At 43.5% G+C, this 72089-nt stretch overlaps 3 protein-coding genes across 7 annotated transcripts; 2 read left to right on the top strand and 1 right to left on the bottom strand.

The window, feature by feature from the left end:
* The first annotated feature begins 33053 nt into the window (after positions 1-33053).
* Positions 33054-39335, top strand: LOC120022103 (ras-related protein Rab-5A). 2 transcript variants are annotated; one of them, XM_038965924.1, is made up of 6 exons: positions 33054-33184; positions 35078-35307; positions 35415-35566; positions 35771-35893; positions 36000-36093; positions 36289-39335. In XM_038965924.1, the coding sequence occupies exons 2-6, from the start codon at positions 35142-35144 to the stop codon at positions 36402-36404; spliced, it is 651 nt and encodes a 216-aa protein (XP_038821852.1). In that variant the 5' UTR covers positions 33054-33184; positions 35078-35141; the 3' UTR covers positions 36405-39335. The 2 variants fall into 2 exon arrangements, with proteins under 2 accessions (XP_038821852.1, XP_038821853.1); XM_038965925.1 differs by having other exon boundaries at positions 33172-33280.
* A 1383-nt stretch (positions 39336-40718) lies between these two features.
* On the top strand, positions 40719-58969 carry LOC120022559 (histone acetyltransferase KAT2B). Of its 4 annotated transcripts, none has more exons than XM_038966511.1 (18): positions 40719-41033; positions 42034-42160; positions 42322-42467; positions 42544-42630; positions 42856-43037; positions 43410-43601; positions 43723-43826; positions 49926-50051; positions 50249-50388; positions 51338-51546; positions 52972-53098; positions 53292-53402; positions 56161-56304; positions 56421-56535; positions 56688-56718; positions 56894-56957; positions 57065-57140; positions 57404-58969. In XM_038966511.1, exons 1-18 carry the CDS (start codon positions 40833-40835, stop codon positions 57595-57597), a joined length of 2376 nt encoding a protein of 791 aa, XP_038822439.1. In that variant the 5' UTR covers positions 40719-40832; the 3' UTR covers positions 57598-58969. The 4 variants fall into 4 exon arrangements, 2 of the variants coding, with proteins under 2 accessions (XP_038822439.1, XP_038822438.1); XM_038966510.1 differs by having other exon boundaries at positions 57056-57140; XR_005472614.1 differs by lacking the exons at positions 56421-56535; positions 57404-58969 and having other exon boundaries at positions 57056-57116.
* Positions 58970-60077: 1108 nt separating this feature from the next.
* Positions 60078-68219, bottom strand: sgo1 (shugoshin 1). The gene is made up of 11 exons (XM_038966502.1): positions 68104-68219; positions 67778-67934; positions 67362-67567; positions 67196-67248; positions 66960-67030; positions 65861-66766; positions 65314-65619; positions 65083-65220; positions 63118-63303; positions 60994-61177; positions 60078-60668 (listed from the first exon to the last, which is right to left on the bottom strand). Exons 2-11 carry the CDS (start codon positions 67920-67922, stop codon positions 60533-60535), a joined length of 2331 nt encoding a protein of 776 aa, XP_038822430.1. The 5' UTR covers positions 67923-67934; positions 68104-68219; the 3' UTR covers positions 60078-60532.
* Between the last annotated feature and the right edge of the window lie 3870 nt (positions 68220-72089).

Below are 72089 nucleotides of genomic sequence, written 5' to 3'. Positions count from 1 at the left end.
TATTTCCTCTCACTCAGGTAAGAAAATACATGTATTTCCTCTCACTCAGGTAAGAAAATACATGTATTTCCTCTCACTCAGGTAAGAAAATACATGTATTTCTCTCACTCAGGTAAGAAAATACATGTATTTCTCTCACTCAGGTAAGAAAATACATGTATTTCTCTCACTCAGGTAAGAAAATACATGTATTTCTCTCACTCAGGTAAGAAAATACATGTATTTCTCTCACTCAGGTAAGAAAATACATGTATTTCTCTCACTCAGGTAAGAAAATACATGTATTTCTCTCACTCAGGTAAGGAAATACATGTATTTCTCTCACTCAGGTAAGGAAATACATGTATTTCTCTCACTCAGGTAAGGAAATACATGTATTTCTCTCACTCAGGTAACTAAATGACTCCTTTCTATTCAGTATTCTTTTATCTCCACAGAAACAGCAGTTGTGTGTTGTATAAGGAAATGTCACATTTTGTTCTTGTCGACAACTTAAGCCTAGGGTCTATTATTCTCTCCCAAGGAGAGAAGACATATTGTAGACGTGCATGGTCCTGTAGATGAACCCCATGGCCTGTGTGTGGGTGTGTGTGTGTGGGTGTGTGTGTGCGCAAGCTTGTGTGCATGTGTCTATGTGTCTGTAGTTTTATGTCTAGCAGTATTTCTTCCACTACAATGGGTATGGCTGTTGCACATGAGAGGTCTTCAGCCGGATCGTCCTATTTGCATGATCCTGTCAAGGCCCAGGACATTACCATTTACTTGCGGGACAACTAGGTGTTTGATAAATGAGTCTGTGAGTGCAGCTCCCTTGGGTATCGTTCTACACGCAGCGGGAAAGAGGAGAACAATGCGCACATTAGAGCAGAAGATTAATGTGGGGCTCCACTGTAGATGACATAGAACCAGCTACGCTCTCCGACCGACCGACGGTGCCATGGCACCTTCTAAATTGCTTCTATTGTTGCTCACCTGTCAGAGGTTGGCTAAGCAGTTTCAACAGATAGCGTGATGTTGTGACCATGTAGCTGCTATAGCCTCTAGACCGGGGGGGGCAAAGTACGGCCCGCGAGACATTTTTAAATGTATTAAATATTATTATATTTGAGTTATGATTTTTGGCCTTTAATTACTCATTCCATGATATACAAACAACCTCCAATAGATGGCGATGTAGCCTGGCAGCGCACTGTATTTGGGCCTACAGTCAGATTCAGAATGAGCTCAGTCATCATAGCCACTTCATTGCTTGACGACTTTTGATGAGAAAAATGGACTCTGAATGTCGTGTGTTTTTTACTAGTATTGGACATAAGACAGTATGTCTGATATTTTAAGAAAGTGTTGCCGTTTTTTAAGGAATATGATCTCAATCGTCATTTTTCAAGCAAGCATGCTAACTACGCTAGCAATCTGTCCTCTCAGGAAAAGGCAAGGAATGCCTTAAAACTAGCCAAATTTAAAAGGCCAACAAAATATGTATACTAAACGTATTTTGTATTTTGTTGTTACTAACCGGTGCTCTACTCAAGACTCTGTAACTAAGGCAAGCTAAGTAGTGGCACAAAATACAAGAGCATAGCAAGCCTTTTGCTGAAGGGGAGTTTGGGAAAGAGTGGTGGAGACTGCTGGTGTACTTTGTCCTGAGAGTAAAAGCCAATTTGAGATAATTTGCTTATCAAGCAGAACCATCACTAGGCGCGTGGAAGTGATAGGTGAGGAGCATTTTTCTTCTCAGAGTTGAAGAAAAAAGCAGATGGCTTCGATCTTTTTTCTATAGCTGTTACGAATCCCTTTGGCCCGACAGTCTAGGGGGGATGGTAATGGGACCCGTAACACAACTCATGCAAATTATAGTAGTGAAAACGTAACAGTGAGAACAAATAACACAGACAACTTAATTACCGTCAAACACTAAATGTTTATTTATAAACACACGGTAAATGGGGGGGGAGCAGGAAAAGGGGCTGAGCGGGACCCAAGGAATGAAAGAATAATAATTCAAAAACACCCCTAAGCTAGACTAGCCTACTTTACAAACAGCTAACTAACTAACCAAAAATACAGGGGGTGGTCCGCCCAGTTCTAACTAGTGTTTTTACCAATGTTTAACTACGGGTAGTGTAGCCCAAGGGCGACTTGTCTGGTTACCCCCTTTTCCCACCATCAAACAAACACTCAAACACCATAACCAAAACAATACTCACAGGTGGGGACAAAGTGACATGTAGCTGCAAACCACACAAGCGATCTACAGACAGAAGGCATGTTACAAAGAGATTGAGCTGAGCTGGGGAGACAACAACTGACAGGGGTTTTAAACCAAGGGAAAGGGACTGTGATTGGGTAAGGGAAAAGGAGCAGGTGTCTTCCGATTAGCGACTGATTGATGACTGATTGGGGAATGATTATTGTCACCTGTGAGTAGGGGAGAAGGAGAGAAAAGAAATACACACAGGATACACACAGAACACTTGTATCCATAACAATAGCACTGGATGAGAGCAGTGACACTAGAGACACCGCTCAGTTGTTAATTTTTGTCAGAGGAATACATGGGAACTTTGAAATAACGGAGGAACTTCTTGCGATGGAATCAATGATGGGAACAACTAGGGGCTCTAACTTATACGACAGGGTGTCTGCCTGCTTGGTAAAAATTAATCTACCGTGGAGCAAACTGACAAACCTCACAACAGATGGATCATCAAATCTAACCGGTAAAAACATTGGCCTACTAAAAAGATTACAAGACAAAGTAAAAGAAGAAAGACCTACCTCACTGTATTATTCATCAGGAAGCCCTGTGTAAAAGTGTGTTAAAGTTGGAAAATGTTGTCAAAGCGGTTGTAAAACTTGTCAACTTTAAACGGGCGAGGATTCTTAACCATCATCAGTTCATTCAGCTGCTCAATGACACAGAGGCAGAGCACCAGGACTTGTTGTACCATTCAAATGTGCGCTGGCTAAGCCTGGAAAAAGTATTTTGCCGTGTGTGAGAACTGACAGGGGAAATAGGTATGTTCCTTGATATGGTTGGTAAAGCTGACGACTTCTCCGAGTTGAAAGACAGACTGGCTGGGTGACTTTGCTTTCGGTGTGGACATATTGGGGCATCTGAACGATCTAAACGTGAAACTGCAGGGAAATTGTGTTTTTGTGCATGAACTGTATTCCAACGTGAAAGCCTTCAAGACCAAACTTATGTTGTTCTTCAGACAAATGAGCAGCCGGTCACTCGCTCATTTCCCAACACTGGCCACACTGAACGCGCCCACATCACAGTGCCTCACTGAGACAGACAGTAGCACTTTGATCGACCTTCATGCTGAGTTTTCCTGCCGCTTCACCAAGATTGAGACTGAGCTGGAGCTTGTATCATGCCCCCTGTCTTTCGACAGTGAGAAAGCACCACCAGACACACAATTGGAGCTCATTGACATCCAATGTGACAGTGCTTTGAAGGAGAAGTACAAAACAGCAACAATAGACCAGTTCTATGGCTCACTGAATGAAACAAAGTTTCCAAACATTAAAAAGCCCAAAGGATGCTTATTTTATTCAGGTCCACAAATGTGTGTGAACAAATGTTCTCAGTAATGAATTACAACAAATTCTGTCACAGGTCAAATTTAACAAATGACCACTTGTTAGCTGTTCTGAGAATCTCTACATCAACGATGACACCAGACTTTGATGCCCTTCTGTTAGTGGAATTAAATAATTCCTCTAATGTACTCATTAATTAAATTCAATCTGTCTATTTATAAGAATTTGTAAGATACTTATTAACATAAAATAGACAGGATACAGTCTTATCAAAATTAGATAATAATAGTGTTTATTCTCGGAGCACGCTGCCATTTGATCATAAACACAGGTTTATATACAAGATATGACGTCATAGGTTACAGAATTAAGTCTCATTGTCCTGACAAATAGAAAACAGGTTCAAAAGTTCATTCCAACTTCACAGGGCACTCACATGACACATATATAATCATTTATCCTGAAGGCTCACTATAATTTATTACCACTTTAGCAGACAACTCAAGATAATGGAAGACCTAAAAAGTTTATCTAAACACCTCAGGGCTAAGTTGGGTCAGTTCAACCATAGTTTAACGACCCTTTCTGCTTATTTTATGACCCACAACACAAATCTCTTTTCACCAGGCATGCAGAGTTCAATTTGTTATAGTTTTATCTAAAGCTAGAATTAGTTTTAACTATTTATTAACAAAATTCCTAACAATCCACCCTAAATAACAAAACAATTCATAGCTACATATCAAATATCATATAGAAACTTAAATGCTATACAAGAATAAAACCACATCAATACATGTATTTACACTCCATCAACATCAATGATTGTTCTAACTTATATCAGAATTATAACACTTCTATTAGGATTTTCGTTACAATCTTCATTAAAGAAACAGTTTATACATTGAAACATGTAACCGTCTAAATTCTCTAAACGTCAAATACAGTCTCGTCCAATCTCGGTTCCTCATAATTAAAAGATCCGGAATCGTTCTCCACTAGATCCGGCCCATACATTCATCCTTCCACTGGTCAGAGCTTAGATTCTATTCTATTCTGCCAAGCCATTCATTACATCTCTGGTATAATTGATCTAGTCCACATTCTTATTGAGAGTGGACCACTAGAAAATACTTGACTCTAATCCTGCTAAGATCTAATTCCTCGCTTTGAATTGGATCTGAGTAAGGGTAAAGAGCATGCCTAACTGCACTAGTGCATAACTACCGTTCCAATTGGTAGGCAGATTAGGTCATATCTTCATACCTCCACACTCTAAACCTTTTCATCTGCCAGTCAGGTCCCTCATTGTCTTCTCGGTTGTAACATTCTCAGTCCTATTGCATGTATTGACTCCCCCTACTTCCCATCCGTGTGTTATGTAGCGATCCATAAAATCCTGTCACTGTGAAAGAGAAAATCTGGATGTAATCGGCACCTGGGGACACATATCACAGATCAATGCAACTGTCATAGTTCAGCTTCCTGCCCTCTTGAACCGCTTTATCATACAGGCCATTCATGGGTGTAGCAATTCCATCAAATGGAAAGGAAATGGTTATGAACTGAGGTTTTGCTGAGGCATGCCTAACCATAGGTTAGAATCCCATAACAGTTTCCACCTCAATCACTTCCTTAAAATCTTTCATCTGAACCATCCACATCGGCCTTGGCTCTGGACAACTCTACGGTCAGTATCTGCTTTGTCTGGGGCTCTGCTTGTATTCTGGCTGACTATCATCTGCTCTAACTTCTCGTACTCGGAATGGTACTAGGTTATCAACTGAAACCCTTACTTTCACTACTCTCCATCTTCCATACTGGGTATGTAGATTTATGTAGCCCTCATGATGTGAGCTATAACCTGTTTCCATGAACTACACAGGGACTTTCATAGATGTCTTCCACAATGGCTGCTCTTAGTCCTAACTGCCAAAGAGTCAGAGACCCCATTTGGTCTGCATAGAACTCCACAGAGACATCCTTCCCAATCCCACTCTCACTTCCTGTTTATCCAGATCAAGTGATCTCTTATGCTTGGTTAATACAAAATCCTCATTGTCAAACTATGTGTCAATATTACCCTCTGGCCTTCTTGGGGTTCATGGTGTATCAGGAATATGGCTCCCACAACCAGACAGCTCAGGATGGACCGCCCACCTATAAAGCCCCACCCTCTCCCAGAGAAAACATCATCAGCAAGAAGCCAGACACACCTTCACTTCTATGAACAAACACAGGAATGGAATGACGGGAAAAGGAAATCTTCATCCGAGAGATGGCCCCCGGAATTCTGTTAATTCCAGTTCTCCTCTCGGACACTGTGCTTGTTCGACAGTGTCAATGTGTCTTACCCTCCCGCAGTGTGATATGAATCCGGGTAGCTCTTTCAGCTAGCTGTTACCAGGAGTCCTTGGTATGGTCCCCCCAACAGGCCTCAGGGACTGGATTGAGTGAGTTCACCTGTAATTCACCTGTAGTGCATAAAATCTTGGACCTACAGGTTTGGTTAAACAAACAACCTTTTCATGTAATTAACAATACTTCTTTCTATTTCTATATCTGTTTGTTTAGCTAGATTTTTTTTTAAATTAGTTTATCATCCAATAGGCCACATCCTATCCTAGACCACAACTTACCCATCCCCCCTTTGTTACCTGGCTCTGCCAGGTAACAACCTTGCCTAACCTAACCAATGACTTAGGTAAAATTAGTGTAAATTATCCTTATGTCTGACATTATCATGTAGGAACGCCCCTTTCATTCGCCGCATGTCCAATTCTCTCTTGGGCGTCCATTCATATCTATCCTTTTCCAATTCTCTGTCAAGTGACTTATCTACTTTAAAAGGTATCTGTGCTGCTTATATATGTTCTTAAATATATATATATTTATTGATTTAAACCGTATCCCTCTTCTCACCTATCTTATTTCACAGCCTACCTTGCTCATGTCCTGGTCCCCCCTCTCCACTCTGCTCTCAAACCTTCAAGATCTCAACAGTGCGAGGCGGACCCCTCTGTATGCCTTTTTCTCATAATAGTCAATAACAACTATGTGTTTCATCCAAATATTAACTAAGTGTCTCACTGTTTTGGCTTTATCTAAAATCATGGATTTAAAAAAACAACATGTCTTATAGTGTCAATCTCTAAAATCCTTACATAACCTTAATCAACCTATCAATAATCCCAAATCATCACACATGTCATATACCCCTGTCAATTTTAATACTATTTAAATAAAAATCTTCTAATGGCCAAAACAAATGGTAACCATATCAAATCCTTTCTTTACTAATAAGCTCTCTCCCCCAGGAGTCCACTGTTTTTTTAAATAATAATATTGGTTAAACTTAAACTCAGTCTCATAAATAATTAATATATGTTTTACAGTGTGGATACCTTATCCACAGTAAATTACCACTCCTAAGAACTAAAACTTATTTCTTCTCATAAATAATTTTAATGCTTATGTATTTTCCTGCCCTATTGGCTTAAAATATCTCCTGTCCAAACCTCAATGTATCATATCTTCCCTCATTTATTATTGATGACATAGGGGATTTTTCCAGTTGTAATACCAAATCAATAATAGTCAATTAATTTACCTCAAAACTAGTATCCCAAATGACCACAAATGCATTATCTTCATGGCCCTCCCCTGAAGCTGATCAGACTTCAAGAGACAGCCATGATAAAGGTCAAAGGTTATACCACACTTGTATAGTCATGTTCCTAGACATTTTAAAGAACCCTTTATCCTTAAAATCAAAAAAATTCACTTGTGTAATTAAAACTCAGAAAATAAAAACTCATAAAACTCCATATGTGAGCATGCCCCTTTAAAATACCTTTGCACTAAAACAAAACAGTCCTAACAAATGTTTTATGTGTGTATATTTGCAAACCTTAATGAAAAAACAAAAACCTTTCAGGCCCTTTCCAATTTGGTCGTTTATGGCCTCAATCTCACTCCTCAATCTCAAGATAATAGTCCCAGGCAACATCCAAGGAGACAATAAAACTCCCACTCTCCCAGGAAAAACACAAAACGCCTAACTAGCATTCACTGTGCTACATCGATTCAGAAACTCAAAAGTGAACTATTAACCAAACCTAATGATAATTCCTCTTTACCTCAAATCATTAATCATAAGTTTTAAACAACGTCAATGTATATCCTACTTAAGTGAACATGTTAGCCTTAGATGCAATTAACCTGATATTTATTATCTAACCGTATTACTTTTTTCCTCTGTCGCAAATGTCTTACATTTCTCAGTGTAAGAAATCAGTAATTTAATCCCAGGTATTTAATAAAAATGTAAACGTATTTTCCCATGGCTCCTTCAATTTACATATTTTAGATAACTTCCATCCGTTCCGGAAGAAGGAATCCTACTTAAACACACCAGAATACAATGTTTATAATCAATAACCATCAGAATCCATTATTACTATGTTTTACGATTCAGACATTCAGATCTCCCTTCACACAGGTGAATATAGTCCAATAAACACCATAAATCAATGATGCCCACCTAGCGAATCTGTTGCTAGTTTTTAGCATCTTTCCTAACTACCCTGACGATTTACAGCTACTTTTAAAAATGTATCTGGAAATGTTTATCAACTTCTGAAAAGTGACTCAAAACCATAATGGACGCATTTTCCTTCTAAATGTCACAAACACTTTTCTCTGCCACACCCCAGTCACAACATCATTGCCGTGGCGACAAAAGTGCCTTGTGAGTGATGTCATCAACAGGCGCTCAACCGAGACCCAAGCCGCAACGACTTTCAATGAATTGTAAATAATTGTTGGCTGTCTGCAGCAACAGTAGTACGGGTTCGATAAACCAAACCCAATTTATCACAAAGGTTGGATCTTGAATAGAATTTACAACGTCAATCAACATCTCTCAATCAAAACTATACTGCCAGAATTATAGAAAATAGTGTACCTGAACAATGGCCAAATCCATTCGAGTAACGTAATTGTGTATCCCACCGAATGACATTGTTTTTACGTCGTTACAAAACAAATCATTCTGTCTCCAGCAACGTACCCTGAAAATTAGTAGCCAATACAATACCAAAACGAACTGTCTAATTCATGCCTCTAGGCAAAACATCTACTTACTCCAGCTGGGTTTTGCATCAAAACTATCGTATAAGTAAAATCAACTTCTCAACTTTCTCTACTCCAAAGTGTAAAAGTACCATATACTTCGCCAAATTTATATCGCATGTCAATCATCCATAATAATTATAATATTCCGATGGGCACAACTTTATCGTATTTCTCCGTTATTCTTTAGAATTCATCAGATTTAGTAACTATCTCTTCCTTGATTCAGCATTTTAATTACGACTATATTCCCAATACATTATTCAAACATATAATTTGGGCAACAGACATCGTCTTGCATCGAAATTCGCTTCGTTATTTTATTTAAGTGGAACGAATTAGTCTATTAATTTAACCTATACAATCTATTAAAACGTTCAGTTTATATCTTACACAAACACTAGCAACTATAACTTTCTAGGCAAAACATACAAATAGTTTAATTAGAATCAAAAACTCTGATTCCAGTCAAAGCATTTACCGGGAACCGAACCCGAGACTCTCGTGTTCCAGGCGAGAATTCTACCACTGATCCACCAAAGCCATGTAAATAACAAAACATTATCCGTATTTAAACCCACTTTACATTTATCTATATTCTTGGTGACAACACAGAGACTACAAAAATAGCCCTAATTTAAAAGCTACAAGCCTTATTCCGGCTATATTTCCCCCATGCCAAATTAATAGATTAGCAGTCAAACAATAAAATCAACATTTATAGACTAGATAACAGATCTCGTGCCTTTTAATAAATGTAGATTATGTTTACTCATGTAACATATTTCTTCCAGCACCGCCATCAAGAACTCAACTCTTTTTCTCCCGATAGCCGCGCCTGACCTCCCTCTTAATTAAATTACAATCTTGATGTTTATGTCCTAACCTGTCACAATGTGTGCAGGGAATATTACACTCCCAGGCGATATGCCCTAAATTATTGCAATTAAAACATTTTCTCTTTTTCTTTTGACTCACATTTCCCACTTTTCTCGACTTATTTTCTTTCTCCACACCGACTATTCCCCCTTCGGCTTCAACAGACTCCACAATTTTGGGTGGTGGTTGTACCGTTATCTCCTGCAGCCGTATTCTCACCACTACTATCTCATCAACAGTATTACCTCTGTATATCTGGTCTACTAGAGAAGGACATAGTATTTGACTCCCACCCCCGCCCATTCGGCTAACTTTTTCATCTGTGGGAGCGGAGTGCAGCGTATTTTGGCTCTCTTTAGATTTCTTTCTGTTATCACCCTCTACTCTTTTCCTAGCTTCCGAAAGCCAGACTCTAGCTGTGTATAACCCCTGTTTATTCTGCTTCTTCTCATCCTCACCACACTCCTTATGTATCTGTTTGATAAGCAATTCTAGTTTTTCAACATTCAGCCTACCATCAAATCCATAATGCTTACTCCAATTTGGACAGAATTCTAAACTCCTTTTATCTTTCAGTTCCATAAAACGCTGGTCTCCCGTTAATACCGGGACCTCCTTGGAGGATTTACTACCCATGTTTGAATTACAATCTTTGCCTTTACTAGTAGTTATGGTATTTATCACCTATCTATGTCTTTCTATTTATTTATTTATTTCTCTATGTGTGTGTTACCACTTCCTACCGCTCTCACAATTTAGGTGAATATATTTCTATGTTATGTGCGTTTTACCATTACCTAGTTATAATCTATGTGTATGAATTTATATGATTCTCTTCCCTGGAAACTTTATCTATAGCGTTGTTATTGATTGGACATTAGATCTCACTTTAAACTATCAGTTATTAGCCAGGGGACACACTTCCCTGGCCAAACTCTGGTTGTATTTATCCAATCTCACTTCGCTATATTAAGTTTCCCTCCCACCCTTTTGGATATTCCCTTTCAGTATTGAATAGGATCAGTTATTCCGTTCGCCTAGGATTACCCTGCCTTCTCACCAAACCGAATTTATCCTCACCTGTTTTAATATCCCTATCCGCTATATTTCATAGTCAGACTACGTCCCCCAGACAGATAGACTATTTAGGTTAAAACTTTATTTAGGTATGTCTTTTGAATTAATGGCTGTCCTATTTGTACAAAACGACCGTCCTATCTAACAACACTTACTATATCCTCCTTAAATAACCCACGGCTTGCAAGGCCCGGATCATTTAAGGTCAATATTTTTTTTCCGGTAATGCACCTACCATAGGTCTTTTCGGACCTATTCATCCATCCATCTTGTATTTCGGTCATACAAGTAACCCACAATCTGTTTGGAATATCCGAAGCTACTATTATTGATAAATGCTAAACACGTTTAGAATTTAAAATCAAAGATAACTTACATCATACCCCCCACATTCGAGAATAAAGACTATTTACCTTCGTCTTGCAGACTGGGAAAAGCAATGCCGGTTTGATTCCGTCACCGTCTCTGTCGACCTCAGATATATATATACCGGCCTGTTTTTTAACTTCAATTCAGAGGCCAGGACTTTAAATAACGGGCCTTGACCCGCCCGTGCACGGTTTCCGGCTAATATCTTCGGATGACAGAGGCAAAGTTTGGAAATCCGGCTCGAAGGACCAATTGTTAGTGGAATTAAATAATTCCTCTAATGTACTCATTAATTAAATTCAATCTGTCTATTTATAAGAATTTGTAAGATACTTATTAACATAAAATAGACAGGATACAGTCTTATCAAAATTAGATAATAATAGTGTTTATTCTCGGAGCACGCTGCCATTTGATCATAAACACAGGTTTATATACAAGATATGACGTCATAGGTTACAGAATTAAGTCTCATTGTCCTGACAAATAGAAAACAGGTTCAAAAGTTCATTCCAACTTCACAGGGCACTCACATGACACATATATAATCATTTATCCTGAAGGCTCACTATAATTTATTACCACTTTAGCAGACAACTCAAGATAATGGAAGACCTAAAAAGTTTATCTAAACACCTCAGGGCTAAGTTGGGTCAGTTCAACCATAGTTTAACGACCCTTTCTGCTTATTTTATGACCCACAACACAAATCTCTTTTCACCAGGCATGCAGAGTTCAATTTGTTATAGTTTTATCTAAAGCTAGAATTTGTTTTAACTATTTATTAACAAAATTCCTAACACCTTCCCAAGAGAGGTGACCAGACCCATTGTTCACATTAAGACTGGAATAACTGTGACTGGGGTAGGCAATGATTATGCTTTTTCATGGTGATGGTTATGCAGTGAGAATTATCCAGCAATGCACTTATTACAGGTAATAACTAATCAGTCAGATTTGGGCTGAGGTGATTGGATAACTGTAAATATGGCTCACAATAGAGATGAGAATTGTTTCTTAATTTGCTTTCAAAAACAGACCATTCCAAATGAAACAGATGCTCTTACCATATGTTTCACTCAAATTTTAGAATCGTTTTTTTTACACATCTGCTGTTACATTTTGCATGTCTCCAGTAATATAATATATATATTATATATATTTTTAAGTTTGCATATTGTGACTGTGTCATGATGTTGCTGTCACGTTCATCGTCTGTAGAAAGAGAGGAGGACCAATGCGCAGCGTGATATGAATACATTGTTACTTTTATTAACGAATAACACTGAATAAACTTACAAAACGAACGTGAAGCTATATATATTAAGTGCAGACACAAGCAACTAATACATAGACAATCACCCACGAAATGCTCAAGGAATATGGCTGCCTAAATATGGTTCCCAATCAGAGACAACGATAAACAGCTGCCTCTAATTGAGAACCAATCTAGGCAACCATCGACATATAACTACATAGACTAGTCAAAAACCCATAGACATACAAACCCCCTAGACAAGACAAAAACTAAACAAACCACCCCTTGTCACACCCTGACCTAACCAAAATAATAAAGAAAACAAAGAATACTAAGGTCAGGGCGTGACAGTTGCCCTGTTGGTGAGGTTTATGACCCCATAAATACCTTTCCCCCTTTTCTCTCTACTCTATAGATGTGACTGTTGGAAAACCCTTTGTTAACATAGAGAGAGTATGGTAACATCAAAAGGTTGGGAACAGAAAACTATTTTGGTAATCCAACCAGTTGAAAGTTGTCACGATCGTCAAAATAAGCGGACCAAGGCGCAGCGGGATATGAGGACATCTTCTTTTATTAGAGATGACGAAACACGAAACGAACACTTTTACAAAACAAAACAACAAACGACCGTGAAGCTACAAACGTTAGTGCACACACAAGCTACAAACGTTCAACATAGACAATTACCCACAAACGCCTAAAGCCTCTAGCGGCCTTAAATATGGCTCCCAATCAGAGACAACAATAAACAGCTGTCTCTGATTGAGAACCAAATCAGGCAACCATAGACTTTCCTAAACACCTACACTGAACACAACCCCATACATACTACAAAACCCCCTAAACAATACACACACCCTAACCTAGACAAAACACACAAACATCTCATGTCACACCCTGACCTAACTAAACTAATCAAGAAAATATATATAACAAAGGCCAGGGTGTGACAGTACCCCCCCCAAAGGTGCGGACTCCGGCCACAAAACCTGACACAGAAGGGGAGGGTCCGGGTGGGCCTTCCTATGGTGGCGGCTCGGGTGCGGGACGTGGACCCCCCTCCACCATAGTCACTACCCGCTTTGGTGGTGCCTCTGGAACGGCGAGTCCCGGACTGAATACCATCCCATAGGGCGCCACTGGACAGATGGGCAGCTCCGGACTGAGGGGCAGCTCCGGACTGAGGGGCAGCCCCGGACTGAGGGGCAGCTCCGGACCGAGGGGCAGCTCCGGACCGAGGGGCAGCTCCGGACCGAGGGGCAGCTCCGGACCGAGGGGCAGCTCACGACTGGCAGATGGCTCTGGCGGATCCTGGCTGGCTGACGGCTCTGGCGGATCCTGGCTGGCTGACGGCTCTGGCGGATCCTGGCTGGCTGACGGCTCTGGCGGGTCCTGGCTGGCTGACGGCTCTGGCTGCTCATGGCTGGCTGACGGCTCTGGCTGCTCATGGCTGGCTGACGGCTCTGGCTGCTCATGGCTGGCTGACGGCTCTGGCTGCTCATGGCTGGCTGACGGCTCTGGCTGCTCATGGCTGGCTGACGGCTCTGGCTGCTCATGGCTGGCTGACGGCTCTGGCTGCTCATGGCTGGCTGACGGCTCTGGCTGCTCATGGCTGGCTGACGGCTCTGGCTGCTCATGGCTGGCTGGCGGCTCTGGCTGCTCATGGCTGGCTGGCGGCTCTGGCTGCTCATGGCTGGCTGGCGGCTCTGGCTGGTCATGGCTGACTGGCGGCTCTGGCTGGTCATGGCTGACTGGCGGCTCTGGCAGATCCTGGCTGACTGGCGGCTCTGGAAGATCCTGGCTGACTGGCGGCTCTGGAAGATCCTGGCTGACTGGCGGCTCTGGAAGATCCTGGCTGGCTGGCGGCTCTGGAAGATCCTGGCTGGCTGGCGGCTCTGGAAGATCCTGGCTGGCTGGCGGCTCTGGAAGATCCTGGCTGGCTGGCGGCTCTGGAAGATCCTGGCTGGCTGGCGGCTCTGGAAGATCCTGGCTGACTGGCGGCTCTGGAAGATCCTGGCTGACTGGCGGCTCTGGAAGATCCTGGCTGACTGGCGGCTCTGGAAGATCCTGGCTGACTGGCGGCTCTGGAAGATCCTGGCTGACTGGCGGCTCTGGAAGATCCTGGCTGACTGGCGGCTCTGGAGGATCCTGGCTGGTTGGCGGCTCTGGAGGATCCTGGCTGGTTGGCGGTTCTGGAGGATCCTGGCTGGTTGGCGGCTCTGGCGGATCCTGGCTGACTGGCGGCTCTAGCGGCTCCTGACTGACGAACGGCTCTGACGGCTCGGGACAGACGGGCGGCTCTAATGGCTCGGGACAGACGGATGGCTCAGATGGCGCTGGGCAGACGGATGGCTCAGATGGCGCTGGGCAGACGGATGGCTCAGATGGCGCTGGGCAGACGGATGGCTCAGATGGCGCTGGGCAGACGGATGGCTCAGATGGCGCTGGGCAGACGGATGGCTCAGATGGCGTTGGGCAGACGGATGGCTCAGACGGCGCTGGGCAGACAAGCAGTACAGGCGGCGTTGGGCAGACAAGCAGTACAGGCGGCGTTGGGCAGACGGCCGACTCTGACCTGCTGAGGCGCACAGTAGGCCTGGTGCGTGGTGCCGGAACTAGTGGTACCGGACTGGAGACACGCACCTCAAGGCTAGTGCGGGGAGCAGGAACAGGGCACACTGAGTTCTCGAGGCGCACTATAGGCCTGGTGCGTGGTACCGGGACTGGTGGTACCGGGCTGAGGGCACGCACCTCAGGGCGAGTGCGGGGAGAAGGATCAGTGTGTACAGGGCTCTGGAGACGCACATGAGGCTTGGTGCGTGGTGCCGGAACTGGTGGTACCGGGCTGGGGACACGCACCTGAAGGCTAGTGCGGGGAGAAGGAACAGGGCATACTGGACGCTGGAGACGCACATTAGGCCTAGTGCGTGGTGCCGGAACTGGTGGGACCGGACTGGAGACACGCACCTCAAGGCTAGTGCGGGGAGCAGGTACAGGGCACACTGAGTTCTCGAGGCGCACTATAGGCCTGGTGCGTGGTACCGGGACTGGTGGTACCGGGCTGAGGGCACGCACCTCAGGGCGAGTGCGGGGAGAAGGATCAGTGCGTACAGGGCTCTGGAGACGCACATGAGGCTTGGTGCGTGGTGCCGGAACTGGTGGTACCGGGCTGGGGACACGCACCTGAAGGCTAGTGCGGGGAGAAGGAACAGGGCATACTGGACCCTGGAGACGCACATTAGGCCTAGTGCGTGGTGCCGGCACTGGTGGTACCGGGCTGGGGACACGCATCTCAGGGCTAGTGTGGGGAGCAGCAACAGGACGCACAGGACTCTGGAGGCACACAGGAGACTTGGTGCGTGGTGTAGGCACTGGTGGTAATGGGCTGGAGACACGCACCTCAAGGCTAGTGCGGGGAGCAGAAACAGTGCGTACAGGGCTCTGGAGACGCACATTAGACCTAGTGCGTGGTGCCGGAACTGGTGGTACCGGGCTGGGGACACGCATCTCAGGATGAGTGCAAGAAGCAGGAACAGGACACACCGGGTTGTGAAGGTGTACTGGAGACCTGGTGTGTATAGCCGGCATCAAATCTTCCGGAACTTTAACACAAGTTTCAGGCTGAGTACGAGGAACTGACACAGGTGGCATCGGACAGCTAACACGCTCCTCAGGGAGAATGCAATGCATACTCTGCCAAACCAACAGCTCTCTCTCTTCACTCTCCTCCAATTTCGTCAACAACTCCTCGAATGTCTCATAATCTCCCCTTCGTTCACTCTCCTCCAATCTGTCCAATAACTCCTCAACAATCTCAGACTCACCCCTCAACTTCGCCGACTGCTCCAAGTGCCCCCCCCAAGAATTTTTTGGGGCTGTCTCTCTGGCTTCCTACCGTGTCGCCGTGCTGCCTCCATCTCTGCCTTGGGGCGGTGATATTCCCCTGGCTGTGCCCAGGGTCCTCTCCCGTCTAGGATTTCCTCCCACGTCCAGGAGTCTTGAAATCGCTGCCGCTGCTTTTTACCACGCTGCTTGGTCCTGGTTTGGTGGGTAATTCTGTCACGATCGTCAAAATAAGCGGACCAAGGCGCAGCGGGATATGAGGACATCTTCTTTTATTAGAGATGACGAAACACGAAACGAACACTTTTACAAAACAAAACAACAAACGACCGTGAAGCTACAAACGTTAGTGCACACACAAGCTACAAACGTTCAACAGAGACAATTACCCACAAACACCCAAAGCCTATGGCTGCCTTAAATATGGCTCCCAATCAGAGACAACAATAAACAGCTGTCTCTGATTGAGAACCAAATCAGGCAACCATAGACTTTCCTAAACACCTACACTGAACACAACCCCATACATACTACAAAACCCCCTAAACAATACACACACCCTAACCTAGACAAAACACACAAACATCCCATGTCACACCCTGACCTAACTAAACTAATCAAGAAAATATATATAACAAAGGCCAGGGTGTGACAAAAGTATTCTTTCGTACTTAAAGAATATGATGTCCGATCAGTTGTAGTCTGAGACATTATGTCTAATGATAGGACGACATAAACTATATCTTGGAAAGTCTACACATTCTAGTTATCAGATTCACATGGAATTGTTGTGCAATTTAAATGTTTAAATATTAAACAATTTGTGAAAAGAGGAAATGTAAGTTTAGTTTTTAAAATGAGAGAATTGTTTTCATAAGTAAAATATGCTCAATCAGTGGCCACGCCCACGTGAATAGGCATTTGTTGGAAATGATGAACAAACCCATTTACTACATTTTTATAAGAGTCCCCTTGACACAATTCACGGCGAACTAAGCCAACCTCAGCGTGAGCTCTGGTTGTGAATGGTTGAACGACTACAACCTAACGAAATTAGCATTGTGTTCCCGATGATGTGAGGACTGATGTCCATACGTTTAGAAGGGCAAATTTCAACATGGAGGTGACGATCGCCACGCTGGAAGGATGAATTTGACTATACCAGCCAGAATATAACATGAGCTTAGTACGCAACTTGGTATGAACTTTGAACTTATTCACTAAAGAAGTGATACATCCTAGACGTCGAGTTATCAGCAGCAGCTGTAAACGTGCGTGGCCTTGGAAAGGACGGACAATCTCTTCAGAATGACATTGTATCCGTTCTACCACAAGACGACAGGGTACTACAACGTGTCCGTTCTACCACACAACGACAGACTACAACGTATCCGCTCAGAAATATTCTTAAAAGGACAAGGGAGGTCTCTGCTGGGCAACCCAGCCTTCCATCTTCGACCAATCTATCAAAGCGCAGCTCAGAGTAAATATATTTCTTGCATTTTCCTTTTCCCGAATGGGCGATTATTTAGAATGCATAAGATTCTGTATTTATGATAGCATAGCTTCATAATTTCCGATAGAGACCCAATCCTTTTGTTCCTCAGTCTTCCGCGCTTTCATTCAAACCCAACCCCCTTTCTTTGCGTAACAAGCCGTCATATCGGTTCCGTCCGCTGGGGACATTTTCTTGTATGACATAATTAGTAATCAATGTATGATCCATCCTGTGCATATGTAATTCTGTGTGATTATTTAGGTATTTAGTAAATAAATAAATTAAACCAAATTTTGTATTGCTGATTCAACTTGTTAACCAGGGTTCGGGAAGATAACCAAGAGTTTACGATGTTCAGATGAGACTGAATAAGGTGGCGATTAATAATTGACTGCTATTGACATGAAAGATTACCAAGTCTTTAAGAGTTTATTCGGAAGACAACAGCTCTATAAACATTCTTCTGTGGTGCCCGACTTCCTAGTTAATTACATTTACATGATTAGTTTAATCAGGTAATATTAATTACAGAGAATTGATTTGATAAAATAGCATGTCATATATCATTTAATCCATAGTAAAGACACGACAACTGTAAGTTTGATTGTACTTTACAAGGGTAGAGATGCAGGATCTGTGTGTGTGTTTGACTGTGTCTACTGTCATGTTATAAATTATATACAATTTGTGAAGATGTGGTGAAAAATGTGTTCACAAAAAACAAGGGTAGAATTGTTCTGCAAGCATATGTACACCTACAGTACACTAGTAGTTGCGTGTCAATGTGAGAATGAATAAAGGCTTCACATGTTTTGTCACGCATATAGTATGTGGCCCTTCACTTGGTTTCAAAAACTCAATGTGGCCCTTGAGCCAAAATGTTTGCCCACCCAGGCTCTAGACCATGCTACCTGTTCTCTCTCATCATTCAAAACTCCTATTCCCCACCCTAACATTTAAACACTGTCTGCAATATGTGCCAAGTGTGCAGCACTTTTTAGGCATATGTCATAAGTATCATCGTAGAAACAGGTTAGAATTGATTTCATCAGGATGCAGGTGTATGAAAAAGTGAGAGCCTTCACCCTCGTGTCCCTCGCCAGTTTCCTGCATTACATAACAGCACACTGTGAGGCGCAGATATGTAAAATCTCCCAATTCTGAAATTGCTCTGTGCACTTCTTGCAGGCTTGTTAAAATGCGCCGCTGCTTGGATAGTCAATCACACCACGGTGGTAGCAACTTGTGAGCTAAATTGGCTCGGGAGCAGCACGGGGGAAAATCTGCCCGTGGTGCAGAACGCAAGGTCGCACGTATTCTGTCAAAGCCTACCTCTCTCTGCTCTCTACTCCTTTCATCTGCTGCAAACCAAAAGCAAAAATCCCACTGTACAATAATGCCCCCCAAAAAATTTAAAGGCCCACTGCAGGTTAGAGGTTAGAATAAAACAGTGAAATTGTGAAAATGATGATAATGCCCTTTTAGTGTAAGAGCTGTTTGAAAAAAACTGCCTGAAATTTCAGCCTGTTTTGGTGGGTTTTGGCCTACCTGGTGACTTCACAACCTCTCTGCCAATAACAGCTTGTTTTCAGCTTTCCCCTCCCCACTCAGACCACTCACAGAAAGTCCTAGCAAAATTGTTTGCTAAGAAGCTTTTCTTTTGGACCATTTTAATTTAAAACAATCACAGCAAGGTATTAAATTGCTACCCAGAAATGATTTGATATTGAGATGAAAACAGCTGCATTGGGCCTTTAAAGAATATGAAAATGGAAAAATCTGCCCAGGAAACTTTTTATGCTGTTCAGTTAAGATTTCCGGGCTAAAAACTTTCCTCCAAAACCTTTCGCAGAAGAAGAAATTAAGAAAAGAAGAGATGTTTCAACATTGTGTAAAAAAGTCTCCTGAATAAGTTCTGACACAACAACAGCAGCACCTGAGGGAAACCGATATCAGAGGCAACTGGACCCAACCACAGTCAGCAAAGTAGGGAAAAACCTTACAAATACCTCAAAGCTATCTCAAAGTTTTTACCATTTGCTCGCATCATAAACCTAAAATAATGAAAATGGGTTTGTGGGAGGGTGGGGCCTCTCTGGTAAAATGTTGACTGTATAGGCCTTGTTTCTTTCAACTGAAGCATTTTGCATTAGACATTTAGAGAGCGTTTTGTCCCTGACATTAATTGCACCTGTGAGTGAACATTTTGTGTCACATTTTAATGCACTTTACCTCCACTAACTGCAAGCCCAACTCCTGAGGCCCTACGATGTGTAGCCTAATTGCACCACAACTACATTAAGCATTGTGAAGATACAAGTGTCATGAAATAGTCTACGGTGCCCAACAATCAATTCCAGTCCTGATTGGGTAAACTAGACCTATGCATCGTCATCAAAAGGGCAAAGACCTTGACAACACAAAACAATGTCACCAGCTCCTAGAAAGGCAGACAGAAATAAAAGGGGTGATATGATAGAGAGAGAGAGAGGTCACCAAAGTTCCTGGAAAGATAAACAGAAAATGGTGTATATGGTATGGAGAGAGAACACAGAGACACAGAAAGAGAGGGGGGAGAGAAGACGGAGACACATGAAGAGAGGGGGAGAGAGAGTACACAGAGACACAGAAAGAGAGGGGGAGAGAGAGTACACAGAGACACAGAAAGAGAGGGGGAGAGAGAGAACAGAGACACAGAAAGAGAGGGGGAGAGAGAGAACACAGAGACACATGAAGAGAGGGGGAGAGAGAACACAGAGACACAGAAAGAGAGGGGGAGAGAGAGAACACAGAGACACAGAAAGAGAGGGGGAGAGAGAGAACACAGAGACACAGAAAGAGAGGGGGAGAGAGAGAACACAGAGACACAGAAAGAGAGGGGGGAGAGAGAGAACACAGAGACACAGGAAGAGAGGGGGGAGAGAGAGAACACAGAGACACAGAAAGAGAGGGGGAGAGAGAACACAGAGACACAGAAAGAGAGGGGGAGAGAGAGAAGGCAGAGACACAGAAAGAGAGGGGGAGAGAGAGTATGTAGAGACACAGGAAGAGGGGGGGGAGAGAGTACACAGAGACACAGAAAGAGAAGGGGAGAGAGAGAACACAGAGACACAGAAAGAGAGGGGGAGAGAGAGTATGTAGAGACACAGAAAGAGAGGGGGAGAGAGAACACAGATACACAGAAAGAGAAGGGGAGAGAGAGAACACAGAGACACAGAAAGAGAGGGGGATAGAGAGTACACAGAGACACAGAAAGAGAGGGGGAGAGAGAAGGTAGAGACACAGAAAGAGAGGGGAAGAGAGAGAACACAGAGACACATGAAGAGAGGGAAAGAGAGAGATGGTAGAGGCAGAAAGAGAGAGGGAGAGAGAGAACACAGAGACACAGAAATGGCGGTGAGAGAGACACAACATGGCGAGAGGGAGTGTGGAGAGCGAGCGGAGCGAGAGAGCATGGAGAGAGATGTCATTTTAGCTGTATCTGACATGTTTACATGCACCAGACATGCAGCAGCAGCCTCTGATGGGGTCGGAAACCCTGCCTGATGGCCCGTCAATATACATCAGGCTCAACAAAAGCACGTAGAGCAGGAACAAGGGAAGAGGGGAGGAGAGAAGATGAAAGAGGGAGGAGAAAAGAGGAGTGGAAGGAGCACAAGTCACATAATTATACTGTACATACAGACAGAAGGGAGGAGAAAGGAGGTTTCTACATCTCCCTGTGAACCCATGTACAGTACATACACTTAAATGTGAACAATGTCAAAGACATAATGCTTTCCAGCAGTGGTCTGATTAAAAACTCAGAGCTACAATCCTCAATATGGGATCATACTGTATACTCGTAAGTGCGTAACACCACACAACTCTCCTAAACAATGGTTTGGGAACCAAAGTGGGCCCTGAGCATGTGACAGGTGGGTCGCGAGTTATGAGTAAACTTTTATAATGGCACACTATTTCTTCTTAATTTGGGTCGTTCGAGGACAGTACATTTGTCATTTGGGTCTCGAGCTGAAACAGCTGAAGAACATCTGCATTACAAGGTACTAATATGAATATGATGTGACTTATATGAAAGCCTTCACTGGAAACCCTGTAACTAAAACAGAGAAATACTGTTTCAAGAAACTAGAAATGATAGCAGGCAGACACAGGAGGTTCTAAAGAGTAGCTTTCACACTTAGCAGGACCCCTGTGTCTGCCTGCGATCATTTCCATGTTCTTGAAACAGTATTTTCTCAGTTCCAGTTCATACAGGGTTTCCTGTGAATGTTCTCAAGATGATATATCATACAGTGTAAACACACAGGTCTCCCGTTATCCCAGAAACCCTAGACCCAGTCCAATTTGCATACCGCCCCAACAAATCCACAGATGATGCAATCTCTATTGCACTCCACACTGCCCTTTCCCACCTGGACAAAAGTAGAGAACGCTGTTCATTGACTACAGCTCAGCGTTCAACACCATAGTACCCTCAAAGCTCATCACTAAGCTAAGGATCCTGGGACACCTCCCTCTGCAACTGGATCCTGGACTTCTTGACGGGCTGCCCCCAGGTGGTGAGGGTAAGTAGCAACACATCTGCCACGCTGATCCTCAACACTGGAGCTCCCCAGGGGTGCGTGCTCAGTTCCCTCCTGTACTCCCTGTTCATCCACGACTGCATGGCCAGGCACGTCTCCAACACCATCATTAAGTTTGCAGACGACACAACAGTGGTAGGCCTGATCACCGACAATAACGAGACAGCCTATAGGGAGGAGGTCAGAGACCTGGCCGGGTGGTGCCAGAATAACAACCTATCCCTCAACGTAACCAAGACTAAGGAGATTATTGTGGACTACAGGAAAAGGAGGACCGAGCACGCCCCCATTCTCATCGACGGGGCTGTAGTGGAGCAGGTTGAGAGCTTCAAGTTCCTTGGTGTCCACATCACCAACAAACTAGAAATGTCCAAACACACCAAGACAGTCGTGAAGAGGGCATGACAAAGCTTATTACCCCTAAGGAAACTAAAAAGATTTGGCATGGGTCCTGAGATCCTCAAAAGGTTCTACAGCTGCAACATCGAGAGCATCCTGACTGGTTGCATCACTGCCTTGTACAGCAATTGCTCGGCCTCTAACCGCAAGGCACTACAGAGGGTAGTGCGTACAGCCTAGTACATCACTGGGGCTAAGCTGCCTGCCATCCAGGACCTCTACACCAGGCGGTGTCAGAGGAAGGTCATAAAAATTGTCAAAGACCCCAGTCACCCCAGTCATAGACCTTTCTCTCTACTATCACATGGCAAGCGGTACCGGAGTGCAAAGTCTAGGACAAAAAGGCTTCTCAACAGTTTTTACCCCCAAGCCATAAGACTCCTGAACAGGTAATCAAATGGCTATCCGGACTATTTGCATTGTGTGCCACCCCAACCCCTCTTTTTACTCTGCTGCTGCTACTCTCTGTTTATCATATATGCATAGTCACTTTAACTACAGTATACATTCATGTACATACTACCTCAATTGGGCCGACCAACCAGTGCTCCCGCACATTGGCTAACCGGGCTATCTGCACTGTGTCCCACTCACCACCCGCCAACCCCTCTTTTACGCTACTGCTACTCTCTGTTCATCATATATGCATAGGCACTTTTACCATATCTACATGTACATACTACCTCAATCAGCCTGACTAACCGGTGTCTGTATGTAGCCTCGCTACTTTTATAGCCTCGCTACTGTATATAGCCTGTCTTTTTACTGTTGTTTTATTTCTTTACTTACCTATTGTTCACCTAATACCTTTTTTTGCACTATTGGTTAGAGCCTGTAAGTAAGCATTTCACTGTAAGGTGATACAACATCTGTTGTATTTGTGACAAATAAACTTTGATTTGATTTAATTATACATCCATGAAGAGATCATCGCTCAGCAGTTAACCGCAACAACCAAGGCACTAAGGGTGAAGCTGTCTGCATGAACAGGTAATGAGAGACCTGCATGATTAATGTATAGCATTGTATTCCCATTGGGAAGATTTGTCTATGATCTTTCCAAACAAGCAAAGCATTAAACAAACACAGCCAGGTAATTCCATACAGGACAGTGCATTAGACAACATGTTGTTAAATGTTTCCATAGCTTCCATGTGGTAAATGGCATGTGTGTATATCAAATCAAATCAAATTTTGATTTGTCACATACACATGGTTAGCAGATGTTAATGCGAGTGTAGCGAAATGCTTGTGCTTCTAGTTCCGACAATGCAGTAGTAACCAACGAGTAATCTAACCTAACAATTCCACAACTACTACCTTATACACACAAGTGTAAATGGATAAAGAATATGTACATAAAGATATATGAATGAGTGATGGTACAGAGCGGCATAGGCAAGATGCAGTAGATGGTATCGAGTACAGTATATACATATGAGATGAGTAATGTAGGGTATATAAACATAAAAGTGGCATAGTTTAAAGTGGCTAATGATACATGTATTACATAAAGATGGCAAGATGCAGTAGATGGTATAGAGTACAGTATATACATATGAGATGAGTGATGTAGGGTATGTAAACGTTATATTAAGTAGCATTGTTGAAAGTGGCTAGTGATACATTTTTTACATCAATTCCCATTATTAAAGTGGCTGGAGTTGAGTCAGTATGTTGGCAGCAGCCACTCAATGTTAGTGGTGGCTGTTTAACAGTCTGATGGCCTTGAGATAGAAGCTGTTTTTCAGTCTCTCGGTCCCTGCTTTGATGCACCTGTACTGACCTCGCCTTCTGGATGATAGCGGGATGAACAGGCAGTGGCTCGGGTGGTTGTTGTCCTTGATGATCTTTATGGCCTTCCTGTGACATCGGGTGGTGTAGGTGTCCTGGAGGGCAGGTAGTTTGCCCCCGGTGATGCGTTGTGCAGACCTCACTACCCTCTGGAGAGCCTTACGGTTGTGGGCGGAGCAGTTGCCGTACCAGGCGGTGATACAGCCCGACAGGATGCTCTCGATTGTGCCTCTGTAAACATTTGTGAGTGCTTTTGGTGACAAGACGAATTTCTTCAGCCTCCTGAGGTTGAAGAGGCGCTGCTGCGCCTTCTTCACAACGCTGTCTGTGTGGGTGGACCAATTCAGTTTGTCCGTGATGTGTACGCCGAGGAACTTAAAACTTACTACCCTCTCCACTACTGTCCCGTCGATGTGGATAGGGGGGTGCTCCTTCTGCTGTTTCCTGAAGTCCACGATCATCTCCTTTGTTTTGTTGACGTTGAGTGTGAGGTTATTTTCCTGACACCACACTCCGAGGGCCCTCACCTCCTCCCTGTAGGCCGTCTCGTCGTTGTTGGTAATCAAGCCTACCACTGTAGTGTCGTCCGCAAACTTGATGATTGAGTTGGAGGCGTGCATGGCCACGCAGTCGTGGGTAAACAGGGAGTACAGGAGAGGGCTGAGAATGCACCCTTGTGGAGACCCAGTGTTGAGGATCAGCGAGGTGGAGATGTTGTTACCTACTCTCACCACCTGGGGGCAGCCCGTCAGGAAGTCCAGTACCCAGTTGCACAGGGCGGGGTCGAGACCCAGGGTCTCGAGCTTGATGACGAGTTTGGAGGGTACTATGGTGTTAAATGCTGAGCTGTAGTCGATGAACAGCATTCTCACGTAGGTATTCCTCTTGTCCAGATGGGTTAGGGCAGTGTGCAGTGTGGTTGCGATTGCGTTGTCTGTGGACCTATTGGGGTGGTAAGCAAATTGGAGTGGGTCTAGGGTGTCAGGTAGGGTGGAGGTGATATGGTCCTTGACTAGTCTCTCAAAGCACTTCATGATGACGGAAGTGAGTGCTACAGGGCGGTAGTCGTTTAGCTCAGTTACCTTAGCTTTCTTGGGAACAGGAACAATGGTGGCCCTCTTGAAGCATGTGGGGACAGCAGACTGGGATAAGGATTGATTGAATATGTCTGTAAACACACCAGCCAGCTGGTCTGCGCATGCTCACCAGCCAGCTGGTCTGCGCATGAGGACGCGGCTGGGGATGCCGTCTGGGCCTGCAGCCTTGCGAGGGTTAACACGTTTAAATGTTTTACTCACGTCGGCTGCAGTGAAGGATTTTGGTAGCGGGCCGTGTCAGTGGCACTGTATTGTCCTCAAAGCGAGCAAAGAAGTTATTTAGTTTGTCTGGGAGCAAGACATCCTGGTCCGCGACGGGGCTGGTTTTCTTTTTGTAATCCGTGATTGACTGTAGACCCTGCCACATACCTCTTGTGTCTGAGCCGTTGAATTACAACTCTACTTTGTCTCCATACTGACGCTTAGCTTGTTTGATTGCCTTGCGGAGGGAAGAGCTACACTGTTTGTATTCGGTCATGTTTCCGGTCATCTTGCCCTGGTTAAAAGCAGTGGTTCGCGCTTTCAGTTTCGCGCGAATGCTGCCATCAATCCACGGTTTCTGGTTTGGGAATGTTTTAATAGTTGCTGTGGGTACGACATCGCCAATGCACTTTCTAATGAACTCGCTCACCGAATCAGCGTATTCGTCAATGTTGATGTTGGACGCAATGCGAAACATATCCCAATCCACGTGATCGAAGCAGTCTTGAAGCGTGGAATCAGATTGGTCGGACCAGCGTTGAACAGACCTGAGCGCGGGAGCTTCCTGTTTTAGTTTCTGTCTGTAGGCTGGAAGCAACAAAATGGAGTCGTGGTCAGCTTTTCCGAAAGGAGGGCGGGGGAGGGCCTTATATGCGTCGCGGAAGTTAGAATAACAATGATCCAGGGTTTTACCAGCCCTGGTTGCACAATCGATATGCTGATAGAATTTAGAGAGTCTTGTTTTCAGATTAGCCTTGTTAAAATCCCCAGCTACAATGAATGCAGCCTCAGGATATGTGGTTTCCAGTTTACATAGAGTCAAATAAAGTTTGTTCAGGGCCATCGATGTGTCTGCTTGGGGGGAGAATATATATGGCTGTGATTATAATCGAAGAGAATTCTCTTGGTAGAGAAGATTGTGTATAGGGATCCAAAGTGGCGCAGCGGTCTAAGGCACTGCATCTCAGTGCTAGAGACATCACTACAGTCCCTGGTTCAAAACCAGGTATCACATCTGGCTGTGATTGGGAGTCCCGTAGGGTGGCGCACAACTGGTCCAGGTTTTGCCGGGGTAGGCAGTCATTGTAAATAAGAATTTGTTCTTAACTGACTTGCCTAGTTAAATAAAGACAAAATAAAATAAGCCTGTCTCCCATATGAAATTTATCTTCATAACTTCTGTTTCTTTCTTTCTGTATTTTTTTACTCTACCATTTAAAAGTCCTTGTTTTTGAAAGAAAAGCAAATTTTTTGCACATTAAAATAACATCAAATTGATCAGAAATACAGTGAAGACATTGTTAATGTTGTAAATGACTATTGTAGCTGGAAATGGCTGATTTTTTATGGAATATCTACATAGGAGTACAGAGGCCCATTATCAGCAACCATCACTCCTGTGTTCCAATGGCACGTTGTGTTAGCTAATCCAAGTGTATCATTTTAAAAGGATAATTGACCATTATAAAACCTTTTTGCAATTATGTTAGCACAGCTGAAAACTGTTGTGCTGATTAAAGAAGCAATAAAACTGGCCTTCTTTAGACTAGTTGAGTATCTGGAGCATCAGCATTTGTGGGTTCGATTACAGGCTCACAATGTCCAGAAACAAAGGACTTTCTTCTCAAACTCGTCAGTCTATTCTTGTTCTGAGAAATTAACACTATTCCATGTGAGAAATTGCCAAGAAACTGAAGATTTGTATTATTTCCAATACCTTGACTTTTTTGTCCTTAAGCCATTGTGCCACAACTTTGGAAGTATGCTTCTGGTCATTGTCCATTTGGAAGACCCATTTGTTACCAAGCTTTAACTTCCTGACTGATGTCTTGAAGAATATTGCTTCAATATATCCACATCATTTTCCTTTCCTCATGCCATCTATTTTGTGAAGTGCACCAGTCCCTCCTGCAGCAAAGCACCCCCACAACATGATGCTGCCACCCCCGTGCTTCACGGTTGGGATGGTGTTCTTCGGCTTGCAAGCCTCCCCCTTTTTACTCCAAACATAACAATGGTCATTATGGCCAAACAGTTCTATTTTTGTTTCATCAGACCAGAGGATATTTCTCCAAAAAGTACAATCTTTGTTTTTATGTGTATATTTTTCTGTAATTATTGTTTGGATAACCTTATTTACTATTATATATTGATTTTTACCTTACTTTTTTTCACTCTTTGTGCGATGCAGAATGCAGAGAACACTAGAAGAAGAATGATCATTTAATTACCATAGTGAATTATTGTAATGTGTGTTTATGTTAATCGCATACGGGATGGGTTGCCAACTGGCGATTTGACACAAAAAATAAAATGTAATTCATTCATTCATTCCTACCACTTACCTGTATCCCATATGTACCCAGATTCAGTTGACCTGGCTGTGTGTGTCGCAGACTCAGTATCTGTGTAGTCTAGTGCACATAGGCCTTACAGTACCATCACAGTTGCTGTCATTGAGTAAATGCTTTACCTTGTCAGTCATCATATAAATATTGTATAAGGCAAGGGGGCAAGTTTTTCAATTGATAAATGTCTCTGTGTCAGCTTTGAACGGCAACCTCCTCATGCAGGGTTGTTACTGGAGATACTGACTCAATCTCTCACTATCCCTGTCTGCTGTCCCCACTTGCTTCAAGATGTCCACCATGTACCCAAGAAAGCAAAGGTAAATGAACTAAATGATTATCAGTACAGGTGCATCAAAGCTGGGACCAAGAGACTGAAAAGCAGCTTCTATCTCAAGGCCACCAGACTTTTTAAATAGTCATCCCTAGCCGGCTTCCACCGGTTACTCAACCCTGCACCTTAGAGGCTGCTGCCCTATGTACATAGACATGGAATCACTGGCCACTTTAATAATGGAACACTAGTCACTTTAATCATGTTTACATACTGCTTTACTTATTTCATATGTATATACTGTATTCTATTCTACTGTATTTTAGTCAATGCCACTCCGAGAGTGCTCGTCCTAATATTTATATATTTCTTTATTCCATTCTTTTACTTTTAGATTTGTGTATTGTTGTGAATTGTTAGATACTACTGCACTGTTGGAGCTAGGAACACAAGAAATTTGCTACACCCGCAATAACATCTGCTAAATATGTGTATGTGACCAATAACATTTGATTTGATTTGTTTTACAGAAGAGAGGGGTCTACTGTAAGCAACATAGTATCGTTAAAGAAGGAGTCTATAGTAAACAACGTAGTACTGTTAAAGAAGAGAGGAGTCTATAGTAAACAACGTAGTACTGTTAAAGAAGAGAGGAGTTTACAGTAAACAACGTAGTACTGTTAAAGAAGAGAGGAGTTTACAGTAAACAACGTAGTACTGTTAAAGAAGAGAGGAGTTTACAGTAAACAACGTAGTACTGTTAAAGAAGAGAGGAGTTTACAGTAAACAATGTAGTACTGTTAAAGAAGAGAGGAGTCTACAGTAAACAACGTAGTACTGTTAAAGAAGAGAGGAGTCTACAGTAAACAACGTAGTACTGTTAAAGAAGAGAGGAGTCTACAGTAAACAACGTAGTACTGTTAAAGAAGAGAGGAGTAAACAGTAAACAACGTAGTACTGTTAAAGAAGAGAGGAGTAAACAGTAAACAACGTAGTACTGTTAAAGAAGAGAGGAGTTTACAGTAAACAACGTAGTACTGTTAAAGAAGAGAGGAGTCTACAGTAAACAACGTAGTACTGTTAAAGAAGAGAGGAGTCTACAGTAAACAAAGTAGTACTGTTAAAGAAGAGAGGAGTCTACAGTAAACAAAGTAGTACTGTTAAAGAAGTGATCAGTCTAAAGTGTATATCCTCTATCTCACATGTATATGAGATAGAGGATCAATGATAGCTGTCAGTCTTATTCAGATAGAGGATCCATGATAGCTGTCAGTCTTATTCAGATAGAGGATCAATGATAGCTGTCAGTCTTATTCAGATAAAGGATGATCAATGATAGCTGTCAGTCTTATTCAGATAGAGGATCAATGATAGCTATCAGTCTTATTCAGATAGAGGATCATTGATAGCTGTCAGTCTTATTCAGATAGAGGATCATTGATAGCTGTCAGTCTTATTCAGATAGAGGATCAATGATAGCTGTCAGAATCATCTTTGGATGCACTCTCTGTAGCAGTCAAATGACCGGAGAATGGTAAGGTTAGGTCTTTTGTGTGTGTGTGTGCGTGCGTGCGCGAGGCCAACTGCCTTCACGTCTTGGTTTAATAATTTAAACATGTGAGAGCGATGTTGGATTTCACAGTATCATGGTCCACTCATGGGTCACCGAAAGTATGTAATGTGATTAGAGTGTGTAAAGCTGTCATCAAGGCAAAGGGTGGCTACTTTGAAGAATCTTAAATATAAAAATATTTTCATTTGTTTAAAACTTTTTTGGTTAATGCATGATTCCATATGTGTTATTTCATAGTTTTGATGTCTTCACTATTATTCTACAATGTAGAAAATAGTAAAAATATAGAAAAACCCTTGAATGAGTAGCTGTGTCCAAACTTCTTGACTGGTACTTTATAAGTGGGAGAGGGCAAATGAATCATCATCTTGTTGTTTGTCCAGGCATCCGGTACAACCTCCTTGACTTGGGCCCTAAGGGACCAGACAGACGTACTGCCTATTGGCTTCATTGAATAGCGAGTATGACCCATAACGGTGCTGTACTGGACTGGGCTAAGTGTACTGTACTAAGAATAGCCCCACTGTCAAAGTAGAGTAGCTGATGTTACTATGCCAGGAGAGGCTTCCTAAAGAGAGTCTGTGGGCCAACTCACTGCTGCCATTCTATCCTCAGGTTTAATAAGACTTTGGCTGTGACTGGTTTACCTCTTTATAAAAACAATAAAAATGGATTACTTTATTGGTTTTGGTCGATTGATTACTTTGTCAACCCATTGGTTTGCAGATTGATTGACCGATATACAGAAGGTCGGGAAAAAAACAGGGGATATTGACAGAATCACTCTTCCTAAACAAAATATTTTTGTCACCTTTTTGGATGAATAACACATAGAAATGGAAAGGTAACCTTATATGAGAAGAAAATTACTATGCTGTTCACAGTGCTGTTGATAGCTTATTTATCTTGTGTGTGTATGTCCGGCATCCTTTTATAACTGTTAAAACTCATACAAGGCAGCCCAGACATCATGACCAGCTGTGAGGCACCATAGTAAGCACACTTCACACAAATCTAGACCTCCACCAATGGACTGTATGTATGGTATCATTTAAAAGCCTTGAGCTCCCTCTTCTGTTTCAAATAACAGCAGCATCTTACTCCTTGACCGAGATCAGTGTTTCTGACCGGTCCCTGAAATGTTTTACTTACTAATTTAGTCAGTTCTACAGTTAGGTTTAATATAGGAGGAAAAGCTTGCTGATCCCAGACAACCGAGGGACCATAGCCAGTCCCAGACACACAAAGGATCATAGCCAGTCCCAGACACACGAGGGACCATAGCCGGTCCCAGACACACGAGGGACCATAGCCGGTCCCAGACACACGAGGGACCATAGCCGGTCCCAGACACACGAGGGACCATAGCCGGTCCCAGACACACGAGGGACCATAGCCGGTCCCAGACACACGAGGGACCATAGCCAGTCCCAGACACACGAGGGACCATAGCCGGTCCCAGACACACGAGGGACCATAGCCGGTCCCAGACACACGAGGGACCATAGCCGGTCCCAGACACACGAGGGACCATAGCCGGTCCCAGACACACGAGGGACCATAGCCAGTCCCAGACACACGAGGGACCATAGCCGGTCCCAGACACATGAGGAACCACATGGCCAGTCCCAGACTAACGAGGGACTGCATGGTTAGTCCCAGACACACGGGGGATCATAACTGGTCCCAGACACACGAGGGATCATAGCCAGTCCCAGACACACGAGGAACCACATGGCCAGTCCCAGACACACGAGGGACCACATGGCAAGTCACAGACACAGGAGGGACCACATGGCAAGTCCCAGACACACGAGCAACCACATGGCAAGTCCCTGACACAAAAGGGAACATAACCGGTCCCAGACACACAAGGGACCATAGAAGCTTCTGCTCATTTTCTCATCGATTAAACATCTGATCTTCATTTTTGTTCCGTAAATTTGTTACGAACATAGTGCATAAAATGTTATAGAGTTGACATTTTGCCAAAGTTTTTAAAAAGTCTACTCTAAAAAGAAAAGGTTTTTGGAGTATCCTTTAAGGGTTCTTCAAATTGAAACTGTGGGGGAACCCCTATAAGTTCTTCGAGGGAACCCTTTAAAAGGGTTCTTCAAAGAACCCCTTTTAATGGATCCTCGAAGAACCTTTTCAGGTACATTTTTGATGTTATGTGTTGATGTTCTCCGTATCCATAGCCAGAATGATTTTGCAGTGCATGGTAGTCGAACAGGTTTCCTGTTATATTCATCAGAGGTGTAGGGAGGGTGAAGTCTATGAATCCCCAAAAAAATAGTCATTATACAGATGATTAACAAAATATGCACACAACAGTATTCACTGTTTTGATAATGGTTTTCATACACATACCTTGTCCATAATGTAGAGGCCTATGGGATTTTCATTGACGAGGTTAGGAAGGAGGATGGTAAATGTGATCTGCATAACATACCAATTGAAATGCCTTTGTATGCCTCCTTGTCTGTACACCTACAGACACAAAAGTGAGCAGTTCAGTCATCTGCACCCAATACAGCTAGCCTTCAACATGTTCTCATAGCCTACATATTCTTACCTTTTTGTTGATTGATATGCATTGAATTGTGTCTATTTTCTGTTTGAGACAGATTTTCGCAAATATGAAAAGATAGATGGTATCATCACAAAACAATATAAATGTAGATCATATAAGGGATAAACCTTACCTTACATTGAGGAGAACTTTACATTTTTCAGTTAAGTGCCTGCACCTGCTGTCCTTTCAAATTCAAATCCCAATGTTTCAGTTGGGCAGTTAGGTTCCTTTAAGAACCCCCACCAACTAAGGAGGTTCCTCATGAACCCCCCTTCCTATGGGGTTCTTGGAAGAACCTTTTGGGGGCCATTTTCAGTGCCAAGAACCCTAAGGTTCTTCGAAGAACTTTGAGGATCTTAGAAGAACCCTTGTTGAACCCCTCATTTTTAGAGTGTATGTTGTTCAGAAGGAGTGCAAGGTCGAATTGAGTTTCTGCACACGCGCACTTCATAGAGGAGGCGTTCCCTAGCGGAAATATTCACATACATGCTACAACGCGCCAATAGGATCTCGCTAGCTCTTGCTTCATTTGCTCCCACTGTAAACGACACAGATAAAGTATCTTGGGTTAGTTATAACTATCTTTGGTTACATCCTCTGCAAGAGTAGACGTGCTGTGTGACGTGTAGAAGGGGCGGAAGGGATGTTTGTGTTTTGGTTCTAAATGGGAAGTTGCAAGAAGAAAGAAAAAGGAGGAGACGTGATCTGGGTTGTTGAAATTAATTGTAGGTTTAACAATGCGTTTCCGCACTGCGCCCTTTAATTAGTGTATAGACTCTTTGGGGGGTATTCTGTGTTCATAAACAACGCCTAGGTCTCAGGTATAGTAAGCGAAATGGTGTTACAAGTTGTGGATTTCAGCTCGTTAGTTGTCAGATGGCTAGCTAACTTGCTATGCTAACATTACATGTCTGATGAGAAACGCAAAAAATAGGCCTCGGCCCCGAATTGGGAAGGGCTCTAACGTTAGGTAACAACGGGGTTGTCAGTTCAAAGTTCCGACTTAAACAGTGTTCATAATAATATATATATTGGTTGTTTATCATCGTTTTGTTGATCGTGGCGGATATGGGCTCGTCATACCCTTCTGCTTGCTAGCTAGTTATCTTCTTGAAAAAGCTAGCCAGCCAGCTCCATCATCGCATACTGACATGTTTTGCTAGTTTGCCAGCCAGTTAACTTTAGCTAGCTAACTGCTTAGCAAGACGGGCAACAATCAGGTAGCTAGTATGTAACGTTAGCTAGCATACTAGCATTATTAATTCGGATGTTGATGTAGCTATCTAAACAACCAATCGAATAATCTAGCTAGCTAAATTAGCAAGATATCAAACGTTAGTTGGGTAAGTGTTTGCTTCTATTTGGGAATGTCGTCCTCTCAATGCTATAGCTGGCTACGAAAATAAAGCGAAGAATAGCTCACGTTAGCTATACTAGTAACTAGCTAGTTTGGAAATTTGAACTATCCATACTAGCATTGATTAATAACAGTGCTAGTTGAGTTCCCACTTTGAAGGCAACAGCCAGTACAGCCCGTTGCTTTCAGCCTATTGCGCATGTTTACCTTTTAGCTTGTCACTATTAGCTAGGTAGGCATTGGCAAACCCATTTACATTGGAAGGCATTCTTAAATCATCACTGCAACGCCTTGCCCTAAGCCTGTATGCGATTGTAAATATGTCACCTTGCTGAGTAGTGTTTTCCAAATAATGTGTATGTTTTGTCACTTGAGGGGCTAAATTTCAGCACCTAGACTGAGAATGTTACTTTGTGTACCCACAGGGCGTGAATGGTTTTGACTGGAAACACATATGGGGAGTTCACAGCCATATCATTATATCTTTTTACTACTGCCAACTTGAAAGATTTACATGTAAGGCACACAACCTCTGTCAGTTACATTTGAACAGGGAAAAAAGCTCTGTCAGCTCAGATCCATCTCTGATATACCACTCAGACTGGTCAGCTAGCTAGGTTTGACTGGCTGTGTGGAAAGGGCGGGATACCTAGTCACTTGCACAACTGTATGTATTCAACCGAAATGTGTTATCCGCATTTAACCCAACCCCTCTGAATCAGAGAGGTGCTGCTTTAATCAATGTCCACATCATCGGCTCACAAGGAGCAGTTGTTGTTGGGGGTTAACAGCTTTGCTCAAGGGGAGAACAGCAGAGCTTTCCACCTCACTGACCTTACCGTTACTGGCCCAACGCTCTTAACCACTAGGCTACTTGCTGCCCCAACCATGTTTATTTTTCTACATGTTTTTCTCTCTCTTGTCTTCAGTGGAGACAGGAGAATATATCCATTGTTTACTTCCTTGAGGAAGGAGGGGAAAGAATGTCCAGTCAATTATGTAGTTCATTACTAATTTAATCTCTTTGTGAGGCAAGTCTGGACTCTGATATCAAGGTTTCTTCCTTTTCTCTTTCGAGAAGCATGTCCACCCCTGACTCAATCATAGAGGATGTAGATCTAGGCCAGGGTTAAACTACGCGTCAAAACGACTTTATCTCTACTTCAAAACACCCTTATCTCTAACACATCTGACATAGCCCTAGTTAAAAATATCATCAGAGTCACGTGAATCATTGTTTTTCCTCTATCGACTCCTCTAGCTGAAGCCCTAAAAGTGCAGTCAGACGTGCAGGACAGACACTGACCGGGGGATCTGACCAGGCCATGGCCAACAGGGGAGGAGCTACGAGACCCAACGGGTCTAACGCTGGGAACAAGATCTGCCAGTTCAAGTTAGTGCTGCTGGGGGAGTCGGCGGTGGGCAAGTCCAGCCTGGTGCTCCGCTTTGTCAAGGGCCAGTTCCACGAGTTCCAGGAGAGCACCATAGGAGGTGACTTACGACTGCACTCAATGATGCACTTAAGCCTGTTTTTTACAGTTCAGGTAAAAAACAAATACAACTATGTATTTGACATGTCTCTCTGCTCTCCTCCCCAGCGGCCTTCCTGACACAGACGGTGTGTCTAGACGACACGACGGTGAAGTTTGAGATCTGGGATACGGCGGGACAGGAGCGCTACCACAGCCTGGCGCCCATGTACTACAGAGGGGCGCAGGCTGCCATCGTGGTCTACGACATCACAAACGAGGCAAGTGGTGTCATGATGTCATCAATACACGCCCCACTCATGATCAGGACCTCGATAGATTATGTAACCAATGCCACCTTCCTTCCATCGTCACAATGATAATTGATCTCACATGTTTGCATAGGTGGTCACACTTGTGATCCCTTCACGCTGGATTATTCAAATAACTTTGGAAGTTGTGCGTACCATGTTTCTTGTCTCCAGGAGTCATTTGCGCGGGCCAAGAACTGGGTGAAGGAGCTGCAGAGACAAGCCAGCCCCAACATTGTCATCGCTCTGTCAGGCAACAAGGCTGACCTCGCCAGCAAGAGAGCCGTCGACTTCCAGGTGAGCCCTCCAAACAGCCTTACCTGTCTCGTGTCACTTTAGAACACACCTGTGTGTGTCTGAGTTTGACAGACAGTGACTGTCTCTGACATGGTTGTTTTCCCAGGATGCCCGGTCTTATGCAGACGACAACAGCTTGCTCTTCATGGAGACGTCGGCCAAGACATCTATGAATGTGAACGAGATATTCATGGCTATTGGTAGGTACCTCTCACTCCTTGATCCGCATCACTTTACTGATCTATAATTGAATAGGGCCCTGCACAAGCAAATGTTCTAATACATACTTAGACAAGTAACAAGAAAATGTGAACTAGCAGGATGTTTTGATCTAGTAATCTTCATCAGTAGCTGGCACTTTGAAGTTTTTGTTTTGTTTTTCCTCCGTGCTCTAGCGAAAAGATTGCCCAAGAGCGAGCCTGCAGCCGCTGGAGCTAACAGCGGGCGGAACAGGGGTGTCGACCTAACTGAAGCCGCCCAGCCAACCAAGGCCCCCTGCTGCAGTAACTAATGCGATGCCCACCTACTGCAGTGACTAATATGACCGATGCCCGACTTCCGCTGCAGTAAACTAATGCGACGCCCCCCCCACAAAAAAACTCTGATCCTCAGCAATGAAAAAAGTTGATATCTGAACCCTTCTTCTCCTCTCTGCAGTAACTGATGCAAAGCAACACCCTTGTCTATTTTTCTCTCAACTACGCCCCACCCCTCCCCCACTGATTCTGCTGTTACTAATTGAGACTCCTCCCACCTTCCTCTTTTTTCCCCCTTAAATTAGTGCTGCCTTCCCTACCCCATTCCTCCAGACTATTGGCTAGCAGCAGGACTAAAGGGCGGGGCTCCTGTGATTTGGTCTCTCCTCTCCTGGGAAAGATGGACTGTTTCTAATACGCAATCTCTCTTCATGTCCTTTTTTGTTTTTGTTAGATTTTTGTTTTGTTTTTCACAGTTATTCATCGGAATTATGGATGCATGTCTCACTACAAGGCCTATCATGATGATGAAAAAATATATATATTTTAACTTTATTCAGCGGCACACAAAACATCTTAGAGTGAAAAGAGGAGTGTCTCCAAAAACGCTGACAGAAAAAAACAGAGGGAGAGATGAGAGGGAAAGAGAGGCTCCAAAGGTTTGTTAGGGCTAAATCATAAGGAAGCTAAAGAAAAAACTGTCTTGTTTCTTTCTCTGTTGGTCCCTCTGTTTGTCTGGCCTCCTCTTTCTCTTGTGTAACATATTCATATGCTTTCTCAACTAAACCTTTTAGTAGCACTAGTGTAGAGTTGTTCCCTTCTCTTTTGGCCCCATCCCAGGGCCTTGCCTGCTTCTAGTGTTCAGTCCCAAATCAAACCTTAATAACTAACTCCTGAACCAGGGGTGTCTAACTCATTTTTCCCCGGTGGCCGCATTTAGTCTTCAACAAGGTCCAAAACGGACGCACTGAAAATTGGTTTTATTTCCTTGCCGCCATCGTTTTTGGAAATTTTGATGCTCTCTCATTGTCTAGTGGTTATTATCCAGCTGGACAGTCAAGAAACTGTATGCATGTAGGTCCATTATCATTTCTATATAGTTTCAAAAATATATATATTTTGTTTTTATTTTCACTCAAACCACCTGCAGGCTGGATTGGACCCCCTCCTGGCCACAGGCCATATGTTTAACACCCCTGCCCTAAACCCTTATGTACTTCATGTAGGTCTGAGAGGATTTGAGGTTGTAAACAATGGGGGGAACATTCCACCTAGCCTATCAGAGGGTGTATTAGGAGCATTATCACCGTAATGCTCCTAATAGACCTATTCAGTCCTTTCAGATCTACACAATTATTGAAGGGGCTAGGGGTGGGTTTGGGATTGGGCGTAGCTGTTCTAGTGGCATCGTGCAATGGTTCACAGTAATTGCTCTGTGACTTCTTTAGTTACCACCACAGTATGGCATCGGGGCCTCTGAGGCTTGTTCACTAGTAACCCCACCCCCCAATTCCAAGCCTCCAGACCCCTCCCCATCCTGTCCTGATGGTGTCTGTCCAAGGGAGGGGATGATCCTGATCTATATGGGCTATGATGTCAGATGTCCGTTATGTCTCAACATGTAATGGATGAGATTAGGTCATGGTTGAGGCCTATTGCCTGTCCAGGTATAAACAAGGTGCTGGTTGGAAGGCAGCTGTTTTCCACCTGGAGAGACAGGGGAGCATGGTGAGGTGACCTCTGTAGGTGTCATTAGGAATCTGCTGACACCAGAGCCCTGGTCAAAAGTGCACTACATAGGGAATAGGGTGCCATTTGGGACGTCAATCTCTTTGTCATGGACACTGAGATCGGTCACTTCATCCCTTGTTCTATAGGAAGTGCTTTAGACACTGTTTGTCAGTGTGTACACAGGGGGACTGGGCTGTCTGGTGATACAAATATCCTCAAAGACAACAAACACACATGACACACACACACCGTGTATACACACAGGTTTATTTCTCTCGCAACTCTGCTAGATCTAATTACCGTAATATAACACACACACCTAACCACAAGCTAAAACATACACTTTTTTGTGTTATTTTTAAACTCTGGACCTGTTACACACACAGTTAAACCCCCCCCCCCCCCCCCCCCCCACCCCTCTCTCCAGGTCTGTCTTCCTCATGCCTTGCACTAATGACGCTCATGAATATATCTTGTCATAATTACAGCCAGTGTGATATAAATATATTTATAAATAATATGCTGTAAATAGGGTAATTGACAGGACTAATGCTTGCTAGTGAGTTGTCTAGATAATCATTAAATAACAAAATACTGTACAGTTAGCAAAAAACACTTTGTATGGGTTTGGAGTTTTGTTTTTTCACACACAAATCTATTCTAATCGATGGTGGTCTTTATAAATGTGTGTAGTGTTAACAAAATGTACTTGCATTTCTTTAGTGGTCTGTCTTATGTTTTTTTCAAGAAAAACTGGATTGTTTTGGTTTTCTATTTTTTAATATTCTCTCTCGCATTTCATTAATCATTTTGTTAGCTATCTAAAGCTAAGAATCCCTGTCCAATACTCCTTGTCCCACTAGAACTGAACTCACACACCATACACTGTCTGGGTGTAGAATCCCGGTCGCGGGAACAGATCGGATTGACAAAACTAACCGTCCGCCTGTCTTATAAGTCTCAGTAAGAATGTAACAACGTTGTAGGAACAATGTAACAACAGTAGTAGTAGAATAAAAAAGAAAGACTGTTCCGTTTTACTGTTGGTACTAGCTGGTGGATCATGATGATGAATAAATGGATTAACTCATAGGGATGTACATTGTTTGTTGTTGCTGTGGACAGTTAATTGCAGATGGTAAAAAAATAACAAATGCAAGCATTTTACAGTACTGTTAAATAATGACCAAATAAATAAAGAAATAAAATGTAGAATTTATATGGGATGAAGGTTGTATTGTGTGTGGAGTAAAATCTTTTGTTTTAAGATTGTTTTCAGGTGTTCCAGTTACTCTTCCTGTACTCTGTGTAGGGTAAAGAACCCCTACCTCTCTGTGTAGGGTAAAGAACCCCTACCTCTCTGTGTAGGGTAAAGAACCCCTACCTCTCTGTGTAGGGTAAAGAACCCCTACCTCTGTGTAGGGTAAAGAACCCCTACCTCTCTGTGTAGGGTAAAGAACCCCTACCTCTCTGTGTAGGGTAAATAACCCCTACCTCTCTGTGTAGGGTAAAGAACCCCTACCTCTCTGTGTAGGGTAAAGAAATCCTACCACTCTGTGTAGGGTAAAGAACCCCTACTTCTCTGTGTAGGGTAAAGAACCCCTACTTCTCTGTGTAGGGTAAAGAACCCCTACACCTCTGCCTGAGGTTTCCAGTGAAGTCATGTAATGTTTCTCTGACCATTTGCTGTGTTTAAAACAACAGGGAACTGGGAAATCTCAGACTTCAGTGTGCTCAAGACAACTGGGAACTCTGGGGGAGAAAATGAGCTCTGACTGAGAAATATCTTCTGAACAGTCATCCAACTAGGAATTCCATGTAAGACACCAGGGCATCTTTCTAGAGCTCCAACGTCATGATTTGACCTTGTCCCCCCCCCCCCGAGTTCCCAGTTGTCTTGAAATCACCATTTGATCCCTCAGCCCTGCCTAATGAGGTCACAGCAACTTAGGTCCTGGTGGTCTTTGCGCTCCTGAGTGGCGCAGCGGTCTAAGGCACTGCATCTCAGTGCTAGGTGTTACCAGGCTGTATTACAACCGGCCGTGATTGGAAGTCCCATAGGGCGGCACACAATTGGCCCAGCGTCGTTAGGGTTTGGCCAGGGTAGGCCATCATTGTAAATAAGAATTTGTTCTTAACTGACTTGCCTAGTTAAATAAAGGTTAAATAAATAAATATCAGATTTGTCCTCACCCGGGCTCTCAGAAAGCAGCCCCGACAGCTTACAGACAAGGAGTTATGATGACTGAATATTATCAGGTCGGAATAACAAAACTATGTTGTAAAATGTAATAATGGGCCTATAATAGGAAACCTGTTAACATTTAGCTACTCTGTAACTACAAGGCCTGTTATGTTATTGTGGTATTTGTAAGCCAGACACCAGGAGCAGCTTTTGTCTGCCCTTCCCATTTCGGTAGACCACTGCAGGCCTAGGCCTACTTTTATGCCTATGACGGTTTCTGACACTACACTTGTCACTGCTCGGTTACATTTGACCTTGAAATTCTTGCTACAAATTGTTACATTTTTTTTGTGACCTCTCCCCTGATTCATAGCCTACTGGAATACCCATTTTTGTTACCCCTAGTGGAGAAAAAACGGACCTACAATGACAAATAAAAAAGTAGGGATGAGCGCCATGTCTGATTCTCCGGTAGTGTAATAGAGAACCGGACACTTTAACGTTTTAGCTCCAGGGTCGGGGATCGCGTTCGGTCTCGGTATCGAGGATGTCCGAGAGCGCAGGTGTTCAGCAGGGCTCCCCGGCCATCGGTGCGGCGGGATCGGCTCCTGCGGCTCCGGGAGCCGGGGGAACGGAGGGTTCGGGCGCCACGGTAGGATCGGCACGAATCGCGGCGAAGAAGGCGCAGCTCCGCTCCTCCCCGCGCCCTAAGAAACTGGAGAAGCTCGGAGTGTATTCCTCTTGCAAGGTAGTTTGTCGTCCATTATTAAATGATTTAGCAATTATTATAAATGTTTCAATGTTTTGCAAGTGGATTGTGTTTCAAATGCGTGTTGGTTTGCAGTGCTGCTATAATGCAAGCGCAGTAAAGGAAGCCATTGCCGCACTATATATATATATTTTCATATCCCTCATTCTCTATTTATGCAAAATTGTCCTTTTGGAAAATAATATCAGGACCAAAAACGGCAACATGTTCAGTATGGCGCTCCCATATTTACTATTACAATGTTTCTTTCTAGGCGGGAGAGTAGATTTAAACATTCTCTTGCGCTTTGACAAATTCAGGTTTTGCGTGGTGGTGCATAGCCTTAATGACTCCAAGCTAGGGGAGTGTGCGGAGTGTAATTCACCCCTCTGGAAAAGTGACAGTGTTTTTGCTGTCTGTCAGCGTGGCGCGGCGTTGTAAACTATTAAGTATTTATTGCATTTATATAACATCTGCAAGGAGCGACGTCTTTGTTTTGACAGGGTGACAGCTGTTGGGGGGCGGAGTTTGTTGATGTTCATCGGCGCATGTTCCTGTGCGCAGCTCCAGCTGAAAATAATAACAGATATGTAGCACTTGTAGTAAGAGGGCTGTCCCACCAGGCGCGGACTTAGCTATGCGTTTTACATATCCATTTTAGTAATTTAGCTTTAGCAGAGGCTCTTATCCAGACCGACTTACAGGTAGTGCATTCATCTTAAAGGGAAAACTCAAAAACGACTAAAATATAGTTTTGAGTAGATTTTCCTTTTAAGATAGCTAGGTGAGACAACCACATATCTCAGTCATAGTAAGTACATTTTCCTCAATAAAGTAGATATCAGCAGCAAGGTTAGCGCTAGTATGCCACTTGTTTACCAAGCTGTCCATCACTTGTCAACTTATGATGATATCAGAGAAGTTAAACAGGTTTATAAACATGAAACAGCATGCGTGTGCGCTTATGTGGCTTTATCACCCTTGTGACCCTGTGCTGTAGGCTGAGGGGGGCTGTAAGTGTAACGGCTGGAAGAGCCAGAACCCCCCTCCCACACCGCCCCGTACGGACCAGCAGCCCAACACTGTCAACCTGCTGGAGCCCTGCCGCAGTTGTTCCCACACACTGGGTAAGACTAGGGGTAGATGGTACAGGCAGATGTAATGTTCTAGAAAAGCCAAGTAATAAAGTAGGTTTTCAGAGGTACATTAGTCAGAAAAAAGAAATAAAGTCTGTCCTCTCTCTCTCTCCCTCTCTGTCTCTCTCTCTTTCACTTTCTCTCCCTCTCAGGTGACCATGTAACCCACCTGGAGAACGTCTCAGAGGAGGAGATGAACAGGCTTCTGGGTATAGTCCTGGACGTGGAGTACCTGTACACATGTGTTCACAAAGAGGAGGACGCTGACACCAAACAAGTCTACTTCTCCCTCTTCAAGGTAGGGCACAGCTCAACATGTCAACAACACATTACTTTCAGTGCATCGGTTTCACAATTTCTTCTTTCTCCTTCAGCTGTTGAGGAAATGCATCCTACAGATGGGCAAACCTGTGGTGGAGGCACAGGAAAGTCCTCCCTTTGAGAAACCCAGCATCGAACAGGCAAGTACACACACACACACACACACACACACACACACACACACACACACACACACACACACACACACACACACACACACACACACACACACACACACACACACACACACACACACACACACACACACACACACACACACTCTCTGAGGAAAAGTGACACATTTAGACTTCCACAAGATGAAGACATTATATGTGGTTTACATGATCTCTGTGTGTCTTCAACAGGGGGTGAATAACTTTGTCCAGTACAAGTTCAGCCATCTTCCCTCCAAGGAGCGACAGACCATTGTGGAGCTGGCCAAGATGTTCCTCAACCAGATCAACTACTGGCAGCTGGAGACGCCCTCACAGAGACGACAGCGGGCGCCTGCTGATGATGCTGCCGGGTACAAAGTAAACTACACCAGGTAGCAGGCGCCTTTTGATGATTCAATTGCAACTGCTGGCAGGCGTACTTTGGTGATGTGTTCACAGTCGTGACATGTTTATACACACTGCACTGACCACACTGTGGGCTGGCTTCATGTTCTTAATGCTTATGGGGGTGCACAGTGCCCACCTTCATTTCGCAAACACTCAAACATCGATTACTGTAGCTCTGGTGTGTTTAGTGCCCAGTACACCTGTAACTTGAACCTTGGTACCAACAGATACACTGTCCTCCTGGAGCCGATGAAATCCTCTTCATACCAATAGATGATGCACACATTTCATTCAAATTGTATCACCGTTATAACCCATAATCAAGCCCATATTTTTGTGGTGTGTTTTCCCCCCAGATGGCTGTGCTATTGCAACGTCCCTCAGTTCTGTGACAGTCTACCGCGGTACGAGACGACCCAGATCTTCGGTCGAACCCTGCTGGGCTCAGTCTTCACTGTGATGAGGAAACAGCTGCTAGAGCAGGCCAGGCAGGAGAAGGATACGTTACCCCCGGAGAAACGCACTCTCATCCTTACACACTTCCCCAAGTAAGAGACACACTGAGGGAATACATGCGCATCGTGCACACACACACACACACGAGGTAGAGGAGGATTCCTAGTCTCTGTCAACAGTAGGTGTGATGATGAAGACGTCTGTGTGCTGTAGATTCCTGTCCATGTTGGAGGAGGAAGTGTACAGTCACAGCTCTCCCATCTGGAGCGAAGACTTCCTGGTTGGATCCACAGGAGGACAGATCCCCATCCATACAGGTAAACACACCTGACCCTTGAACTGTAGCCAGTGATATGATATGGGGGGTAGTTTAGTGTTAGCACACAATTAGGCAACACACTAGCACAGGGGTATTTACAACCCGGGGGGCTCTGCAGGGGGTCCATGAAAATATACAGTACTAGTTTAAAGTTTGGACACACTTAGTCATTCAAGGGTTTTTCTTTATTTTTACTATTTTCTACATTGTAGAATAATAGTGAATGGATTAAAACTATGACATAACACATAAGGAATCATAAAGTAACCAAAAAAGTGTTAAACAAATGTCACGATGTTCGTTATAATGAAGGTCGGACCAAGGCGCAGCGTATGTTGAGTTCCACATATTTTAATGAAAGTGAAACTTAAGCAAATACAAATAAAGAATAAACGAACCGTGATGACAATGCAGTGCGAACAGGCAACTAAACATAAACAATATCCCATAACCCACAGGTGGAAAAAATGCAACTTAAGTATGATCCCCAATTAGAGACAACGATTACCAGCTGCCTCTAATTGGGAATCATACACAAACACCAACATAGAAAATTAAACCTAGAACCCTACATAGAAATAATAAACTAGACTAAACACCCCTAGTCACGCCCTGACATTCTCTACCATAGAAAATACAGGCTTTCTATGGTCAGGACGTGACAACAAATAAAAATATATTTTATATTCTTCAAAGTAGCCACCCTTTGCCTTGATGACAGCTTTGCACACTCTTGGCATTCTCTCAACCAGCTTCACCTCAAATGCTTTTCCAACAGTCTTGAAGGAGTTCCCACAAATGCTGAGCACTTGTTGGCTAATTGTTCTTCACTCTAAATTATCACAAACCATCTCAATTGGGTCAAGGTCGGGTGATTGTGGAGGCCAGGTCATCTGATGCAGCACTCCATCACTATCCTTCTTGCTCAAATAGCCCTTACACAGCCTGGAGGTGTGTTGGGTCATTGTCCTGTGGAAAAACAAATGATAGTCCCACTAAGCGCAAAAAAGATGGGATGGCGTATCGCTGCAGCACCCACACACCACCTCCATGCTTCACGGTGGGAACCACACATGCGGAGATAATCTGTTCACCTACTCTGCGTCTCACAAAGACACGGCGGTTGGAACCAAAAATCTCACATTTTGACTCATCAGACCAAAGGACAGATTTTCACCAGTCTAATGTCCATTGCTAATTTTTCTTGGCCCAAGCAAGTCTCTTCTTCTTATTGGTGTCATTTAGTAGTGGTTTCTTTGCAGTAATTCGACCATGAAGGCCTGATTCATGCAGTCTCCTCTGAACAGTTAATGTTGAGATGTGTCACGAACCGGCTCGAAGCCCTTAACAAAAAGGGAGACGACGTGGAGATAAGGAATAACAAAATATATTTATTAACTAAAGTAAACTAAATACAATTACCAATGGTGTGTGTAGTCAGTAATCAATAGTGTAAGTGAGTGGTTGCGTGCATTAATGTGATAATGAGAGGTGTTGAAAGGTGCCAACGCAAACAAACAAAAACAGCCACAAAAAAATGCCACAATCCAAAATCTATCAGTGTCTGCATGGAGACAGTCTCCCCAATGAATGGGGAAGAGGTGCATTTATTCTGGGACACACCCGAGCCCAGTTGTGTCCCATTTCTCTTGACGACCCTCCCGGCTCCGCCCACCGACTTCCTATTAAGGAAAACAAGAGAAAGAATTCGGCAGACAGAGTGGGAGGGTCGTCACAGATGTGTCTGTTACTTGAACTCTGTGAAGCATTTATTTGGGTTGCAATCTGAGATGCAGTTAATCCCTAATGAATTTATCCTCTGCAGCAGAGGTAACTCTGGGTCTTCCTCTCCTGTGGCGGTCCTCATGAGAGCCAGTTTCATCATAGCGCTTGATGGTTTTTGCGACTGCACTTGAAGAAACTTTCACAGTTCTTGAAATGTTCTGCATTGACTGGACTTCATGTCATAAAGTAATGATGGACTGTTGTTTTTCTTTGCTTATTTGAGATGTTCTTGCCATAATATGGACTTAGTATTTTTCCAAATAGGGCTATCTTCTGTATGCCACCCCTACCTTGTCACAACACAACTGATTGGCTCAAACGCTTTAAGAAGGAAAGAAATTCCACAAATGAACTTTTAACAAGGCACACCTGTTAATTGAAATGCATTCAATGTGACTACCTCATGGAGCTGGTTGAGAGAATGCCAAGAGTGTGCAAAGCTGTCATCAAGGCAAAGGGTGGCTTCTTTGAAGAATCCAAAATAAATGTTGATTTGTTTAACACTTTTTTGGTTACTACATGATTCCATATGTCTTATTTCATAGTTTAGATGACTTCTCTATTATTCTACAATGAGAAAATATTACAAATAAAGAAAAACCCTTGAATGAGTACATGTGTATAAACTTTTGACTGGGACTGTATATATATTTTTAAATGTTTTTTATGAATATCGCTAGCAACAACAGAATAAACACATTTTGAATTACATACACTACCGTTGAAAAGTTTGAGGTTACTTAGAAATGTCCTTGTTTTTGAAAGGAAATCACATTTTTTGTCCATTAAAATAACATCAAATTGATCAGAAGTACAGTGTAGACATTGTTAATGTCGTAAATGACTATTGTAGCTGGAAAAACGGCTGATTTTTAATGGATACCAGTCTCAACGTCAACAGTGAAGAGGCGACTCCGGGATGCTGGCCTTCTAGGCAGAGTTGCAAATAAAAGCCATATCTCAGACTGGCCAATAAAAAGAAAAGAGTAAGATGGGCAAAAGAACACAGACACTGGATGGAGAAACACTGCCTAGAAGGCCAGCATCCTGGAGTCACCTCTTCACTGTTGACGTTGAGACTGGTGTTTTGCGGGTACTATTCAATGAAGCTGCCAGTTGAGGACTTGTGAGGCATCTGTTTCTCAAACTAGACACTCTAATGTACTTGTTCTCTTGCTCATTTGTGCACCGGGGCCTCCCACTCCTCTTCCTATTCTGGTTAGAGCCAGTTTGCGCTGTTCTGTGAAGGGAATAGTACAAAGCACCCATGAATAAGCTACCAGTCAATAGGCTACCGGTCAGTAGGCTACCTGTCAATAGGCTACCGGTCAGTAGGCTACCGGTCAGTAGGCTACTGGTCACTAGGCTTCCATTGCGACAAGTTCCGCTGTCTGCTGGTAAGTTTTCTTGACTTGGACATACATGTTTGCCAACACATGGCTAACCTTTGTTCAGCCATCTAAACTGCTTCTCTTTGGCGAAAATGTGTTTGGATGTCTAGCTAATAGGTTATGCTAGATTTTACACTTCCTCTTCCAATTATAATGTGGGGAGGTCAAAAAAATAGAAAACTATACCAAATCTATTCATTTTAAAATGTTCATTACTTATCCTTGCCATTATCATTCACCTGATGATAAGACAAGACATGTGAATTAATTGTTTTGCTAACGTATGATGGGTGTCCCTGGGTCGTCTGTTTGCATGGGAGGGGGTCCCTGTGCAACAAAAGGTTGAAGACCCCTGCACTACCAGGATACATTTCCACACCTCATCACCAGGTGGCAGCACCAACCGGGTCAAGGCCGGGGCTCTGCTAGGAAGCCTTCATAAGCACATCAGGTGCAGGCATTTAGGGTGATTGTCAGTCTGTCCCAGCTGGCAGAGCTGTGAGGCTGCTGGTTTGTTTGGTGGCCATGAGGCCTTTCGTTTGGTTTTGAGTCTTTAGTTTGGCATGCCTGTTTTTAGTTTTGCCAAAATGTGTTTGTTTTTTTGGGGGTCACCAACTGAACAAATACTAATCTCCTTGGACCAAGATGTCAAGAAGGAATTGGCCCTGGACCCTGGGAAGTTTGCTGTTTTCTGGGCACATGTACATACAACACGGCCCTCATACTCTCACATCTACGCACACATCAAATCAGGTTACAGACCATGTAAATTGGCCTAATACCCCTTAACATCGTCCCCAGGCTCCTGGCGTGGGAACATTTAGCCTCAAAGTGGGACTTGAAAGGGGTGTGGTTGAAATTGGGTCGGGAAAGGGTGCAAGCCTGCTACAGCTGTATTGGATTGGACTTTTAAAAATGGCGAGAATCCATACATTTCTATCACAGCAACAGTGTTGCCATATTTGTGGTTTTACCGACAAATTGGGCTACTTTAAAAATGATGTCGTGGGTGAAAATGTATTGTTTGCGTGTTTTTGGGCTATTTCTAAGTAGCACTGCGGCCGCCATGTCATTTCTCTTAAAAAATATATCTTTCACTGTGACCTGCTGCTGACAGTGAGGCAGGCTGTTTCTGCTGGAGAGGGCCAGAGGGGTGATCAATTCAGTGATTGAAATTACGATCTCATCCTCAGTAGTCTATTCCAGCAGGTTATTGGAAAACACAAGCATTTCTTACCTCAAAATCACCAAGCTATTCATGTTGAATAAATTAGTCTGTTAATTTGAACTAAGCAAGCTGCTAAATCGTTCAGTTTACATCTTGCCTACATCTTGTCTAGGCTACTGTAGATTATCCTGAAATGAGATGTAGGTCTATCAGGGGCTATAGGCTACCTGTCAGTTTACATCTTGCCTACATCTTGTCTAGGCTACTGTAGATTATCCTGAAATGAGATGTAGGTCTATCAGGGGCTATAGGCTACCTGTCAGTTTACATCTTGCCTACATCTTGTCTAGGCTACTGTAGATTATCCTGAAATGAGATGTAGGTCTATCAGGGGCTATAGGCTACCTGTCAGTTTACATCTTGCCTACATCTTGTCTAGGCTACTGTAGATTATCCTGAAATGAGATGTAGGTCTATCAGGGGCTATAGGCTACCTGTCAGTTTACATCTTGCCTACATCTTGTCTAGGCTACTGTAGATTATCCTGAAATGAGATGTAGGTCTATCAGGGGCTATAGGCTACCTGTCAGTTTACATCTTGCCTACATCTTGTCTAGGCTACTGTAGATTATCCTGAAATGAGATGTAGGTCTATCAGGGGCTATAGGCTACCTGTCAGTTTACATATTGCCTACATCTTGTCTAGGCTACTGTAGATTATCCTGAAATGAGATGTAGGTCTATCAGGGGCTTTAGGCTACCTGCATCTATCTCAGCTAACCATGGCAAAATTGAATTACAATTATAAACCCAGATTTTAGTCACTAGCCTATGCCTATTGAAATGACAAGTCAATCTTGAAAATGGGCCATTTAACTGTTTGTAGTTTTAACATCTAGCACATAATAACAGCACAACAACACTCAAACTCTCCTGCATAGTTATGCGCAAAGGGGATATATTTACAATTATAAACCTGGTTCAAGCCCTGAATGGTGATTGGTTGAAAGCCGTGGTATATCAGACCATATACCATGGGTAAGACAAAACATTTTTTTTTTACTGTACTAATTACGTTGGTAACCAGTTTATGATGGCAAAAATGCACCCCGGGGGTTTGTTGTATATGGCCAATATACCACGGCAAATGACCGTATCCAGGCACTCCGTGTTACGTCATGCTTAAGAACAGCCCTTAGCCGTGGTACTGTATATTGGCCGTATACCAGACCCCTTGTGTCTTATTGCTTAATCATAGCAGTCAAACAAGTTAAATCAACATCATTGAAGAAAAAGGATAAGGCAAATTTAATAAGAGCGAATTACATTTTATCTTCCAGAATATTCAAATTCCTTCAGTACGTCATGTCATAGTTCGCAATAATTATTATTTTGAGGAAAATCTAATTTTGCTTCTAACATTGTTACAAATTACTACGATATTCCTTCTTGATTGCCTTGATAATGTTATGGAAAAAGGGTTTATTGTATAAATATGGCAACTTCTCTATTCTTGTAAAAAAAAAAAAAAAAAAAAAAGGGCTAGTTTTCAGGCCTTTTGGGTGGTTTTTGGGCTGGAAATTCTAGCTAGACCTGACAACCCTGCACAGCGATCATATTATTTTTGTAACTCACTTCCTTGTTTAGCCCATAACTTGTGATGCTCACGCTTTGAAAGATGTGATGTGATTGATATGAGTGCTTCTCTCCACTGTTAAATTGATCTGATGATCTCACCTGTGTATAATGACAGTGATCAGTGCGCCACCGGTGGCCAGGCCTCTGTACTACAGCACCAGCCCAGTATCAGTGGACCCATCCAGCTGTGGCAGTGTCAGTCCTGCCAGAAAGACAGCCTCTGCTCTGGAACCCAGCCTAGGTAAACACAACAGGCTCTAGACACAGATCTAGGATCAGCTTTCCCACCAAAAATTATAATCTTAACCATTAGGCTCATTCATCCCTCCTCCTCTCCCCTGAGACGATTCCCCAGGTTGTTGCTGTAAATGAGAATGTGTTCTCAGTCAACTTACCTGGTAAAATAGGGACAACTTGACATATGATCTACCTGTGTAGGTGGGCAGAAGAGGAAGCCATCGGAGCCCATCCCCCATGACGAGACTAAGAAGCTCAGGATCGTCGGCGACATCCCCATGGAACTCATCAACGAAGTCATGGCAACCATTACTGACCCGACCTCCATGCTGGGACCAGAGGTAACATCAAACGCTCAGTCAGTCCAACATAAAGTCATCAATAATTCCAGAGCTTAACACGGAACCCAAACCGGCTGCGCACGTGCGCCATCGTGCATACATTTATTTTGTCCCCCCACACCAAACGCGATCATGACACGCAAGTTAAAATATCAAAACAAACTCTGAACCAATTATATTAATTTGGGGACAGGTCGAAAAGCATTAAACATGTATGGCAATTTAGCTAGTTAGCTTGCACTTGCTAGTTAATTTGTCCTATTTAGCTAGCTTGCTGTTGCTAGATAATTCGTCCTGGGATATAAACATTGAGTTGTTATTTTACCTGAAATGCACAAGGTCCTCTACTCCGCCAATTAATCCACACATGAAACGGTCAACCGAATCGTTTCTAGTCATCTCTCTTCCTTCCAGGCTTTTTCTTCTCTTGACTTTATATTGCGAATGGCAACTTTCATAAATTAGGTGCATTATCGCCACTGACATCGTTCGCCTTTCAGTCACCCACGTGGGCATAACCAATGAGGAGATGGCACGTGGGTACCTGCTTCTATAAACCAATGAGGAGATGGGAGAGGCAGGACTTGCAGCGCGATCTGCGTCAGAAATTGAAAGGACTTCTATTTTAACCCTTGGCAATGCAGACGCTCGCGAGCAGTGTGGGTGCAATAATTGAATAACATAGATTTCTAAATGTATTTTGCACACGACGCGAGCGGTGTGGTCAGCCTGTTACACTCTCTTCCATCTCAGTTAAAAATCAGTTAGTGCATGGATATCTGATTATGATTGCCCCCCCTGTAAGTCAATGTTTTAGAGACAGTATTATAGAGGTTGATGATGATGTTAAAGCTACTGCTGCTGCTGATGGGACACTGCTAAATCAAAATGAGTACTGTAATAGGACTTGATGATGATGAGTAAGGCTGACGTCATCCCCTACCCCCAGACCAGCCTGCTGTCGGCCCACTCAGCCCGTGATGAGGCGGCACGCCTGGAGGAGAGGAGGGGGGTGATAGAATTCCACGTCATCGGGAACTCCCTCAACCAGAAGCCCAACAAAAGGATCCTGATGTGGCTGGTGGGCCTCCAGAACGTCTTCTCCCACCAGCTGCCTCGCATGCCCAAAGAGTACATCACACGCCTCGTCTTCGACCCGTGAGTGTTACGGTACAGATGGACCCTGCTTGACCCCAAAGAGAAAAATTGTCCCAACTTTGTAGCACAGAAAGAAAAATATTTATCAGTGGTCATCAACCTTTTCTGAGAGGAGATCTCTTTCTGAGTCAAAATGCAAGCCGAGCTTTACTGCTCAGAATGTTTTTACATGACTTATGCCAATGCAACATTAACCAATCAAAACAGTTTTGTAGCAATGAGGTTTGTGCAGAAGGATATAGGCCCAATACATTATCACTGCATATTGGCTATGCTTGAATTTCCTTGCCAATGTGGTTGTTCTCAGACCATTTTGAAATGATATTTAAAACATGTAGGTATATGATCACACTGGTAATAGATCATGTGTTGTATTACTTGAGGCACAGCTGAGTGAGCATAATCATTAGCTTTTTTTTTTTTTACTGGCCTGATGGCCTGGATCTGATGGTCAGTCTGAGGTGAGGGAGGGAGCAGAGGTGAGGCTGCCTCTCACCTGAATCACTCTCCCTCCCTCAGTCTTCCAGCTGATGGCGAAAGTCACACTGCATTATTTCTGCCTCATGCACCAATTCATGTTGTTACTCCTATGACCAGAGAAAGGGAAATATTCCTCGATATTAAAAAAGACACAAGCAGCTAATAACAACCACACAGCTTATGGGAACACTTTGCTATAGTCATTCATACAGATGCAGTGCTGGTTGTAGCGTGAGTGGAAGTAGGGAGAACGCACATTTGATGGCTTATCAAAGTATTCAACAAAGTGTTGACAGTGGTGAATAACAACTTAAACATGAACTTACTCTTTGCTGTATTCGTTGAGACTCTCTCAAGTCAGGTTTTAAAAGTTTAGAAATCTCAGTATCAACTTTGCTGTGCGTTCGAGGCTTCTTTTTACAGTCTATGGCTCAGTCTACGCAGATAGTCTAAACTATCTGATTGGCTAGCGGTAGGCCTATAAGTGCACTTGATTTGCTCTCTGTGTCTGCCGGGCAGGCAGAGTTCTACCTTCGGACACATGAAATGGTTAAAAATGGGAACACTTTCCCTTCTGAGCGCTAGGGCTGATGAATAAAGTGCACCTTCCGACAACAGCGCAAAACGAATAAAGAAAAAATAGGAATGCAAGGCTTTATAGTTGTTGTTTATTAAGAAATGTGTAGTGATCAACTAGGAATGGCTTAGAGACCGGTTAGTGACCACTGCTTTATATGAAGTTGCTCTACAGTTGTAACCAAAATGTAATTACTTGGTTCATAACATTTGATACAGAGATAGATATGTTACATTACAAGTATGTTTGACCCCTCAATGTTATGGCAACCATTGAACCTTGAACCTGGCCGTAGTATGAGTTGTTGCGATGACATTATCATTGAAGTGAATCAGAAAAAGGGAACTATTTATTTCCTCTCCAAACAGGAAGCACAAGACGCTGTCGCTGATCAAAGATGGCCGTGTGATTGGAGGAATCTGTTTTCGGATGTTTCCCTCACAGGGTTTCACAGAGATCGTGTTCTGTGCCGTCACCTCCAACGAGCAGGTCAAGGTACGAGACTGCAGCTCTTTTAGCCCGGTCCCAGATCTGTTTGTACCATCTTTCCATCTCCTATGGTAATGTTCGACATGACAGTGACCATAGGACTTGGCTAGACACAAACAAACAGTTCTGGGACCATGCTACAGTTCCTCTTCTGGTCAAATTTCTGTTTTTACCTTTGACCCCTACCTATCGTTTCCAGGGGTATGGCACTCACCTGATGAACCACCTGAAAGAGTATCACATCAAGCACGACATCCTCAACTTCCTCACCTACGCAGACGAGTACGCCATTGGCTACTTCAAAAAGCAGGTCAGTACATGATTGGCTGCTTAAAAAGATCAGCAAATGGCATTATTGGTTATCTTGTTATGTTAGATGTTAGGTTCTAATTCTCAGAGTATAAACTTGACGGACACTATGAAAGCTTAAACCAAGTTTATTCTTCCCAGAGGGTCAATACAGCTGCATTAGACAACGACATTTAACACAAGCACTGATATTTAACCCTTTCCTCCTACACATCTGAACAGCCAATGCATCTCTGTTGCTAGACAGAACCTTAGTGATATCTGTTCTTCCTCACGTCATCTGACCTGACCTCTACCCCAAAGTGCTCACTCCTCTTATCAATGCCTGCTACATGTGATCACTTTCCCTACACTCAGCACATTCCAAGCTTAATTGCACACACTATATACAGTGGGGCAAAAAAGTATTTAGTCAGCCACCAATTGTGCAAGTTCTCCCACTTAAAAAGATGAGAGAGGCCTGTAATTTTCATCATAGGTACACTTCAACTATGACAGACAAAATGAGAAGAAAAAAAATCCAGAAAATCACATTGTAGGATTTTTAATGAATTTATTTGCAAATTATGGTGGAAAATAAGTATTTGGTCACCTACAAACAAGCAAGATTTCTGGCTCTCACAGACCTGTAACTTCTTCTTTAAGAGGCTCCTCTGTCCTCCACTCGTTACCTGTATTAATGGCACCTGTTTGAACTTGTTATCAGTATAAAAGACACCTGTCCACAACCTCAAACAGTCACACTCCAAACTCCACTATGGCCAAGACCAAAGAGCTGTCAAAGGACACCAGAAACAAAATTGTAGACCTGCACCAGGCTGGGAAGACTGAATCTGCAATAGGTAAGCAGCTTGGTTTGAAGAAATCAACTGTGGGAGCAAGTATTAGGAAATGGAAGACATACAAGACCACTGATAATCTCCCTCGATCTGGGGCTCCACGCAAGATCTCACCCCGTGGGGTCAAAATGATCACAAGAACGGTGAGCAAAAATCCCAGAACCACACGGGGGGACCTAGTGAATGACCTGCAGAGAGCTGGAACCAAAGTAACAAAGCCTACCATCAGTAACACACTACGCCGCCAGGGATTCAGATTCAAATCCTGCAGTGCCAGACGTGTCCCCCTGCTTAAGCCAGTACATGTCCAACTCGTCGTGTTTGGAGGACAAAGAATGCTGAGTTGCATCCAAAGAACACCATACCTACTGTGAAGCATGGGGGTGGAAACATCATGCTTTGGGGCTGTTTTTCTGCAAAGGGACCAGGACGACTGATCCGTGTAAAGGAAAGAATGAATGGGGCCATGTATCGTGAGATTTTGAGTGAAAACCTCCTTCCATCAGCAAGGGCATTGAAGATGAAACGTGGCTGGGTCTTTCAGCATGACAATGATCCCAAACACTGCCCGGGCAACGAAGGAGTGGCTTCGTAAGAAGCATTTCAAGGTCCTGGAGTGGCCTAGCCAGTCTCCAGATCTCAACCCCATAGAAAATCTTTGGAGGGAGTTGAAAGTCCGTGTTGCCCAGCAACAGCTCCAAAACATCACTGCTCTAGAGGAGATCTGCATGGAGGAATGGGCCAAAATACCAGCAACAGTGTGTGAAAACCTTGTGAAGACTTACAGAAAACATTTGACTTCTGTCATTGCCAACAAAGGGTATTTAACAAAGTATTGAGATAAACTTTTGTTATTGACCAAATACTTATTTTCCACCATAATTTGCAAATAAATTCATTAAAAATCCTACAATGTGATTTTCTGGATTTTTTTTCTTCTCATTTTGTCTGTCATAGTTGAAGTGTACCTATGATGAAAATTACAGGCCTCTCTCATCTTTTTAAGTGGGAGAACATGCACAATTGGTGGCTGACTAAATACTTTTTTGCCCCACTGTACCTTCCTTCTACAGGTAACCATTAACTTCTGGTGTAGACCCTCTAAACCTAAGCACTCAATATTTCAATAGGATACCTGATAATTATAACTATCCCAAGTTTAGGAGTTAGTACCCAGAATCCATTGTAGGGAAACATCAATAAACTGGGTGTCTTTGTGAAATGGACCCCTCTTACAGCTCTGTCTCTCTCTCTGTCTGTCTGTGTCTGTTGTCTGTCTCTGTCTCTGTCTGTCTCTCTCTGTCTGTCTCTCTCTCTGTCTGCCGTCTCTGTCTGTCTCTCTGTCTGTCTGTCTCTCTGTCTGTCTCGTCTGTTGTCTGTCTCTCTCTCTGTCTGTCTCTCTGTCTGTCTGTCTCTCTGTCTGTCGTCTCTATCTATCTATCTGTCTGTCTGTCTGTCTGTCTGTCTGTCTGTCTGTCTGTCTGTCTGTCTGTCTGTCTGTCTGTCTGTCTGTCTGTCTGTCTGTCTGTCTGTGTCTCTCCCTGTCTGTGTCTCTCCCTGTCTGTCGCTCTCTCTGTCTGTCGCTCTCTCTGTCTGTCGCTCTCTCTGTCTGTCGCTCTCTCTCTGTCTGTCGCTCTCTCTCTGTCTGTCGTCTCTGTCTGTCGTCTCTGTCTGTCTGTCTGTCTGTCTGTCTGTCTGTCTGTCTGTCTGTCTGTCTGTCTGTCTGTCTCTGTCTCTGTCTCTGTCTCTGTCTGTCTCTGTTTGTCTCTCTCTGTCTGTCTGTCTGTCTGTCTGTCTGTCTGTCTGTCTGTCTGTCTGTCTGTCTGTCTGTCTGTCTGTCTGTCTGTCTCTGTCTCTGTCTCTGTCTCTGTCTCTGTCTGTCTCTGTTTGTCTCTCTCTCTCTGTCTGTCTGTGTCTCAGGGCTTCTCTAAAGACATCAAGGTTCCCAAGGCCAAGTATCTGGGCTACATCAAAGATTATGAGGGAGCGACGCTGATGGGCTGTGAGCTCAACCCCAGCATCCCTTACACCGAGTTCTCTGTCATCATCAAGAAACAGAAGGAGGTGTGTGTGGTGTGTGTGCGCGTGTGCCTACAAACGTGTCTATCTGTATAATAAATTGCGTTACCTCAATTGTCTCTCTCTCGCTTTCTGTCTCCCTCCCTCTCTCTTTCTCTCAGATCATAAAGAAACTGATAGAGAGGAAGCAGGCTCAGATCAGAAAGGTCTACCCAGGACTTTCCTGTTTTAAGGAAGGAGTTCGGCAGATTCCCATTGAGAGCATTCCTGGAATACGTTGAGTTTCTCCCCCTGTCATTATATGCCTAATTAGTCTACCTTCAGCAAAGGTTCAAAGGCAAATCTAAAGAGAGGTAGCAGTGAAGTGGGGTAGGAAGGAAGTGTGTGGACAGTGTCTCTAATTTAACTCAGCTCCTCTTTGTCACCAGGAGAAACTGGATGGAAACCGGTGGGCAAAGGGTGGGTCTTTCAGCTCCATATAGCTTATTCTCATCTATTGTGCATAGCATTTTAGTAAACAGAAAAAAATATACTTTGAGGGTTTCGTCTGAAGGCTTTACTAGTGAGCTACCACTGTTATCATTATGGTAACTCTGACAGGAAATTAGGTGATAACTTCCTGTTGTGATCCCAGGAAGGAGCTGAAGGATCCAGATCAGCTGTACAGCACCCTGAAGACCATCTTACAACACGTTAAGGTGAGGGGCACGCACACATGCACACAACTCGCGTACATGCACGCACCAACGTGCGCACGCATACACACACAGGTTTCTCACTATGTGTTATGTGTTAGAGTCACCAGAATGCCTGGCCATTCATGGAACCAGTGAAGAAGACTGAGGCTCCTGGTTACTACCAAGTCATCCGCTTCCCCATGGGTATGTATGGCACTACGCATGGAACACATCTGTGTCTGGGTCAACTCTTCAGGGGAAGCAATATAGCAGTACATAACTTGTAAGAAAACAAATCTGGGTAATTGAATTGAGCATAGTTACCTTAGTCAGAGACCAACACGTAATGGTTAGTGTAGTCATATGGTGTTTTTGGTTAATCACATCAGAGTTTGGTTTAATTTGATCATTTAGACTAGAGGCTAATCAAGATTCATGTTAATGTTGTATTGTGTGATTATCTCCAGACCTGAAGACGATGTCAGAGCGTCTGAAGAGCAGGTACTACACCACGCGGAAGCTCTTCATGGCCGACATGCAGCGCATCTTCACCAACTGTCGAGAGTACAACCCTCCAGAGAGCCAGTACTACAAGTGTGCCAACCTGCTAGAGAAGGTCTTCTACACCAAGATCAAGGAGGCGGGCCTCATTGAGAAGTGACGGGATGGGAGGGGCTTCAAGGGAGATGGGAGGGGCTTAAAGGGAGAGTGTGGTTTAGTTCTAATGATTTTCAAAAGGTTTTTATTGTCTTAGTCTTTATTTTTCTACTCTTGTCAACTAGAAAAACAGTAGGACCGGCTATATGGAGTAGGGAGGAGGGTGTTAGGTTCATTGGAATACTCAATGTCTGCTGTTCTATCACTCTCTTCTCCATCCTTGTCATACTGCCTCCTCTGTCCTTTACTCTGTGTTATCAGTCTCTGCTTCTCCCTTGCTCCACCTTGTCTTTGTTGACTCAGGAAAACAGATGTCATGTAGAAACTCCACCTGTACAGCTAACCTAACCCTACATCTGTTCAGAGTCCTACTACATGTAGACGTCACATCTGTGAACAGCTGGACTGTCTGGGAGAAACGGGGAGGGATAGTCAGCCAGTCAGTTACTCAGCCATTCAGTCTGTCGGTCTCCAGATTGGTGTTACTGGGTCGTAATGGTGTAGGGTGAAGTTGCCCCTAGACACTGATCTTGGGTCAGTTTTGCATTTTCCCTACTAATGTTAACAGTTATGATTGTGGGATGGGAAGCTGATCCTTGATCTGTACCTAGGGGAAACCTCTCCTCAGGAGCCATAGTAATCAGTAATTAGTTCTAATGTGTATGTGTGTGTTACCTAACGCGCGTGTGAGTGTTCACATGACATCATGCGAGGTCTGTGTCTCAGAATGTATGAGGTCAAAGTTTCTATGTATGTTATTAGAGTTCATCCTGCCAAAAAAAGGACAATTATATTTCAAATCCGTATGTATACATTAAGTAATTCAAGAGGTTAAACCTCTTGAATTATTTAATGTATATTTTCAATGTACTGTATATAAGTTACCCGTCTTGCTTGTCCATGTAAAAAGTCTCATAAGGCAAAAGGTGACCATGGAAATGCACTTATTTATTTTTCAAGCAACTATTCAGCACCTCATGGTGAATAAGAACATTTTTGTTTTCCATCGAGCTGTTTTGTGTTTTTAGGGAAATGCACGCTATGGCTAATTTAACCATGTATAGTTAATCCTTATTTATGTGCTATAATTTAAAGGAATAATGCTTAACAAAAGGTCTTAATTTATTTTGCCAAATTATTTCTGTCTAGCAAATGGAGATTGCTACCTTTGTACTTTGAAGATAAAAGAAAAGAGATTGTGCAGTACTATCTTGTTTTTCTGTTTTGTATAAAGATGTTTGTACTTTTTAAACTATAGGATAAATCTGGATTTTGTGATATGTCTGGAGGAGTTATTACATGGCCTTTGTACTATTGCTTTTAATGCCGTAGTTATAACCGATTTTATAGACTAATTAAAATAGAAGTGAAAATAATGGATTGGAGTTGTTTTTGCTGCTGCAAATTACACTGACTGAGAAGTTCAGATCTTTGCAAATCTATGTAGAGCAAAAGCCCTGTTTGTACATGGCACTAACATGCTCCTGTCGTTTCTATATTCTAATTGAGCCCACACGTTTAGACCGGTGTAGATGAGTAAAATAACTGATTGTGATCAGATCTTCCTGACCACCTCTGGAGCTGGGAAGAGCTTAGTGACAGGTCAGTGGGTGGAGTCCATTTTTTTGCAAAGGGTGTTGGTTGGAGGTGAATGGAGGGTGTTAAAAACATGGTTGCCAGTTCAAATCCCAGTGCAGCTTTTGTTATCCAACCTTAGCCAACATACTTTAACGAATCACACTTCAAATCTACTGACATTCTAAATGATTGAACAGCATGGCACTTCTAGTGTCAGGTTTGTTGGTTTGATTCCAGGGGCCACCCATACGTAAAATGTATGCATTCATGACAATAAGGGTTCTATTCAATCCGTATGACGTATGAAGATTGAAATGTAAAGGCAATGTTCCTTGCATTCATCCTGCGTATGTCGGCTCAATTGCAAATGACCTTTACCTCTCTATCACGCAACAGTGATACAAATGCGGTGCCATCCCCCCTACTGGCCTGATGACCTTTCTATACGCTTGCCTTTCAAAAGGTAGTACAAATTTCAAATTTCATTGAGTTTTTAAAGACTTTTGTCACTTGAAAACCCACAAAAATGGTCAGAGGATGGTGGGAGGAGCTATAGGAGGACGGGCTCATTGTAATGGCGTGTATGGAAACGTATCAAACACATGGAAACCCCGTTTGACTCCATTACAGCTATTCCATTCAAGCCATTACAAGCCCGTCATTTAGCTCCTCCCACCATTCTATGATACGACAGGAACTCTGGAAAGTAGAAATCCACATCCTTACAACGGATCTGTTCACATTCCGTTTGTAGAACTCATGTACAACGCACTTGTCAATATGGTTGTGACGTGTGACAGAATTTTCATGCAGACAATCTCTCTGTTGTATCACGACCATTAAGTCAAATGTGTTGTATAACCCGAGTGTGTACGGGACAATAAGGACTCAGCTGAATAGGGATTATGGACTGAAAGTTTATTATAAAATCAAAACATGTTGCACATGAAAACAGGGCCATGTAGAGAATACATATTCAAAGATCTTGAAAGGGCAAGCTAAATATACACTGTATTTACAACAGCGAAACGAATACAACCATAGATGAAGGTACATGTTGTGGTTGACGTCTTCTCAAACAGAATATTGATCTAATGTTGCCCTCTACAGGTGGCTAACAATCCATACAGTCATCGAGATAGAGAACACATTTTTGGGTGATTTGATTGAATGTCACCAATTCCCATGATGATTTGGCCAAATTCAGCATACGGTGAACAACAAAGAATCGACACAATTAAAGCTGTCCTCCCTTTCATTGGACAAAAACAATTAACATGTGGGACACAGACGTAAGTATTCACAACAAAAAATCCTCTCTAACTTGAATGGGTAAAACGTGTGTTCAATGTGAAGACATGTCAGCGACATCCCACAAATGACTCGTTGTATTTCTCCAACGACAGCCGAGTCTTTACGGACTTCCTGGGTTTCTGTTTGAAGATGGGAGAGAGGAGGAACTTGGTGTCTGTGAACTTGTCTCCACGTCTCAGTTTCCTGGCGGACAGGAAATAAGAGAGAGATAAGAGATGGTGGTAAAGAGATAGAGATTCTCTTCAATAATGACTGGCATGAGCAACACTGGGGCATTACAGAAACAATAGGTTATTTAGCTGTTTAAACGTTGTGTACTGTAGCTTTTGCCAGCGCAAGTTAGTTGCTGCTGCTTTCACTCGTTGTTCATTGAAATTAATGGGAGAGTGTTACGCTCTGTAAGAGTTACGTGTTGTCATTTTCAAAAAACATTTGAGCAGTAAACCAAGAAAGAATCCCACACATTTCAAAAATTCCCTTGGAATACCCCTTTCACTTTAATACTCACGCGTGCAGCGATGGCTCTTTGTAGTCCACTGTCATCGTGGACCGCCTCTTGCGGCCGGGGACAAGGGTGGAACATCGCTCTGAAGGGCGGGAGCTCTTTAAAGAGAACTTCCGATAAGCTGCAGGGGTAAGATTGGTCACATCACTCAGATTGAAGCCCCGCCCAGTTCTGACACTAAGCCCACCTGTTGTGAGAGGACAAAGTGAATTGTCAGTGAAGAAACGTTGGGAAAAAAGTATAAAGTTTAGGTAGATATTGACAGCAGTGGACTAGTGGTTCAGACAGAGGTGGAGGAATGAGAGAAGAGATACTAAGATACAGCCAAATAGTGTTCAGAGAAGAAGAACACTGCTCATGTTTAACATATACAGTACCTGTCAAAAGTTTGGACACACGTACTCATTCCATGTTTTTGTTGTTGTTTTTTTTACGGTTTTCTACATTGTAGAATAATAGTGAAGACATCAAAACTATGAAATAACACATATGGAATCACCAAATCAAAATATATTTTATAGAAGTAGCCACACTTTGCCTTGATGACAGCTTTGCACAATTTTGCCATTCTCTCAACTAGCTTCATGAGGTAGTCACCTGGAATGCATTTCAATTAACAGGTGTGACTTGTTAAAAGTTAATTTGTGGACACAACAGTTGTGTTGTGACATGGTAGGGGTGGTATACAGAAGATAGCCCTATTTGGTAAAAGACCAAGTCCATATTATGGCAAGAACAGCTCAAATAAGCAAAGAGAAATGACAGTCCATTAGTTTAAGACATGAAGGTCTTATGTTTCTTCAAGTGCAGTTGCAAAAACCATTAAGCGCTATGGTGAAAATGGCTCTCATGAGGACCGCCACAGCAAAGGAAGACCCAGAGTTACATCTGCTGCAGAAGATAAGTTCATTAAAGTTACCAGCCTCAGTAATTGCAGCCCAAATAAATGCTTCACAGAGTTCAACTAACAGACACATCTCAACATCAACTGTTCAGAGGAGACTGCATGAATCAGGCCTTCATGGTCGAATTGCTGCAAAGAAACCACTACTAAAGGACACCAATAAGAAGAAGAGACTTGCTTGGGCCAAGAAAAACGAGCAATGGACATTAGACTGGTGGAAATCTGTCCTTTGGTCTGATGAGTCCAAAATGTGAGATTTTTGGTTCCAACCGCCGTGTCTTTGTGAGATGCAGAGTAGGTGAACGGATGATCTCTACCTGTGTAGTTCCCACCGTGAAGCATGGAGGAGGTGTAGGGGTGCTTTGCTGGTGACACTGTCAGTGATTTATTTAGAATTCAAGGCACACTTAACCAGCATGGCTACCACAGCATTCTGCAGCGATACACCATCCCATCTGGTTTGCGCTTAGTGAGATTATCATTTGTTTTTCAACAGAACAATGACCCAAAACACACCTCCATTCTGTGTAAGAGCTATTTTACCAAGGGGAGTGATGGAATGCTGCATCAGATGACCAGGCATCCACGATCACCCGACCTCAACCCAATTGAGATGGTTTGGAGCGCAGAGTGAAGGAAAAGTAGCCAACAAGTGCTCAGCATATGTGGGAACTGATTTAAGACTGTTGGAAACGCATTCCTCATGAAGCTGGTTGAGAGAATGCCAAGAGTGTACAAAGCTGTTATCAAGGCAAAGGGTGGCTACTTTGAAGAATATAAAATAAATCTTGATTTGATTAACTTTTTTTGGGATACTACATGATTCCATGTTTTTAGTTTTGATATCGTCACTATTATTCTACAATGTGCGGCAGGTAGCCTAGCCTAGGTAAAAATCTGTCGTTCTGCCCCTGAACAAAGCAGTTAACCAACTGTTCCTAGGCTGTCATTGTAAATAAGAATTTGTTATTACCTGACTTGCCTAGTTTAATAAAGATTTAAAAAAATATATATATTATAAACTAAAAAGAAAATAGATAAAAATAAACAATAAATAAATAAAAATAAATAAATGTTGAAAACATTAAAAATAAAGAAAAACCCTTGAATGAGTAGACGTGTCCAAACTTTTAACTGGTACTGTAAGTGTAGTGTGAAAGAATGAGAGGACACCGATTTAGCATCATTCATTAACATGCCCTAAGCAGCTAACCGGGCTGTACCTGTCCTCTTGCATGTTTTGGGGATGTGTGAGACGTGGTTCTGGGGGGTGCTGCTGGTCGGTATCCCAGGAGACTCACAGGGGGGGTCCCTGAAACCAGACAGGACATTGCCGATCCTCATCATCTCCTCCTCCACTCCTGGAGTGACGGGAAGCAGAGCCTCCTCTTTATCTTGTCTGTGGTGCTCTGGAACACAACCACCATCATCATCATTTACAACTTTTCACTTGTGTCCCAAATGGCACCCTAATCCCTATATACATGTTGAAGTCGGAAGTTTGCATACACCTTAGCCAAATACATTTAAACTCAGTTTTTCACAATTCCTGACATTTAATACTAGTAAAAATTCCCTGTCTTAGGTCAATTAGAATCACCACATTATTTTAAGAATGTGAAATGTCGGAATAATAGTAAAGAGAATAATTTTTCAGCTTTTATTTCTTTTACCAAATTCCCAGTGGATCAGAAGTTTACATAAACTCAATTAGTATTTGGTAGCATTGCCTTTAAATTGTTTAACATGGGTCAAACATTTCGGGTAGCCTTCACAAGCTTCCCACAATAAGTTGGGTGAATTTTGGCCCATTCCTACTGAGATCTGGTGTAACAGAGTCAGGTTTGTAGACCTCCTTGCTCACACATGCCTTTTCAGTTCTGCTCACAAATTTTCTATAGGATTGAGGTCAGGTCTTTGTGATGGCCACTCTAATACCTTGACTTTGTTGTCCTTAAACCATTTTGCCACAACTTTGGAAGTATGCTTGGGTCATTGTCCATTTGGAAGACCCATTTGCGACCAAGCTTTAACTTCCTGACTGATGTCTTGAGATGTTGCTTCAATATATCCACATAATTGTCCTGCCTCATGATGCCATCTATTTTGTGAAGTGCACCAGTCCCTCCTGCAGCAAAGCACCCCCACAACATGATGCTGCCACCCCCCTGCTTCACGGTTGGGATGGTGTTCTTCGGCTTGCAAGCCTCCCCCTTTTTCCTCCAAACATAACAATGGTCATTATGGCCAAACAGTTGTATTTTCATTTCATCAGACCAGAGGACATTTCTCCAAAAAGTACAATCTTTGTCCCCATGTGCAGTTGCAAACCGTAGTCTGGCTTTTTTATGGCGGTTTTGGCTTCTTCCTTGCTGAGTGTCCTTTCAGATTATGTCGATATAGGACTCGTTTTACTGTGGATATAGATACTTTTGACCTGTTTACTCCAGCATATTCACAAGGTCCTTTACTGTTGTTCTGGGATTGATTTGCACTTTTCGCACCAAAGTACGCTCATCTCTAGGAGATGGAACGTGTCTCATTCCCGAGCGGAATGATGGCTGTGTGGTCCCATGGTGTTTATACTTGCGTGCTATTGTTTGTACAGATGAACGTGGTACCTTCAGGCGTTTGGAAATTGCTCCCAAGGATGAACCAGACTTGTGGAGGTCTACAATTTTTTTCTGAGGTCTTGGCTGATTTCCCCATGATGTCAAGCAAAGAGGCACTGAGTTTGAAGGTAGGCCTTGAAATACATCCACAGGTACACCTCCGATTGACCCAAATGAATTCAATTAGCCTGTCAGAAGCTTCTAAAGCCATGACATCATTTTCTAGAATTTTCCAAGCTGTTTAAAGGCAGTCAATTTAGTGTATGTAAACTTCTGACCCACTGGAATTGTGATACAGTGAATTATAAGTGAAATAATCTGTCTGTAAACAATTGTTGGAAAAATTACTTGTGTCATGCACAAGTAGATGTCCTAATCGATTTGCCAAAACTATAGTTTGTTAACAAGACATTTGTGGAGTGGTTGAAAAATGAGTTTTAATGACTCCAACCTAAGTGTATGTAAACTTCCGACTTAAACTGTATATAGTGCACTACATAGGGAATAAGGTGCCATTTGTGACGACGCCTCAGTCATGGCAATAGACTATCTACCATTTCAAGCATGTCCACTTACCTGGGTGGCCCTCAAGACCCTGCTCTGCCATTGGACCAGGACTGTCAACAAAGATACTCCCAGGGGTTTCTGGGAGTTGTAGTTCTGTCTCAGGGACCTCAGCGGGCCCAGCTGTGGGACTGGCCTCTACTCTGGTGACTGGATAGACACAGGTGATAAGCAGCAGATACAACACATAACCTATCCTTTCCTATAACAGCACGTATAATCTGTACGTTGTTCATTGCTCACCACGTGACAACTGTCGTTTAGGAGTGGGGACGTTCTCCTTGTCTCTGGCTGCTTTAAAGGGCCGTCCCCTGCGAGCGGGGGTGGGCTTGGCCTGCTCTGGGTGGCCCTGTGTCTTTCGTACGCCACGGCTTTGAGGAACGTAGGGACTACCCTCGGACTCAGACAAGCTGGCCTCCAAGGCAACATCCATGGCAACCACAGACAACGGCTGTATCCAAATCGAGCTCTGGCTCTGTCTCCTTTCTGGTTCCTCCTTGAGTTGTTTGTCAAGGACCACAGGGGTGGGACAGACCTCCATTCTGGTTACTAGACACAGGAGATGAACAACTATTTAAACAGACACAATAGCATATCCTCTTCTATATTAGAATATGTGGAAACCTATAGAAAAAGCCCTCATATCTACATCTCTGCCTACTATAATTTTATGTTACCTGGACACAAGTTGAAGATTTACAGCAATGATTCAGAGCAACCATCAAGGTACCTGGTTAGTAATTGCAAAGACAGTCATCCTAATTGTCTACGTTAACAGTTAAATGCTCACCATGTAACAACTCTGGTTTGGATGGGGGGGCGTTCTCCTTGTCTGTAGCTGCTTTGGAGGGTCGACCTCTGGCTCTACGAGCGAGGGCGGGCTTGGCCTGGTCCGGGGGGCTCCGTCTCTTCCGTTTCTGAGGAACGTAGGGGCTGTCTTCTGACTCAGAAGACGAAGATGAACTAGACTCAGATGACGACAGAGTCCTCTTCGGGTTCTGTTTCTGTCCCCTCTCCACCTCCTGTATGGGTGTGTCTCGGGGGTTATCCTTGGGTCCGCTACCCTTGAAGGGGGTGAGGTGTACCCCATCCTCACAGTCGAAATCAAAAGTGTCATTGAATCCCTGAGATGTGTTGAGGGAGGTGTTGAGAGGTGCAGCGGAGGCCACCCCGGTTCTGGACCGTGTGGCCGAGCGGTCCCGGCTCTTGGACCGGGCTCTGGGTTTTGAGGTCTCCCAGGGTTTCTTCAGAGGGGGGCGGTCCGGTTTGAAGCCCCTCTCTTGCTTGCGTGCAGCCAGTTCGGGTTTAGGCCGCGGTGGATGGGCCTGTTTCAGTTTGTTCCGGGGTTGCTGCTGTTGATTTGCTGGTTTAGCCGGTGGCTCTGGGGTGAAGTGCTGTTGGAACTCCTCTGAGCCAATCGGATTGCCTCTCTCCATCTTCTCTTCCTGTATGTGGTTCTGGCCTCTCCTGGCGTTTAGAACCAGGCTCTCCACTACGACCTCAGTCTCTTTCTGTATGAGAGGTTCTGGAGGGGCGCTGTGGTTCTGCTCATAGAACGAGGAACGGCGCCCTTTCCGCACACACTCAGATCGCCTCCCTCTGCCTTCCACCCGGCGACGTCTCACACCCACTGTCTTTGGCAACGCCACTTGCCCGTCACTTTCGCTTTGTCCCGACCCTTTAGGAAACTGAGGCTCTGAGACAGGAGAATGGATGTCTTTGTCAACGACATGGATGGTTCATTAAAAGTGACACATCCTAACAGACGTGCACATTGTTGTCGTGATTTTCTGTCTAATTATCCAAAGTAACGTCACAATTCTGGAGTGAAAGCCCTAACAGTTCAAATCTGTTAGAATGGGTTGTCTGGTAAATGTAATTTCATATACCTGAGCTGATGGGTGAGAGTGGGGCTTCGTCCTTCACAGGATCTTCCAGAGCAGCTCGGCTTTGAATTCTCCTGCACAAAAGGAACAAAAAGGGAAAAGTTTGACATTTCAGGGAGGAATTGATGACATTCACAAGGTGACAGGAGATGGGATGAAGCACACTGGACATTAAACATTGGCTCTTTGAATGTGAGAAATATGATGCATTCAGTTGATATGATATTTGAATAGCTCACCTGGAGGTGTCCACTGGCTTTGGTGGTTCAGCAAGGAGCTGTGCAGGTCCAGTCTAAGCCACGCACACGCACACACACACACAGGAAGGGAACAACTTTCTGTGATGAAAAGCACCCATAGCAGTTACTCAGTTTGACCCAATCAGTCATTCAGGCAGCTTCATACCTGTACATTACTGGCCTGCGCCTCCTGATCTTTAAGCCTCTTCTTGAGCATGAGGAGGTGGAGGAAGAGGGCCTGCTGCTCCCTCTTCATCTGTAGGATGATACCGTTGGCCTGCCTCACCTTTTCCTTCTCCGCCTGCAGGGCCAGAGCCAGGGCTTTGTTATTGATCTGCACGTTCTTCAGGATAATTGGCTTCACGTTGCCCGCTGTAGAGAGAAGAGGGAGCCAGCTGAGATATACTCCTCTTCAAAGGTTAACCACCATATGAGTTGTGAAATTACTATAGTAGCTAGCTAGATAACTAGTAGGTATAGCTAAGTCCAATTGACCAGATTTTAGGTTAACTACCATGATGCTTAAGTTTACATTACCATCTTCAACATGATACTGGTTGGCATATTATGTGAATCTCTTACCACTGGTTCTGTTGATCCTTTTGGACCGTCCCCTGTTGGCTGCAGAGGCGCTTGCCAGGCGTTTGTTCCTCTTCTCAATCATCTTTTCCTTGATGTCATTCAGGCTTTGCTGGAAAGACTTCTTCTGGCCCCGTTCCCTCACCATGGTTGTACGTAACTGGCAGAAGACAAGAGAGTTTGACATGTCTACGTTAGAACCCGTCCTCAGGGTTGAATGTTTTTGTTGATCTGCTACGCTAGCAACTCCGCTAGCAGCGTCTCCATTGCTAATACATGGAATTAACTGCGTAATATCACATATACCGACGTTTTAAATGTTGACTTACCTCCTCAGTTATAAACAGTACAGTGAAATGTAATTAAAATCAGTATATTTTACAAGGAATTTTCATAACGTGGTCAAATAACTAGCCATAAATCCGTTCTCTACTGGTTGACTTTCGAATTCTGCGCTGCGAGTGCTGATTGGTGGGAACTGGGACGCGTCATTTCCTATCATCTGAAATGCAAAACTTTACTTTTCCACTAGGTGACACCAAAGCCATGTTTCTCTCTCGCTCTCGCTCTCCCTCTCTATACTCTTTCAATTTCTGTACAGTATATTTGTGGGTGTGTGTGCCTGAATGCATGCGTTTGTATACAGAAAGAAGGAAAAATAAAAATAACTGATGGAAAATATTTACCAAGGACAGAAAAAGATACAATGGCCCAATTACAGTATAATACTGTTTTGACAGATCATTTCAGAGCACCACAATGATTATTTAAAAGTCGACATTGGTAATTGCCTGTTGGAATAATAATGATAAGTGAGTTTGAATAGTGAAAGGTAATGAGTTGACAGGGGCTGGATGAAGTTGATTGTTATGTTTCTCAGTATAAATTCATCAATAAATAATATGTAATTAAGTTATTTACTTATTTGATATTCATCAAGTTTTTGGTTGAATATTCTGACTTATTCCAGCCCACCAGAATTAGTGGACCAAGAACCACAAGCAGGCCATGTGGACGGACCATAAACTTAAATTTGACCATGTAAATCTTTGACAAAGACAAATTCCCCCTACACTCTCTCTCTCTCTCTCTCTCTCTCTCTCTCTCTCTCTCTCTCTCTCTCTCTCTCTCTCTCTCTCTCTCTCTCTCTCTCTCAATTTTAAATTTAAGGGCTTTATTGGCATGGGAAAAATATGGTAACATTGCCAAAGCAAGTGAAGTAGATAATAAACAAAAGTGAAATAAACAATACAAATTAACAGCAAACGTTTCACTCACAGAAGTTCCAAAAGAATAAAGACATTTCAAATGTCATATTATATCTATATACAGTGTTGTAATAATGTGCAAATAGTTAAAGTACAAAAGGGAAAATAAACAATGGTGTTTGTTCTTCACTGGTTGCCCTTTTCTTGTGGCAACAGGTCACACATCTGTGGTGTTTCACCCAGTAGATATGGGAGTTTATCAAAATTGGGTTTGTTTTGGAATTCTGTGTGGATCTGTGTAATCTGAGGGAAATATGTGTCTCTAATATGGTCATACATTTGCCAGGAGGTTAGGAAGTTTCCACCTCATTTTGTGGGCAGTGTGCACATAGCCTGTCTTCTCTTGAGAGCCAGGTCTGCCTACGGTGGCCTTTCTCAATAGCAAGGCTATGCTCACTGACTCTGTACATAGTCAAATCTTTCCTTAAGTTTGGGTCAGTCACAGTGGTCAGGTATTATGCCACTGTGTACTCTCTGTTTAGGGCCAAATAGCATTCAAGTTTGCTCAGTTTTTTTGTTAGTCAAGTAATTATCTTTTTGTTTTCTCATGATTTGGTTGGGTCTAATCTCTCTCTCTCTCTTTGTCCCCATGTTCCGCCCATCTCTCTCCCCTTTCCCTCTCTCATCGCTCTGTTTCCCTCTCTCCATCCCTCTCTCCCTCTCCCCCCCCCCACTCTCCAGCTCTCTCTGCTCCCCTGTTCCGTTGTTCCGTTCTCTCTGCTCCCAGTGCCGTAAATAGTAATTCCTTACTGCTCGTGTTCTGCTCAATAAACCTTCCAGAAATAATACTTTCAATGAAATACCAAGTCGTGATCTCATTTACTTTCCTCTGAATGAGTCAAATGGAGCAATTGTATCTTGACACACAGAGAAACACTTTTTTTTCTGCATGGCAGCAGGAAACCTAAACAGACCCACCTATGGTGAGTCAGGAGGAGCTTGGCATCAATCAGGTCCAAGTAAATGTCAAAGACATTGAAAGGACTGACAAGAGAGTGGTTCAATGCTAGGGTGGGTTGGGAATAAAGGTGTTGTAAGGGAGATACACTTCCCTGCCAGTTTCACAATGACCTCAGTCAGCGCTCACAAAGCTGTGTAGCATCCAGAGATGCACGTTCTAGGCCACAAGTCGGATGTCTGCCTCACAGATTTTCAATGATAATGCTGCTCACTTAGGGTATATTGTGGTGCAAGGGAGAGAAGGCAATGCTCTGTGTACATCGAATGTGCATGGATATGAATGTTCACCACATTGGGCAACAGGGACTCCACGTACTGTAACTACTTTCACAACATTGTGTCTCTTCACAGATCATACATTATCTTCATGACATTGCTTAACCACCTTAACCACAACAAACTCACAACACAACCAACGGTACCCATTCCATTAGACATCATCTCATTGCAGAGGAGACATTGCTGTAATTTTCCGGAAAGGCCATGAAAATGATATGGTTGCCACATTCACTGTCACAGTGGGAGACCACATTCACTATCACAGCGGGAGACCACATTCACTGTCACAGCGGGAGACCACATTCACTGTCACAGCGGGAGACCACATTCTCTGTCACAGCGGGAGACCACATTCTCTGTCACAGCGGGAGGCAACATTCACTGTCACAGCGGGAGTCCACATTCACTGTCACAGCGGGAGACCACATTCTCTGTCACAGCGGGAGGCACCATTCACTGTCACAGCGGGAGACCACATTCTCTGTCACAGCGGGAGACCACATTCACTGTCACAGCGGGAGACCACATTCACTGTCACAGCGGGAGACCACATTCACTGTCACAGCGGGAGACCACATTCACTGTCACAGCGGGAGACCACATTCACTGTCACAGCGGGAGACCACATTCACTGTCACAGCGGGAGACCACATTCTCTGTCACAGCGGGAGGCAACATTCACTGTCACAGCGGGAGACCACATTCTCTGTCACAGCGGGAGTCCACGTTCAATGTCACAGCGGGAGTCCACATTCACTGTCACAGCGGGAGTCCACATTCACTGTCACAGCGGGAGTCCACATTCACTGTCACTGCGGGAGGCAACATTCACTGTCACAGCGGGAGGCCACGTTCACTGTCACAGCGGGAGACCACATTCACTCTCACAGCGGGAGGCCACGTTCACTGTCACAGCGGGAGGCCACGTTCACTGTCACAGCGGGAGTCCACATTCACTGTCACAGCGGGAGGCCACATTCACTGTCACAGCGGGAGACCACATTCTCTGTCACAGCGGGAGACCACATTCACTGTCACAGCGGGAGGCCACATTCACTGTCACAGCGGGAGACCACATTCTCTGTCACAGCGGGAGACCACATTCACTGTCACATGGGTCCGGGTCTGGGTATGCAGCTGTGTTAACTGCTATCAGTCTTCTCCTCAATGCCATTCCTGATTATTATAATGACAGTTGACTGGAGATGTTGATTATCATAAAAACAGAGGAGAGGAGTAAACAAACTGATTGATTCGCCCTGCCTGAATGACTGACTGACTGATGACTGGTTGACTGACTGGTTGACTGACTGACTGACTGACTGACTGACTGGTTGACTGACTGACGTGAGCGAGTTCTGACATGGTGTTTCACACATCAGAGAGTGGAAACAATCAATCAGTCGATCCATCCATCCATCCCTCCCTCCATCCATCACTGTTTAGTAGAAGACAACACCAATGAAGACAAGTCATAACACCAGACAGGTCCATCTCAGAAAAGTCTAGCCAGTGATCAGGCCAGTTTGGAGCTCTCCCTCCCACCAGATGAAATTCATTAGCTGTAATCACTGCTCTCCCTCCCAAGGGCAAAAAACGTAACACAACATTTAATGTGGAAAATATGGAGAGCCAAGCACAACATTTCTGATAGTTAAATCATAACACAGGGAGAGCATTCAGCCCCAAAGCAAACACTTAAAGAGAAACAACCCAGAAAATCTGGGATTAGGGTTTGTTTAATGGAGTCCATTTGAGACAGACGCCTTTCTGTTGCTCCTTTATACAGAAGAACAATGTTCAATCTG

Source organism: Salvelinus namaycush, chromosome 27, assembly GCF_016432855.1.
Source record: "Salvelinus namaycush isolate Seneca chromosome 27, SaNama_1.0, whole genome shotgun sequence".
NCBI classification, from domain to species: Eukaryota; Metazoa; Chordata; class Actinopteri; order Salmoniformes; family Salmonidae; genus Salvelinus; species Salvelinus namaycush.
This window is presented reverse-complemented; position numbering and strand designations above follow the sequence as displayed.

Coding starts and splice junctions, on each gene's coding strand:
- LOC120022103 (XM_038965924.1), top strand. CDS start 35,142: ATGGCCAACAGGGGAGGAGCTACGAGACCCAACGGGTCTAACGCTGGG. Junction 35,894..35,999: donor AGAGAGCCGTCGACTTCCAG/GTGAGCCCTCCA, acceptor TTGTTTTCCCAG/GATGCCCGGTCTTATGCAGA. Junction 36,094..36,288: donor CGAGATATTCATGGCTATTG/GTAGGTACCTCT, acceptor TCCGTGCTCTAG/CGAAAAGATTGCCCAAGAGC.
- LOC120022559 (XM_038966510.1), top strand. CDS start 40,833: ATGTCCGAGAGCGCAGGTGTTCAGCAGGGCTCCCCGGCCATCGGTGCG. Junction 42,161..42,321: donor CAGTTGTTCCCACACACTGG/GTAAGACTAGGG, acceptor TCTCCCTCTCAG/GTGACCATGTAACCCACCTG. Junction 56,958..57,055: donor CCATCTTACAACACGTTAAG/GTGAGGGGCACG, acceptor GTTATGTGTTAG/AGTCACCAGAATGCCTGGCC.
- sgo1 (XM_038966502.1), bottom strand. CDS start 67,922: ATGGTGAGGGAACGGGGCCAGAAGAAGTCTTTCCAGCAAAGCCTGAAT. Junction 65,620..65,860: donor CAAACCAGAGTTGTTACATG/GTGAGCATTTAA, acceptor TCCTGTGTCTAG/TAACCAGAATGGAGGTCTGT. Junction 65,221..65,313: donor TAAACGACAGTTGTCACGTG/GTGAGCAATGAA, acceptor GTGTCTATCCAG/TCACCAGAGTAGAGGCCAGT.